The following is a 60,948-nucleotide window of genomic DNA, read 5'->3' as shown; positions in this document are numbered from 1 at the left end:
TGGGAGTGCAATTCTTATTTGGGGAAGGCAATGCACTCATCCCCATCCCAACAGCTTAACACCTGCCTGGCCTCACCTCACTCTTAGGGTGTGTCTGCACTTTAGAAATAATATGGTTTGAAACTGTTAACTGCCATGCCTCCGTCTTGCAGAGTCTTGGGATTTGTAGTTTACTGTGAGACACCTGCACTCTTTGGTAGAGAGAGCTAAAGACCATGTAAAACTACAATTCTTAGATGTAAAGAGATCCTGTGGCACTTTTGAGACTAAAAGAAATTGGCAGCATGAGCTTTCGTAGACTTCAGTCTACTTCCTCAGATGCATCTGGAGTGGAAACTAAACACACACACACACACACACACACACACACCATTGGTATGTGAACGTGTCAATTCAGATTACAAATCCTTTGTGTGTGGAAATGAAGTTACAAATCCTAGAGTTCCATAATTTGGAGCCACAGCATTTAAAGTGGTGTCAAGCTGCATTACTTCTAGTGTGATCAACTCCTATGTTTCTACCGGAGAGAAGCCCTCTCTAGGTATCTCTAGGTCCTCCGGTGCAACTCTGTGGTCAACGTCTGCCAAATACTGACCAAAGAACTGCGTTGGAGGAGCTGCAAATGCCTAGCAGAGTGTTCTCTCTAGGGCGATTATCCCGTGGATGCTTACCATTCATAAATCGCTGGTAAAACGCTCCAGAAGTGCGAAGATGTGATAGCCGGTCGCGCTTCTGAAGCATCCCTGAAATGTCCCCTCACCTCTCCTGTCAGCAAAGTGTTCGTGGAACAGCCATTTCTTCATAACAGATGTTCACGTTATTGAAGAAGTGGCTGCTCTGGGAGCACTTTGACTACGGGAGAAATGAGGGGACGCTTCAGTGACGCTTCAGAAGCGCGAGCAGCTATCACACCTTTGCCTTTTGGGAGCGTTTTGCTAGAGATTTAGCACAGTAAGCCTCGGGTGTGATAATTCCGTTAAATGTCTAGGCCAGCGGTTCTCAATCTGTGGGTGGCGACCCCTTTCCGACGGTCTTAGGAACCAAGGCAAAAATAATGTTATGATGGGGAGTCACCACAATATGAGGCACTGTATTAAAGGGTCGTGGCATTAGGAAGGTTGAGGACCACCGCTCTAGGTCCTTCCGTGTGACTTTTGGTTAAAGTTGACCACTGAGTTGTGCCGGAGGACCTAGAGATTCCTAGAGAGGACAGATGAATCAAAGCCACAAAAGTCAAATGTGGACTAGATGGGTGGGCCAGGCTGAGGCCCCTTGCCTTTCTTTCTCCAGTGGGAAGAGAGTGGGTTAAAAGGGCATATCCCCAGCTGTCTTTTGTTGTTTTTCAAGGGAGTAGCAGCAGGTGGCAAAGGGCAGCCTGGCTGAGGGAAGGCCTGGAGGAGGAGTCACTCCAGATCAGCCATACCTGCAAGGAGTCCTGCTCCCTCCTCCAGGGGCCTCTTAAGGGACTGCAATGCCCACACTCCCCGCAGAACAGAAGGGCTCCAGCTGCACCCAGGCTGCGTGCTTTGGAGCTGAAGATTGGAGCCCCTTCTTATTAGAGCCTCCTAAAGAAAGAAGGAGAGAGAGAGACCTCAGCAGCCAGGCAGGAACGGAGGAACGATGCCGGCGAGGAACGCGTTTGTAACGGCTGCCTTTGCTCTCCTGACGGTGAGTGAAAGGAAATTTCGCTTGGCCCCCTCAGGACCCCTTGCTTTCTGGCCTCGGATGCCCTTTCTAAGGGTGTGTGCGCGACGCGTAAAGAACGGGTTCCTTAGTTACCGTTACATCGCGATCGTTGCTTGGCGAAGCTCTCCAGGGGGTTTCTTGCCAAGTTTCTTCAGTTGGTTGCCATTGCCATCCTCTGAGGTTGAGAGACTGACTTCCAGAGTCTTCTAGGCTACATCCACACTGGAGAAATAACCCGCTTTGGCAGCGCTTTAACTCGTTGTCTGACTTTGCTATGGAATTCTGGGAGTTGGAGTTTGTTGTGGGGCCCAGAGCTGAGCGGAGCTCCGCTCTGGGCCCCACAACAAACTCCAACTCCCAGAATTCCATAGCCTTGAGCCAAAAAAAAAGAGTTAACGCGCTGCCAAAGCGGGTTATTTCTCCAGTGTAGATGCAGCCTTTAAAGCCCAAGGCTCCCCATGGTTATCCCTACTGCCCACTTTCTCCCTAAAACACCAATCTCCCAACCCACAAAGCTTTTTGATCCCTTGAGGATCCTGATCATCCAGCTCCCAAATGCACCCAATGCCTTGTCGCAAGCTTTGGAAGCTCCATCAATAAAGCCTCTATCCCCAAGAGCTCTTGCGCAGTGGTCCTCCATCGATGGCCCTTTAAGAGGTTTTTGTGGACTTCAGTTCCCAGAAGCCCTCAGCCACGTTGGCCAATGGTCTGGGATTCTGGGAGCTGAAGTCCAAAATTCCCTTAAAGAGAGAGTTGTATTCTCTCTCTCTGTCTAGAACAAGTGATCAGTTTTAATAAGGGAGTAGGAATTTCATGGTCACTTTCTTATGGTTTCAGCTGTACTGTGCTTTTAAACTGGAAGCCGCTTTGAGTCCCAATTTTGGAGGGAAAGCAGGATATTATTAGTATTATTAAATATGTACTACATTATATATATATAATATACATTACATATAATGTATTACATATTTAATAATACTAATAATATCCTGCTTTCCCTCCAAAATTGGGACTCAAAGTGGCTTACAATTTAAAAACAGTGTGTGTGTGTGTGTGTATAAGTATGTAAGACATTTTAAGGTATATTTATATACATTACAAAGAATGTATTATATATTTAATAATAATAATATCCTGCTTTCCCTCCAAAATTGTGACCCAAAGTGATTTACAATTTAAAAGCACAGTATGTATATGTCTCTCTCTCTCCCCCTCTCTCCCCCTGTGTGTGTGTGTGTGTGTGTGTGTATACACACACACACACACACACACACACATATATATCTTATGATATAATATAGTACAGTGGTCCCCAGACTGTGCCCTTTATTATTATTATTATTATTATTATTATTATTATTAAACTTTATTTCTAAAGCGCTGTAATTATACACAGCGCTGTACAAAGTCAGTAAAATTAGAGAGAATATAAAAGCGTACCCAAGGCGTACATTCTAAGATAATAACAATTAAAAGAGGAATAGATAAAATTACCATATAGAAAAGAAAAAAACAAATTAAAAACATCAAATATCAAAGAAATCACATCACATCAAATATTGTCAGACAGCCAGATGACAATCACAAATTCCCTGAGAACGCTTCCCTAAACAATATGGTTTTCAGCTCAGCCTTAAAGCTGGTTAGGAAAGTGATGAACCGTGCATGCAGAGGAAGAAGGTTCCAGGAATGAGGGGCAGCAAGAGACAAGGGACGGATCCGGGATGGGGCAGAGGAGATCCTGGGTTGAGAGAGGAGACTTTGGCTATCAGAGCGGAGAGTGCGAGTAGGGATATAGGGAGAGAGAAGATCGGTTAAATAAAGAGGGGCCAGCCCATGCAGGGCTTTAAAGGTGAGTAGCAAGAGTTTGTACCTGATGCGGAAAGGAAAAGGGAGCCAGTGAAGGGAGGACAACAGAGGGGAGACATAATCATAACGGCGAGCGAGTGAAATAATGCGTGCAGCTGAATGCTGAACAGAAATTAATGGGTGGAGATGAGAGAGGGGAAGCCCTGCCCAAAGGAGGTTACAGTAGTCTAGTCGTGAGACCACTAGGGCATAGACCAATGTCTTTGCGGTAGAAGCTGAGAGATATGAATGGATTTTGGCGATATTGTAGAGAAAGAATCTGCAGACTTTGGCTGTAGTCTGGATCTGAGGGATAAATGACAAAGAGGCGTCAAATATGAAACCAAGACTGCGGGCTTCCTGGACCGGCTGGATATAGATGTTATTGACAGAAATAGAAAAGGAGTAGTGAAGGGTGGGCTTAGGAGGGAAAACAAGACATATTGAGCTTCAGGCGCCGATGGTGCATCCAGTGGGAGCCAGCTGTTAAACAGGATGACACTTGCTGCTCTAGCTCTGGCAAAAGATTAGGGGTGTAAAGGTACAGTTGGGTATCATTGGCGTACAGATGGTAGGAGAAACCAAAAGAACTGATAAGTTTGCCAAGGGAGAGTGTGTATAAAGAGAACAGAAGGGGACCCAAGACAGAGCCCTGAGGAACTCCAACAGATAAGGGGACAGACGACGAGGTCTGACCACCCGAGACCACTGAAAAAGATCGATCTGACAAGTAAGATGTGAACCAATCGAGAACAAGGCCTGAGAAACCAAGGTCAGAGAGTACATCTATTAGGAGACAGTGGTCCACGGTGTCGAAGGCCGCAGACAGATCGAGTAGGACAAGGATAGAATAAAGGCCATTCACCTTGGCCCGCAAAAGATCATTCGAGATCTTAGTAAGGGCCGTCTCTGTGGAGTGCCGTGGGCGAAAACCAGACTGGAAGGGATCCAGAATGGAGTTGGTTTCAAGAAACTCAAGACAGCGTGAATAGACAACTCATTCCAACACCTTAGAGAGAAAAGGAAGAAGAGAGATTGGGCGATAGCTAGCCAAGGAAGAGGGGTCGAGAGAGGGTTTTTTCAGGATAGGGGAAACTAAGGCATGTTTGAAGACTGAGGGGAAGGAACCCGAGGAGAGAGAGAGATTGAAGATATAGAGGAGGGAGGGTAACAAAGAGGGGGCTATAGAGATTAGAAGACGAGAAGGAAGTGGGTCAAGAGAGCAGGTGGTGGGTTTTGATGAGTTCATCAGCAAAGAGAGTTCTTCCAAAGAAACAGGAGGAAACACAGAGAGTTTATTAGTAGGAGGGGCGAGGAGATTAATGGTGGGAGCCAAATCATGAGGAGTTAACTCAGAACGAATGGTGGTGATCTTTGTAATGAAGTAATTGGCGAAGTCGGAGGGAGAAAATAATAGAGAGACAGAGGGAGGAGAGGGTTTTAACAGTGTATTGAAACAGGAGAACAAGCGCTGCGGGCGCCTCTCGTTGGTGCAGATCAATGATTTGAAGTAGTCTTGTTTTGCCATCGACAGGGCGCGTGAAAAGGATAAAAGAATGAACTTAAAATGGATAAAGTCGGCCCACTCCCTGGACTTTCTCCAGAGACGTTTGGCTGCTCGGGAGCAGGACCGGAGAAATCTAACAATGGGAGTGATCCAGGGCTGAGGCCTAGTCATAGAGGAAGAGGAGGACACGCGCATAGATAGTGGGGCAAAGCTGTCAAGAGTTGAAGAGAGAGTAGAATTCAGTAAAGACATAGCTGAGTCAGCAGAGTCCCCAAGATTGAGAGAAGCGAAGGATGAGTCCAAGGACTGAGTGAGATGGTTAAGGTTAAGAGAATGAAGATCGCGGAACTGGCGGAGGACGGTATGACAGGGAGGTGGGATGTAGGTAAGAGTAAAGGAAAGTAGGTGATGGTAAGATAGTGGAAAATCAGAGGCTGAGTAGTCGGACACGACACACTTGGAGGGGAGAACTGAGTCAAGACAGTGACCAAGGGAATGGGTTGGAGAGTTGGAATGGGGTTGAAGACCGAAGGAAGCTAAGAGAGAGCTGAAGCGAGAGGTTGAGGAGTTCTTGGGGTCGTCAAGGTGGATGTTAAAGTCACCTAAGATCAGGGAGGGGACAGTATCTGAAAGAAAAAATGTCAACCAAGACTCGAAATCGGTGAGAAACTGAGACGCTGAACCAGGAGGACGATAGATGATGGCAACCCGAAGTTGCAGAGGAAAAAAGAGTCTAATGGAGTGTAATTCAAATGAAGAGAAGGAATTGCTGGGGGGTGGAGAGAGAACCTGAAACTGGCAGGACTTTGATAATAAGATGCCGACCCCTCCGACCCTTTAAGAAATTTTGGACTTCAGCTCCCAGAATTCCAGACTATTGGCCAACATGGCAGAGGCTTCTGGGAGCTGACGTCCAAAATCTCTTAAAGGGCACAGTTTGGGGACTACTGATAGAATATATAATAATGATGATGATAATGATAGTGGTAATGATAATAATAGATTCTCCCGCACATGCGACTAAGGTCCAAAATACACTGCAGAAATAATCTATTTTGAGACTGCTTTACCTGCCCTGGCTCAGTGCTAGGGAATGCAGGGAAGTGTAGTTTATTGTGCCACCAGAGCTTTCTGACTGAGAAGGCTAAATGTCTCACAGAACTACAGTTCCCAGAATTCCCTAGCACTGAACTAGGGCAGGCAAAGCCGTCTCAAACTGGATGGTTTCTGCAGTGTGTTTTGGACTCAAGTCTGCCTCTTCCCCAAGATACCAGTATTCATGGGCTGTGCTGGAACATCCTGAGTCTCTTTGTGTTCTTTGGGGGTGCAGAGTGAGATGGGGTTAATTTCTAGGGGCTGCGCAGTTTCTTTTGTTAATCTGGGCTCTGGAAGTTGCTCAAAGTTAGACTTTAGAGTGGGCCTGGCTGCTCTGCTTTCTCTCAAAGACAGACAGGCCCCTCTTGCTTTGTGCGCTGGTGGTCTGAACCTCTTCACTGCTGTTTTTGAAATTCCAAGGTTGAGCCTTGGAAACACAAGCTGGCCAGCTATCCTAACTGCAAAGGGGGACAAGGCACCCCCCAAAAATGTAGGACCTTCAAGAAAAAAATGGAGGGCCCAAACCACTCATATTCATGTGATGTCGAAGGCTTTCATGGCCGGCATCCATAGTTTATTGTGCGTTTTTCGGGCTATGTGGCCATGTTCTAGAAGAGTTTACACCTGACGTTTTGCAGGTATCTGTGGCTGGCATCTTCAGAGAATGCTGGCATGGAAGTGAGTGGGGGACATGTATACTGTGTGACTCTAGGTTGGGAGGAGTGATTTCCATTGTATTGTTCTGTTGTTGAATGGCAAGGCCTCAGGGTGGGAGGATATGCAAGGAGGATTTCTGTCTGCTTAGTGGTCCATTGTCTTTTCATTTGCATTTTGTTGAGTCACACCAAAATTAAGACTCGGCAAAATGCAAATGAAAACCACCCAGGATCAGGGTTTTTCCCAGCAGACAATGGACCGCTAATTAAGCAGACAGAAATCCTCCTTGCATATCCTCTCACCCCGAGTAGGGTTGCCATAATTGTCCACTATTACCAGGGACAAAATGTAGGACAAATTCGAGACCAAACTGTATGACAACTGCAGGACAAAACTCAGCCAAAAATCTAGGACATTTAAGGTCCTCCATTTTTCTTAAATGTCCTACATTTTGGACTGAGAGTTGTCCTACAGTTTGGTCTAGAATTTGGTCCACATTTTGTCCCTGGTAATAGTGGACAATTATGGCAACCCTAAGTCCCCGAGGCCTTGCCATGCAAAACCAAAACAATACACAGATTAACATGGAAATCACTCCTCCCAACCTAGGGTCCCACCATATACATACACATACAAAAGCAGTCAAGTACATTACAGAACCCACTTTCTGTGTGGGTTATTTTTACGTTAATGCTCAATCCTCCTGACATCGTGTGAAAATAATCCCACTTTTTCAGGATTTTCTCACTTTATGTGCACTTTAGTGCATGATGTCTTGTGAAAACGATCCTGCTTTTGCAGGATTTTCCCATTTTAAATCCTGTTTCTGCACAGGATAAATCCTGTGTGATAAACTCTTAGGGCAATAAGTGCCCCAAAACAAGTCACCAATTTTTTTCATTGTGGAATAAGAATCTGACTCCACTAGTGTGTGTTCTGGCCACTCCAGTACATGGACAGTCAATGTCAGTCATTCAAGTATTAGAAAAAGGAGAGCTTTGTTTATTTTGACTTGATTATGTTGAATGTAGGCCTGAGGGCAGGGAACTGTCAAATTAAGAATTTCTAAGTTGCTTTGAGAGCCTTATTGGCTGAAGGGCAGGATACTAATACGCTAAATAAATAAATATAATGGGAAAAATAGAATTGTATCATTACGCCTGATTGACAAGGAGCAAGAAGACCTTTGGACTGAAGCCAGGGACATTGGAGATTATCAGATGGAGTGGAGGGGGGAAGAAAAGGCAAAATGGCGGGATAATTGTGCAATCGCACAGAGGATTTTCAGACAATGTCCCACTCAGTCAAGATCATCTCCTAGGAATAACTGGCAATGCTCAAGCAACAAACCATTCATGGGGAATTCCTGTGAATGGCTTCTCAGTAGTGTGACTGAAGCGCGATTGGCAGTGGGCAAAAGCTAGTTGTGTTTCATTCACACTATTGGGGAAGCAATGTGAGATCTTTAAACTTTAAATGGGTTGAAGGAAGCAAGCCAGGATCATTCCAATTTAAAGGGACTGCAGAAGCAACCTGGGATCTTTAGACTTTAAAGGGACTGTTCACTTCCACTTTTAAATGCCTCTGTTGTTGCAGTGTTACAATTTGTACAATGTCCCTTTCAGTCCTTCCTCTTATGTATTGTCTGCCACTGCCTTGATTCCACCCCCCCCTTTCCATTTTGCTGGGGGAGAAATGAAGGTGGGGGAAAAATAGAGGTGGAGGTTTGTTAAAGCAAAAGAAAAGAACTTTTTTTTTTGTGAAGCTGATTTTTGAGATGTAGCACATTTATAACATGTTTAGCACATTTAAGAAGGAGCTGTACTAAACAAGTAACCCAGGATCTTTAAACTTCAGAGGGACTGCTGGAAGCAGCCCGGGTTTAAAGGGAGGCAAGGATGCATGCACAAAATGATCAATGCCAATGTACTAATGAATCATTCACGGGTATGTGTGAAAAGCAACCCTACTATTCTTTGGCTTTTAAGTTTCTGAATTTTGCAAAAGCGAGTGTGTGTGAAACTATTGAGCGCTATAGCGCTACTATTGCCTTTTGTTTTCATTACCATGATTATTGCTGAATTGCCTCTGGTGTGATAATCTCCATTGTCAGGGAAGAATGCAAAAAGACATTATCTGTAGCCAAAAAGAAAGAAAAGCCTTGATGGATGACAGGTTAAACTCTTCAAGCAGTGAGAAGCAAAAGTAAAAGGTGGCAGAAACTGAGTCAGAATCCTGAATGCAATTGTTCATTGACTTGTGTACAGGGACAAAAAGAACTACTATAATAATACAATGTGACAGCAACAAAAAAGGGAAGGAAAGAAACCTTTTCCACAATATCTGAGAAACCAAAGAGAAATTTAAACCAAGAGTGGGGATGCTGTATGACTAGCAGGGGAACACATTATATGACCAAGAAGAAGTGAAAAGAAGATGGAAACAATAAATAGAAGAACTATATAAAAGAGACAAAAGGATGACAGATTCATTAAAAAAAGAACCATATGAAGATGAACCTCCCATTTTAGAAAGTGAAGTGGAACCCAGAGCACCTGGGAGAAGTAAATCACCTGGAATAGATGGCATACCAATAGAGCTGCTTCAGTCTACAGAGACAGAATATACTCTAGTTCTAACTAAAATCTTTCAATGTATATGGAAAATAAAACAATGATCTACAGACTGGAAACACACAATATATATTACAAACTCCACAGGACCATTTCATTATATTTCCATGCAAACACAGTAATATTCACAATTTTATAACAAAGACTTTTATCATATATGGTGTGAGAAATGCCAGACGTCCAAGCTGACTACAGTTGAGCATTAAGAAAACAAAAATAATGTCCAGAGGTATTTACATAACTTCAAAGTAGATGATGGAGACATTGATATTGTTCAGGATTTTCCATACTTTGACTCAGCCATTAATCAATATTAATCAATATTCTCTTCAATATAGTTAGGTCTAGTTCTAATCTTAATTTTCTACCTCATTGTAGTTATCTTAATAAAGATTAGCTTTTTTACTTATATGAGAACACAGACTCAATGTGATTGCATTCCCAGCAAGCTCTTTAACCAGTCTGATAGCCACATTTGTGCATGCTGTGAAATTCTGCACTCTACTATCGGAAATTTTGCAGTTGTTTGAAGTCTGTGGTGGACAGAGCCAAGCCATGTTCTCTGCTTAACTAGCATAGTCCTGGGTAATACATGTGGGATTAATTTTGAAGATATAAAAGATTTATAAAGGGAAAAAATATAAAGATTTATTCATTGACTTTCTTTGCGTAACCATGGTATGGGTTGTTCAAGCCAGTAATGGAATGTTTAAATAACCATTAAATAAGAGAGGCTAGATGGAGCTCATTTTACAAACAGTGCTTTAGAAATCAGGATATATGATATCATACAGATAATGTATTACCCTGACAATGAGCCTTGGGTTTCTGGCAGATTCTGGTGCTCAATATTTATGCTGCTATCAGATTCAAAGTAACAAATTTAAATATTTGATCTGCTGAATGAATCACTGTTCAAGTTTTATTATGAGTAAAGCTGAAGATCTGATTTATATGAAAGTACATATTGGAGTCAAGTGAAGCTCTCTGTATAGACACTCAGTCCTACGTTGAGTTTTTAAATTAAGATTTGTAATCAGTTTCTTTATTTTTTAATTATATTTTTATTAATTTTTAAAAATAATAATAAAATATTAATTTTGAAACATAGTAATAAAATCTTACACAGTCATGTCTTCAGCACAATGCTAGCCGCAAAAGGATATGTATATATGTCTACATCCATCCATCCATATATACATAAAAATACTGATGGATTTTTACTATATGCAGCAAAACATATAAAGTTTATAACTTCCCGTCATTTCTCATTGGCTGAGAGAGATAATTATTTTCCTTTGTGAACCTCTTTTATACTAACATACCTATCTTAAATATTTTGCATTTTTCTTAATCTGTTAACTTTCCATAAAATAATACAAAAGATTATTACCATATAGTATTGCTAATAATATGTTCTCTTGTTTGTCATCTAATTAGTCTGTATTAGTCTGTATTGTATCTATACATACTTTATTTCTTTTTATTATCACACTTAATATTTAAATAAAAGATTTCCTCAATCAATATAGTATTTTGTGTCTTCTGTTTTGCCTTCAACACTTCTAACTTATTTTTAATCTCCTTCTCCTTTTTTCCTTCTTCCTTCTTCCTTTTTCTTCCTCTTCTTCTTCCTTTTTTCAAATTTTCTCTAATGGAATCCAGTAATCAGTTTCTTTAAAGTTACCCCAGGGGCAAAGAAAGTGCGGGGGCTGCACTCCAGCACCCCCAAATTGTGGATATGATTTGTTTTTTTGGCTTCAAACACTTCCCCCTAATGACTCAAAATGCAAAACACAGTGGTTTTCACCCTAAAACCTGCCTAAATCTCTTAAAATTTCTCAATGTACTAAAAAAAAAAAAAAATTGGCCCATAATCATCCAAAAATGAAACTGGAAGTGACCTGATGTCATTCCTGGTTGTGTGACCAACTGGAAGCATATGGGGATTAAAAAAGTCTCCTGCCCCTCTGCACTTGCCCACCCTTGAGTTATGTGCATACCATTGCCAGTTCAGTTAAGCTTAACTACAAACAATACCGTAGGTTCGAGTTACAACCTGTCAGTCTACAATGACATTTGTTTCTATGGAGCCGTATGAGCAAAGTTCATTTCAGGAACAAATGTGGTAAACAGAAATAGAAAAGGACACTTGTGATCTCAACAGTAGTTGTTCAAGGAGTGGTTTACTCCAATTTGTCTTAACTGTTTTTAAATTGCCTGCTTTTCATGGATACATGATATAATACATATTTTAGTCTTTCAAAATTGTAGTTATTTATTCTTTTAAACAGATTTATTGCAAGTTACCATGAGCTCTTCGGTTATAGCTGGGATATAAATATTTAAGTCAGTGAATGAATAAGTAATAAATAAAAGGATGCCATATAGTTTCATAGAATCATGGACTTGGAAAGGGCCTTATGGACCATGGAGTCCAAGTCCCTGCTCAATGCAGAGGATCTCCAGCTAAAGCATCCCCAGCAGGTAGCTGTCCAGCCTCTTTTTGAAGACATCCAGAGCAGGAGACCTCACCATCTCTCTAGGCAATTGGTTCCAATATTGAGCCACTCCTACTGTCAGTAAGTTCTGATGTTCAGTCAAAATCTACTCTCCTGGGGCAATGCACCACACTGAGAGTAACAATCTAAGGGCCACTTGGAATTCAACAAGTCTTCCTCTTCAAAATGAAAATAATAGAGAAACCACCATGTTGTGCTAAATTCCACTTCAGGAAGAATTCCATACCATTTGAGCACAAAACTCGTGTAATGAAAAAGAAAATGTTTTACCAATTTAGAGTCATTGGCGAATTACAGACCACCCGTTTGGGGCGGCCTGTATCCAGCCCTTTCCCCACCGGATCGGGGCCTCAGCTGCCACAATGGCAGCCTCTGAGGCCCCAATCCGCCGCTTTCCAGGCTGCGGGGAAGCGGCAAAAGGCTGCTTCCCTGCGGCCTGGAAAGGGGTGTCCTTGGGGCTTCAAGCCCAAGGACACCCAGCGGTGGCGGGGAGGAGGAGAAAGGGGCCGCTTGGCCCCTTTCTGCTCTGCGTCGCTGGTGCAGCCATGTAAAGGCTGTGCCCAGTGACGCAAAGGTGGAAGGAGCTCCAAAACGGAGCTCCTTCTGGGGCTGCGGAAAGGGCGCCCCAGGCGCCCTCGCACGGCCCCAGTACATCACTTTCACGCCACCCCGTTTGGAGGCGGCGTGGTCATGACATAGCAATGGTGGACCCCGTGTGGAACGAGTGCCACCATTTTGTACGGACCCAGTCTGTACTAGGGTTAGGGGCGTCAGGAAGTGACGCCCCTTCGTAACCCTAATACGTCCCTTCCTAACCCTAATATGCACTATAGGCGCGTCTGTAACGCGCCATTGTTACATTTTTACATATTAGTGACTTTAAAAAGCTCCTGCTAATTGATTAGATTGATGCAGTTACTGGCTCATGTTTCAAGCAGGAAACAGCCCTTCTTTAACCTTTGTAGAAAAGGCTGAAGGGAGAACTTTGTTTTTGTTGAGAGATTAACTGCATTCTTGCAAAAAGAAGTGAAGGACTGTCCTATGATATGCCTTGAAAGAGTCAACAGAAAGTGGTTTTAAATTAAGTCTGATATGCACCACTTGACATGAATAGGCATGTTGTATTTCCCAATTCTTAGGCTCCATAGTAGTCTCTTCATTTGCAAGAGGTGAATAATAATTTAAGTGATGCTTAATATGGAATGATAGTGCATAGCATACCACCCAGAGGGATGAGCTTAACCGTTATTATCACTAATTTCTCCACCCTTCTTCACCTTCCCCAAACTGCTGTTCAAAAAACAAAATACAAGGGTGCGGGGAGCACATAGCACAAGGATCATTCTTGTAGTACCAAATTATTAGGCATGAAATTATATTCAGATATGTGATCTAAATTAATACAGCCATTGTCCTGATTTGGCAGGGACAATGAGTTAATCCTCTAGTGTCTTACACTTTCAGCTGCTTTAAAAATGTCCCATTTTTCCTCTCCTCCTCCTGCTTTCCTCCTTTATCCTCAGCTTACTTTAGTTGCTGAAAACAATTGCAAAACGCGAAAGAGCAAAAATAGTTTGCACTCAATTAGCTCAGAAGGTGGGAGAGGAGGAGGTGGAATATTGCCCTTCTCAGTAGGCTCAGGCAAAAGCAAACTGCTGCCCCCTCTCCTAGCTTGTTTGCCCTTCCTCATTAACACCATATTCTGATATTGTTTTGCCACAGCCACTCATGTCCCTGTGAAATGTTGGAGGGAGTGTTCTGCTTTTCATTGTCTTTTCCTAGATCTTTAAAGTGGAAATAATAGAGACAAGACAAATTTATTGCTGGGACAAATGATGTATGCCATGTAGCCTGTTAAATTCTGTAAAAATATATAAATACTTAATATTGTGTGCTTCCAGACAAGCCTTTTTTTCTATGTATTTGCCACACAGAATCCTGAAAATCAAAATAGCATCATCTTCAGCTTGCAAACATCCTGTATCCCCCACCTTTTTTCCCCTAGCCTTTATTTTCACATAATTCTGTTATAGTGTAAAAACTGCAAATAGCTGCCCAATGTAATTTAATTGGTAACATGATGAACATCTGTCCTAATGTTTCCAGACTGAAAATTGGAGGGGGCTCCTGTACCTGTAAGACTGTATAGAAAAGGGCATTTCAGCCCAGGCTGCTTCTCAATCAAGTGCAACCAGGCAAACGAGCAACATCTCCTGAAATTCCCTTTTCTACTCAACCACTAAAAGCACAGGAGCTACCTCCAGGTATTAGTTTGGCAATTCTAGCCTTGAGAAGTTGTGCCTAGAACACAGGTAGGGATAGTGTGACCCACATATGCATGCAGCTTCCAGGGCCATTTTGTGGTCCTGCAGCCCTCAGTTTTTGAATGTTTGGTCCCACATTCCATGAGCCAATTTCAAAATGCTGTTTGCCTTTGTAAGCTATTTTAAGCTCCTTTTCCTACAAGAAGTGACCCAGAAGTTTACTTTTAGGTGACTTTGTGTTGGGGAAAGCGGCCTTAAAATATGTGATCTAAAACATGAAACAATTGGCTCACCCCTTACATAGCCCTTGCAGGCAAGACTCGGGGGCAGGGGGCAATGTGATCTCTTAAATGTCAACAGTTGTCTGACCTAGAAGAACTTCTGATCTCACCTTTGTGCGCGAGCTTACTGAAATGTGATTTGGGCTGTAGGTGGGTCTTTGGTAATGCATTGGGTCCGTTGTATCCACTGAAGTTTGGTTCCAAGACCCTGATGGATACCAAAATCTGTGGATGCTCAAATCCCATTAAATACAGTGGCATAATAAATGGTGTTACTAATTTAAAAAATAAACCAGCAAAATCAAGGTTTGCTTTTTGGAATTTATATATTTTTAATAATTTCAAGCCATGGATGATTGAGTCTGTGGATAAAGGATCTGTGGCTATGGAGGGCCAACTGTGTGAAGAAGGTTTTTATTCTTGTTTAGATTTTTTATTCTAGAACTGAAAAATGCTCTGAGGCCTTGTGTCCATTTTTGAAGACATCCACCCTTCCTACTCTCAAGTAGGGTTGCCATAATGGAGTACCTCGAAACCGGGACAAATGTAGGACAAGGTTTGAAAATGTAGGATATTTTTTTTTTAATTTCCTGGCTAGGAAATTAAAAAAAAAAAGTCCTAGATTTTTAAACCTTGTCCTCCTCCTCCTCCTCCCGGCCTGGGAAGGAGCCTAGGCCGGCTCCCAGGCCAAGAAGGGCGAGGGGAAGCCTGGCATCGCGGCGATCGCCGCGGTGCCAGGCTTCCTCCTCCTCCTCCCGGCCTGGGAGGGAGCCTAGGCCGGCTCCCAGGCCGAGAAGGGCGAGGGGAAGCCTGGCATCGCGGCGATCGCCGCGGTGCCAGGCTTCCTCCTCCTCCTCCCGGCCTGGGAGGGAGCCTAGGCCGGCTCCCAGGCCGAGAAGGGCGGGGGGAAGCCTGGCATCGCGGCGATCGCCGCAGTGCCAGGCTTCCTCCTCCTCCTCCCGGCCTGAGAGGAAGCCTAGGCCGGCTCCCAGGCCGGGAAAGAGGCGGAGGCTGCTCCTCATCGCGGCGATCGCCGCAAGGGGAAGCGGCCTGCTCCTCCTCCCGGCCTGGGAGGAAGCCTCAGCAGGCTCCCAGGCCGGGAAAGAGGCAGGGGCCGCTCCTCATCACGGCGATCGCCGCGGTGGGAAGCGGCCTCCTCTTCCTCCCTGGCCTTGCGGAGGCCTTGGAGGACCCCGCGGTCGGAGCTCGCTGGGGCCCGGGAGGGAGCGTCTCCGCGGCTGGAGCTCCAACCGCGGAGAGCCTTCCCAGGCCTCAGCAAGGCCTTGGAGCCGCCGTGGGGCCTGAGGTGGCTGCGGTGGGTGGGGCCGTCCCGGTTTGGGCGCCAAACCGGACCGGGACCGGGTTGGCCCCTTCCAAACCGGGATTGTCCCGCCCCCCGGCGGGATATGGCAACCCTACTCTCAAGGGTATCCTTATTCTGCCCCACAAAGGGGTGTGTTGTCTCTCCTTGAATCCTCCAAGAATGGGAGTTCATCTTTTAAATACTTCACAGTCTCTCCTGCACTGTTTAGTTCCCAAAGTACCCATTATACAAAAACAGAAGTAGACAGGGTGGAAAATTAGCCCATGGAGCCAGAGCAGTTTCCCACCTCTAATTTAAACATCAGCATCTCTCCTCCTCCCACTGTTTTCTCATTGTACATGTGCCAAAGTTGGTGAAGCAGTTTTGAGGTGGATGGGCACACAGACACCTGCAACATTATCTTTAGAGATAGGAATGCAATGCAACAACAGTAGTTCATTCTTTATTGTGCCCAGAATCTGGTAATTTGTAGCTCAGTATAAAGAAAATGAACATTAACAACAACAACAACAACAACAATAATAATATGTTTTATTTATATACCGCTATTCCAAAGATCATAGCAGTGAACAGCAAGTAAGCTAATTTGCCCCCAACAGTCTGGGTACTCATTTTAGCGACCTCAGAAGGATGGAAGCCTGAGTTGAACTTGGGCCCTTTTGCTGGTCTTGAACTCGCAACCTTGTGGTTTCGAGTGAATGGCTGCAGTACAGGCATTTACCCACTGCACCACCAGGCCATGCCATGCCTTTTGTTTCCTTTCCGCTAATGGGTGGTTTCAGGTCTGTTATAGGACTTGGATCCCACTCTGACTGTCATGACTGCATCCCACAGTATCCTAGGATTTATAGTTTGTGCAGGCATTATTGCTTTTTGGCAGAGAGTTCTAAGTACCTCATGAAGCTACCCACCAGGAATCTGTAGGATGGAGCCATGACAATTAAAGTGGGGTCAAAGTGGTATAACTATTTAGCAAGATAGACACGTGGGTTATTATTTTAATAGCAGCACTGCTATTTCATCCTGAGATAGCAAGTGCCACAATAAAAAGCGAGACTGAGTGGAAAACTAGTATCTTTAATGGGATGGACATTTGCTTTTCATTGGTGGTGTTTACTGATTGAAAAATAGTAAGAGGTTTTTGTATGCTTTGGTTATACTCTTTCGTAAATTCCTACGGTTATCTGTTTTCTAAGCTGAAAATATCCTGTCTTTTGCTTATCTTATCTGCTTGTGTGGGAAATAAACTGGACCTCTTCACCTGTCCATAATAATAATAAAAAAACCTTTAGGTGGTAAAAGTCCAGGAAAAGAATGGTCTTAGCATGCGGAAGAAAGCAGAGTAAGGCTGAAATGTTTTACCTAGTTTGTTGGGGGTGAGGTCTCATCTACGCTGTAGAATTAATGTAGTTTGATACTGCTTTAACCGCCATGGCTGTGCTATGGAATTGTAGTTTTGTGAGATATTTAGCCTTCCCTATCGGAGAGCTCTGGTACTCCACCAAAGTACAAATGCCAGAATTCCATAGCAGTGAGCCAAGGAAATTAAAGTGGTGTCAAACTGCTTTATTTCTGCAGTGTAACAGCAGCCTTAGGCTGCATCTGCAGAATTAATTCAGTTTGGCACAACTTTAACTACCATGGCACAATGTTATGGAATTCTGGAATTTGTAGTTTTGTAAGATAGTTAGCCTTTTCTGTTATAAAGCTCTGGCACCACAAAAACTACAAATCCTAGGATGAGAATAAAAGTTTTGCATCATGAATGGTTATATTGAAAAGGAGATTTCTGCAGATGTAGCTTGCCATGCAGTCAGCTAAAATTTCAATTCTTATGCAACTGTTAAAGGTGCAGGGCTTCTTTTTTTAATGTCTGGCTCAGTGTGGCATTTCTGCAACTACTACAGCCCTAAACCACGTGGGTCTTTAACATCAATAATATTTCTTTCTGTAACCAACATCAGTAATATTTCTTACAGTATCAGAGACAGTAGCTCTCCATATATCACTTACTTGGGAGCATTAGCAGGAGGGTGCTCCTTTCCTAGTGATAGCCTTTCTAGGGGCAAATGTGAACTGAATGCATAGCTCTTGAATTGTATTTGGAACTGGATTACAAAATAATGCAAAGTGAGTCTTCCTTATCCAAAATTCCAAAACCTGAAATATTCCAGAATCCAAAACTGTCCACTTGGATGGTAAGGATAGTGACACCTTTGCATTTTGATGTTTTATCACAGAGCAACTTTGTTTCATGCACCAAAGTATTAAAAATATAGTGTATAAAATTACTTTCAGGCTATGTGTATAATGTGCATATGAAACATAAATGGATTTCCTGTTTAGACTTGGATCACATCTCCAGTTTGCATTATGTATATACAAATATTCCAAAACCCAACCCCCTCCCCTAAATTAAAAAACAACAACAACAGCTTATAGCCCCAAGCATTTTAGATAAGGGACACTCAACCCGTGCTTTAAGCATAGGCAAGATATGATCATAATGTCCAACTCTAGACAATATCCTTGCAGGTACATTCTGTGACTAAATGCAAATTCAGGCCAGCTTTCAAATGTGGGAGCAATTTGTTTTGGGAAATGGAAGCATGGCCACAACTGAAGCCATTTGAACAACCAGTAACTAAACAGCACTACCCAAAGAAATTACATTGCTAAAACAATTTCCAGCATTGGTACAGTGGGCATGAACAGCTCGTAGTCTGAGTGTAGTGGCTAACTAAGTTCCCAGATCTCAGGTCCTGGGCTGCTTTCTTCAATCTTCAAGATAAGGAGAGGAATCTCAGGGCAAGAATACTGTCTTGAAAAGTGTGTATGCTCCTCATTTATTATTAAATGTATTAAACTTAGCATTTTTAAAGAACTTCAGTGGCATATTTTGTGCAACAGTGGTTTATGCTTGACGTAATAATGCTTAATGACATGACCAGAGGTAGCCCCTTGTGACATCAGCATGAATGGTTTCAATGTTGTAGTTTTGGCCCTGAGATTTCCTAGGAGTATATGGGTATGTGCCTGTCACTACCATTTGAACTTCCTCTTTCAATCTGTGGGTGACTAATGGCACAAGAATATTTTAGTGTGAAACAGACAAGGACACCAGGCCATGCCTTTGAGATTAAGCTTTGAGAAATAGAACAGGTTAAACAGCATGCTAAGCCATCACTCAAGCAGGGATAGTTGGCTGCAAAGGACAGTTGTGTTTTTGTAATCCAGAGGGAAACAGTTCTGAGTAAACCTCTCTTGTTGAGATGGATTGATGGGCCGAGAACAGGAAAAACTGGTAACTGACAGAACTGACGCTGGCTAAAAAAAATTCTACAACTTCCAGATGATATATATTCTATATATTTTGCTGTTTTTTTAAAAAAAAATTATTGGGAATTTTATGAAGTAAAAAAAGATACATGCATTCACATCATAATGAACATTCACATCATGCACATTAGCATTGCATTATTCACATTAAGAATCCTAAACATACATTAAACCCACAAAACCCTTCAAACTTAAATAATTTCATCCTAACATTCAAAACATCATTTGTTACTTCTAATGAATGATCTACATCCAAAACATCATTTGTTACATGAAAAGTAACACATGCTATAAATTTTGGAGTGAGTGCCACTGAAGTTGCCAGAAAAGTGGAGAGAGTTTCTTTGCTTTGAATGGTTGTATTGAATTAGAAATTTCAATAAGTTCTGGCTGTTTGCTAGTTGCATGACAATCAACGATGTCTGAAATTCAAAGTAAATAATGAAAAGGTGAATTCATTTGAGAGCAAACTCAGCCTTGCTACAGTAAATGTTCTATTGTCTTGTGGTAACTTTGTCTGGCTTTTCAGCTGAAGGAACTGTATTTAGACAAATATTGGCTAAAATGAGATCCTTACTGTGGCCTTTTCCCAGTCCCTTCAGGTTCTCACCACTAGCAGCTTGGAGCATGCACTGGGTGATAACAGCCTAAGAAAGGTCATCTACAAGAGAAGCAGCCAGGTGAGGTCTTCATTGAATTCTTTAATGAATAACATTTGCTTAATATGTAAATATTTCTTCAAGTCTCATGTTTTATCCCTTGATGGAACTGTAGAATATTGAGTAAAATGGCTTTGTATATTGATGAGGTTGGCCACATCTTACATCTTGAGCCCATAACAGTACATGCATATGGGTTCTTCACTTACATCATATTGCAGAGCAGTGAACAAAAAGAAACCATTACTGATCTTTTTGCTGAAGGCATTCAGGATTGTTTGAAACATGTACAAAACCCCCTCTTGCTTCAGTGTTGTTTTAGAGAAAAGGCATCTTTTCCATGATTTATGTAGGTATTATAATGGAAATGCATTGTTGCCTTTTCAGAAACTGGATCTCAAGCAGTTGGACACTGTGCGTCCTTTGCGTCGCACAAAAAGGAGATGGGTTATTACCACCCTGGAACTTGAGGAAGAAGACAAAGGGCCATTCCCAAAACCTATTGGAGAGGTAATACATTTATAAAAACTGCTTCCTCTTTCTCCTTTTCTTCCTTCTCTAATATCTCCTTCCCATCTTCTAGCAAGTCCTAGAGATTTCTGGTCAACTGCTTTGTATTTCTGGCTGTGATTCCAAAGTCATTTAGCATTCAGTGAAGTAGAATGTAGTCCAGAGATGAGGTTGGTGCAATAAACCTTGATATATATATTTGTTAACTAGAAGATTGAAGATCCAGCATCCAGAGGCAGATGCAAAAAGTGTATGCTTAAACTTTTAAAGCAGAGAACCCCTGAATACACTCTCAGTCTAAGATGCTTTGGCGTGTTACAGACAGGTCCATGAGGCGCTGTCATCGAGCGCGAGGGGCGGTGCTTCCTGACGCTCCTTGCTCCTTGCGCGTAATGACTATGTCAAAATGGTGGTGCCGCATACAGATGGGCGCCACCATTTTGATGTAGCGGACGCTGTGCGTCCGCACGTCACACAGCGGAAGTGACACCACAAGTGCGCGCTTTGGCACTTGCGGCATCTCTTCTGGGCTGCAGGAAGGAGCGTGAAAATCGCGCTCCTTCTTTGCAGCGTCCAGGAACCACGCCGTTTGGCTGCTGCGGTTCCCGGATGCTGCAACCGGCGGTGGCGCGAGACCGCCCCTTCTGGGCGGTCTGTAACGCGCCTCTGTTTTTACTATCAGAATTGAGCTGAATTTGCAGGCCTTTCATTCAGAAGTCCACTCCTGATAACCCAAGGATTTTTGTTTGTTCTTCATGACAGTAACCTTATTTAGATAGAAAAAGTAATTTGGGGAGTCTGACAATGTTGCTGATATGCTCTCTGAAAACTTCCTTTTAGCCACACTTTCTACTGTATAACAAAACTTTAGTCAAAATCTGAAATTATTAAGTATTAATTTATATATCCAGAAGTTTTAGTGTTAAAGGGTAATGGTAATGAAAACTAAGGCCCTGTACAGACCAACCTGAAAGGCCGGCCTGGGGATGGAGTTGGGGCATCACGTCCAGATGATGTATGCCCCGACTCTGCCCCCATGGTGCCATGATGCCACACACAGTTCCACACAGCATGCAGCATCATGGCGCTCCTCTAGCACTGCGTCCAAATGACACAGCACCGAAGGAGCACCATATAGCTGTGCTGCCATGGCTATGGCACCCTTTCAGGGGGGCAAAAAAGAACCACTTTTTGCAGCTCCTTTTTGTGCCCTCGAAAGGCTGGATTGGGGCTGGGGCATGAGGTTGTTGTGGTCCCGATCTGGCTAGGAAAGGGGTGGTCTTTTGAGACTCTGTATTTGTAAAACTCATACAGGAATTAACAATGGAGAAATTTCAGACCTCAGACTCTTTCCTGGTGTATTGTACAGCATGATTTTATATTTTTTTACTTTAGATTAGTTTCACTATAAAATATAATTCCTTAGAAGATCTGTAGAATTAGTTTGGTGTATGTGTGTGTGTTTAAAATGCAACTCATTTGGGGACTGTTTTACTCTTGGCATATTTATCAGAATTTTATTTTAAAAATAAATTAAATAAAATCTTTATACTGAAATTTCACTCTCTTGATGAAAACCTATTCATGACAATTGGTACTGTTTTATAGCTCTTCAATGATGTAGCACAGGATGTGACTGTGAAATATATCATTAGTGGACCAGGTGTGGATGAATTTCCAGAGTTTGGATTGTTTTCTATTGAAGATGATGCGGAGGGACATGTATATGTCCATCGTACCATTGATCGAGAGACCACCCCATCTTTCACGGTATTTATGACTGAGAAAAGCAGTTGAGAAACTGTAAATATTTTATGTACTTTCATCATGTATCAGTTATTGTATGCTTATAATCACTAATATTCTTAAGCATGCCCACCTGGTGAGAGTTTTATGATACCATACATTATTTAGCCATTAATCACAGTTTGTTTTCTAGCAATCCAGTAAATTTCCTATTTGTTCATTAATTATGTTTATACCCCAATTTTACTCAAATGAATTCACAGTCAGAAACATGCATTTCTTTCTTTCCCATTTATCCTTACTACTGCCCCATGTGGTAAGTTAGGCTGTGAGAGAGTGGCTGGCCCACTGATTTTAGTAGCACAGTGGAGACTTAATTCTAAATCTTACAAATCAGTAGACTTTATTACACCGTCAAAAGAGACGAGAGCATAGTGGGATGCTCCCATCAACATTGCGCGATAACATCATGATTATCACACAACTTCATGTGACGTTGTGATTATCTCGTGATTATCCCATGAATGAAGAGGAATCCTAATGCCACTTTTTATTCATGGAAAATCACATTGTGCAGTTATTCATGCGATAATTGTGATGTTGTGCAATGTCGTGCGATGTCGTGTAATAATCATGACATTATTTTGTGATATTGATGGGAGTATCCAGCTATGCTCCCATCTTTTTTTGCTAGTGTGATAAAGTCCATAGTCCAATACCACTATGCAACACTGCTTCACTTTTACTGGGGGGGGGGGGGGGATATGTGTTAGAAAACTAGCACAAACACTTCTAAAGTGAGGCTGTTTAACTGTCTTTGAAACTTTAACATTTCTTTCCTTAATCTTAAATTAAATTTCACTAGCACTAACAGTTTTTTCCACTCCTGTTTTAAAATCAAAATCAAAGTCTCTCTTCCTACTGCTGATTTCAAATCATGTTGCCTGTTATTGCTGAATTATATCAAGAAGAGGTCTTGGACTCTGTCATGCCTTCTGTCTCAAATAGACAAAAAATGAAAACAGATTTTTACTCTCTCTTTTTTCAACTCCCCTACCCACCTCACCTTTTTAAAACAAATTTTAAAATCCAGCTGATTTGAAGTCAAGAATGTAACTATGGCACAATAGCCCAAAAATTCTAATAATTTTTTGCATTTTTTATCCTTTGTGTATCTGTGGGGTGGGGGCCACCTCAGTTTTGGTATTGTTGTTGTTGTGTGCCTTCATATCATTGCTGACTTACGGAGACCCTAGGGTGAAGCTATCACAGGATTTTCTGGGGCTGAGAGTGGGTGACTTGCCCAAGGTCACTCAGTGGGTTTCCATGGCCAAGTGGAGAATTGAATCCTGATGTCCAGTTGCTGTCCACCGCTGAAATCCCTACATCACATTGGATCTCAGCTTTTGGTATATCAATCTTTCATGTTATATGTCTTGCTCACAGCACTGGCTATACCTGAAAGAGAAGTTAAGAAACCAGGATCAACCTCTGAGGTGATAGCTGCCCACTCCTGTATCCAGGGAAGGGGTGCTCCTGGAATTCTGAAGCCTTAGCAGATTGGATTTGCATGGCTGACTCGTGCACTGCACTTCTGACTTCCAATGAATGTCAGTCTATCTAAATATGGATGGTTCAGTCTACAGATGGATGGTTCAGTCTGGGCGATGTCATAAGTCTGTGCCATCCATTTTCTGTGATTTTAAATTCCCACCAAATGTGTATGTAAATTGGGTACATTTTTCCCAATACACATTTTTGTACTTTTTTTTGTCCTGAGAAATACATTTTTAGTACGCATTTTTAAAGCCAAGAACTACATTACAAAATTGAAATGTACAGTATGGAGAAGGCTGCCCAAAGGCCATCTTTATTCTGGTCTTTACTAGTCCTGTCTGCTATGTTTAAAAATGCAGATCAAACAGAATTCTTAACCCCAAGTACATGCCACCATCCATCATTTGCAAGCCAGGTGTGCATTTATTTCAGTGTATATTCATGATTCTTACTCTACATTCCTATAGAGTATGCATATATTCCTAGATTCCTATATGGGTGAGTGTCACATTGAAATTATGGCTACATTGTCTATGATGCTAGCTTTCAAAGCTAGTCTATGGAATATTTGTATTGTTTATTGTTTTGTTTAATTTATGTCTGGCTTTTCTTTCAAGATTGGGTATAAAATGGAATATAGATGAAACGAAATTAGAGCATTAAATAAATTAATATAGGTAGGTTTTTTTATATATGGAGCAATTGGTAGATTCTTAAGGGAGGCTGCTTTTGAGGCTGAAACTGATTGCTTCCAGGGGATAAAATCTAATCCTTATTCCTATTGTAAACAGGTTTTAAAACCTATTTTTTTAAGGGTGGATTTGTTTGCAAGGTAGGCACATTTACTATTCTTATTTATGATGTTAAAGAAGCAAAATGAACTTGCTGGAACATATCCAGTGTTGCACTCCAAACTAAAAAGTCTGAAATAAAATCTCTACTTTTGTTCTTATTGTTGAGGTATTTGGATCTTTATACATTGTAATGTTTATCAGGGTTATCATCTTTGCCATCATGCCACTACCCTGTCATGCCATTTTATGAATGAAATGATTTGTATTATTAGTCTCTAACTCAATTTCCTTGCTCTTCTGTACAGATACGTTTTGATGTTGCAGACAGAAACACTGGAGAAATAGTGGATAGATCTCTTCTGTTCAATGTTGCAATTAAAGATATAAATGATAATGCACCTGAGTTTCCTCAAAAGGAATTTAACATCACGATGAAAGAAAATCACAAGAGAGGTGAGTAATCCCTGAGGTTATGTGTACTTGTAGACAGGAATGATCCTGAGGGCTCATTATCTTCTATGATTGATTTCTCCAGTTTGAGTATTCATGCAAGACCCAAGTATCTTTGTGTGTTGGATGGGGGAAGCACAAGCTGGAGCTCTTTCACACTGCACAATTATAGCACTATGGTCCTGTGGAACCCTGGTATTTGTAATTTGGTGTCGCACGATTGCTCTCTGGCTGAGAATTCTAAATGCTCCACCTTAAACTACAAATGCCAGTATTCTGTAGGGTAGCACCATGGCAGCTAAGGTGGAATCATAGTGCTATAATTGTGCATAATAGGCATTCCACAGTCCCATTTCTTCCATGTGATCTCATGAATCACATCCCAAAGTGTGTCTGATCTAGCAGGGATACCAAAGCTATTTAGTGGATGTTGGGGACTAGGGGACAGAAAAAAAAGTGAAGGGGGAAAAGGGCCTTGTGTTTGGCATTGTTCATGGGCATATTTTCTGTGACCTCATGTTTAAGGGTGAGCCTCTAAGCACTGAAAACTAAAATATTCAAGTGACAAAATTCATTCCTCATTCCTATTCTTCTTGTAGCAACATTGGGAAAGGGAAATCAGAACTTGGAAATGTTTTGATGGACTATAGCTGTCAGGATGCTCTAGCCAACTAGATTCTGGGAGCTGTAAGCCCCTAAAATAACTTTTTCAAGTTCTAGACATAGTTTACTCAGAGACCGAAGTAATATCATGATGTTGCTGACTTCTATAATACTTTATTTTTCTGATTGTAGATGAACTTGTTTTCAACATCACTGCCTTTGATAAAGATGAGGAAGGCACTGAAAATTCTCAAGTGACGTATTCTCTGGTTTCACAGACACCTCATTCAAAACAGTCTCTTTTTACTGTTGATTCTTCCACTGGGCTGATACGTAGTACAGGGTGCTTAGATTATGAGGTAAAGTACTTGTAAGTAAAATCAGTTTTGCTAATCTCCCTGAGATTTGTGTTTTGACACTTGTAATTTCCCAGAAAACTATATTGTCTTCAAGCTCTTGTAGATTCTGTCCACAAACTTTTTATTTATTTCTCAATATTTAAATTAAACGATGCTCTAAGTACAGTACACTCTTTCCTATGACTAATGGTAAGGAACTTCTTTTAGCCTAAGGTTCAAATTCAATTTCAGAAGACTGGTTGAGGTCAAAGGCAAAACAGTGAAACCAAACATACCACCATATTTTAGTTTAAATCTCTTACTGCCAGTAATTCATTGACAGTAGGAGGGTACTACAACATTTTAGAATGGGAAAATCACACAAGATAGGAAGCTTACAAATAATATCATATATAATATAATACAATATATATAATATCATATCTCTTGACCCAATTCCTACTCGTCTTCTAATCTCTATAGCTCCTTCTTTTCTGCCCTCGCTTCTCCATATCTTCAATCTCTCTCTCTCTACAGGCTCCTTCCCCTCGGACTTCAAACATGCTCTCATTTCCCCTATTCTGAAAAAACCTTCTCTTGACCCCTTCTCTTTGTCTAGCTATTGTTCGATTTCTCTTCTTCCCTTTCTTTCTAAGGTTCTGGAACAGGTTGTTTATTCTCACTGTCTTGAGTTTCTTGAAGCCAACTCCATTTTCGATCCCTTTCAGTCTGGTTTCCGCCCAAAGCATTCTACAGAGACAGCTCTCACTAAGATCTCAAATGACCTTTTACAGACCAAGGCTAATGGCCTTTACTCTGCTCTCATCCTTCTTGATCTGTTTGCAGCCTTTGACACCGTTGATCACTGTCTTCTAGTTGATATACTTTCTGACCTTGGGTTCTCAGACTCTGCCCCATCTCGGATTCGCCCCTTTTCACTCGCTGCCCTTTACACCTGGAACCTTCTTCCCCCGTGAGCAAGAGCCATCACTTCCTTAACCAGCTTCAAAACAGAGCTGAAGACCATCCTGTTCAGAGAAGCTTTCCCATAATTGTCGCTTGCTATTTGATGTTCTTTTGGTGCCTGCTTTATTGAACCATTTCCTGTACTGCTATGTACTTTATATGTATTATCCTACTAGAGAGGCAAGCTAGCTCCAACAGGCCTCCCTAGAAGAAGAATAACCATCCTTTATGAAGCCAAGCCTTCCCTCCACTCCATCTGCCTTGGTCCAGGCCTTGGAGGTAGAGAGGAACTGCTGGACCTCATCCTCCTTCCCCACCACCTTTCCCTTCTCCTTTTGTGTCATGTCTTTTTAGATTGTAAGCCTGAGGGCAGGGAACCATCTAATTAAAAAAATTGTTTTATAAATAAAGGTTAATAATAATAAAAGCAGTGTTATCGTTTGGGTGAGCTCAGCAACCCAGAATGGGACCTCAGGAGAAATAGCTTAGATTCCCCGTGCCTGTCGTACACATTGCCAATAGCCAGAGTCTCACAAAGGGATTCTGTGAAAGGGTAGGAGATGTGGATAGAACATTGCTCTTAGGTCATAAAAAACGGTGCCAGTTTGGCCCAGTTAGGAATGAATTACTTGTTGACCTTGGACTGTCACTTTGGGTACTTGATAGGTTTGCTATGAGAATAAAAATGAAAAGAGGAACCATGTCTGCCATCTTGGGCTTCATTTAGAGGACAAGTGGATATACAACCGAATCCCAACTTTATCTGTGTCCTGCCCTTGACCACTGCACTTTGTACAAGTATAGTATGTGCCAATAAACCTAGGCAACATAATCCATGCAAATTGTTGCTATGTGCCTTCAAGTCAATTCTGACTTATGGAGATCCTAAGGATTTTCTTGGCAAGATTTGTTCAGGGGGGGGGGGGGGGTTCCATTGCGTTCCCCTGAGGTTTAAAGAGTGTGACATGCCAAAGATCATCCACTGGGTTTCCATGGCTGAGCAGAGATTCAGACCCTAGTCTCCTGAGTGCTCCACAGTGTCCTGCTCAAACTACTATACCAGACTGGATTAAAATATACTGATACTGACACTAAAACAATTGGATATTAAAAATATATCAAGTGGATATAAAGGAACTCTGTGTTTGTGTGTGTGTGTGTGTGTGTGTGTGTATCCTTGAAGTTGCCTGTCAATTTATGATGTCCTTATGAATTTCATTGGGTTTTCTTAGGTACGAAATAGTCACAGGTGGTTTTGCCAGTTCCTTCCTCTGAAATCATGTCTGATCTTGGAAACTAAGTCGGGTCAACCCTGGATAGGAGACCATCAATGAATACCAGTTTCTGACAGAAGTCAGAAGCAAATGTTGACTTTGACAGCAGAATAAAAAGTTTCTGTTGGCAGCATGGAGCCCTTATTTTTTTTGTTTGGAATGTTTGCATTGTTTTCCTCGACTCCCAGTTTTGGGAGAAGCAGGATGATGGTATTACGATGATTTCAGCATTACAGAATTCAATGGGATAGCTTTGAATAAAAAGTAATAATGTTTTATATTTTAATGTTTTTCAGACTACTAAAGCATTCCAGCTTCATATCAAGGCTACAGACCATGGAAACCCACAATTGTCATCAACAGCAACAATTAATATTGTTGTGGAGGATGGCAACAACCACCTGCCTACATTTATCCAGGAAAAGGTAATGATGTAATACCTGAGGGCTGTTTTCAAGAGGAGACAGTTTAATGTGCGACTCAGTCATGAGATGAAAAGCTTTGTCCTATGAGTGCCTCTTTAGGAAATATTACCCTTCATGGCGAGCCCTCCATGGATCAAGTACTCTTAAGGCACAATGAAAAGAAAAGGATTGTATTGGACAAAGGTGTGACTTTCTTTCCTCCTGACGGTTGACATGAAATTTAAATAAGTTCTTGATGGCTGTGGTGGGAAGATACCAGGATATTTAATTTCTTGCTAAATTGTTGCTGCCTATAACTAAGCCTTAGAAGAGCCATTCAGCCCTTTAAAATGTATGTGTGTGGACAGTTTTAAACGACTGGGAAAACACCAAACAAAAGGTACAATGGTTTTCCCTGTAGCAATGCTCCTTCCTTCTGGTGCTCTTGGCCATTTGATATCTTCATAGTCCCACCCTTGGTTCTGTGTCTTCATTGTGCTAACTGTGTGTGGTGGTATAGAATGCCTGGAAATGCCTTTGATGTATAAAAAATCTTTTCCCACCCTGCCTTTTTAGTATCAACTGGATTTTCCAGAAGGCAAAGCAGAACGTGATATCCTACGTCTCAGTGTGGAAGATAAAGATGCTCCCAGCACACCTGCTGGGAGAGCGAAGTATAAGATAGTGAGTGGAAATGAAAGAGGGAACTTCATCATTGAAACAGATCCAAATAGCAATGAAGGGGTGCTAAGCATTGTAAAGGTAAAGATTTTTTTTTAAAAAAATATTTTTATTGTTCATTAATATGTACAAAGACTTTGTCAAATATATACAATTTTAACATTGTAAATGTAAAGATGTAAATAATCATATGTCTGGGCTGGAGAATGTGTGCGCTTCCAGATGTTGGACTCCAATGTTCATCAGGTCTAGCCCAGCTAATGATGATATATTATGGGAGTTGCAGTCCAACATAATCTAGAGGGCCAAATGTTTCCTGCCCGTGTCCCAAGGAAAAGAACTTATTTGTCTCTCAGATGTGTTGAATCACACCTACTACCATCCCCAGGCAGTAGAGTCCATGGGCCTTATTGACTGGAGTAAGAACTATTAGTCCAACACATCTGGAGGGCTCAAGCTTAGGAAAGATTGCTATCGAACAGGGGTGGGCAAAGTGTACCTCCCCCAGATACCCCTAGGAATCAAGATTTTTTTTTCATTCCCTCATTTCTTTTTGCCCTACAGTATGCTCCAGAATTACCTCTGGGGATGTGAAGAGCATTTCTGCAATGATTGCAATGTTTTTCAAAAATGTCTCACTCCACAATGCCCTCTGGGGGTGTGGGGGATTTCCAATATATTTTGGCACTCTCATGGGCCAATTCATGTGCAGGAGAGCCAGTGGGGTGTAGTGGTTTGAGTGTTGGACTGCAACTCTGGAGATCAGGGTTCAATTCCTCACTCGGCCATGAAACTCACTGGATGACCTTGGGCAAATCACATGCTCTCAGCCCCAGGGGAAGACAATGGCAAACCTCCTCTGAATGAAACTTAGCAAGAAAATCCATGATAGGTTCACCTTAGAGTTGCCATAATTTGGAAACTACTTGTTGACACAAGAAGAAGAAGAAGAAGAAGAAGAAGAAGAAGAAGAAGAAGAAGAAGAGCTTCCTGTTGTTAAAAGGGCCTCTTCTAGACTTAAAATGGCACAGGAAAGCCCCTAGAGAGTGTTGGAGGGCATTTGGGAGTGTTTGATTTTTTGTGTGTGGGAGTTGGTATCCTAGAAGGATCCCCAAAAGTCTCCTGGGTCACAGTCTTGTCCACCCTCGCTATAGACAGAATTTATTCATGGAAGATTTTGTTGCTGTTTTTTCTTCCCCCTGTATCTAGCCTTTGATCCATGATGGTACCTCTGAAAGGAAACTTGTAATTTCAGTGGAGAATGAAGAGCCCCCCTTCCTATGTGAAAGAGGTTTGGTGAGGAATGTTCCTTCTCCAAATTACTCCAAAGCATCTGTGGACATTAATATAATTGACAGAAATGATGCCCCACAGTTTAATCCTTCTATCCTTGTTCTTCGACAAGAGGAAGGAGTCAAGTCTGGAACTAGAATTGGCCAATACATGGCAAAAGATCCAGATGCTACACCCAATGTAATAAGGTAGGCATTATAGCAGATAACTTTCCTTTAAACATTGATCCAAAACACACTGCAGAAAATAATCCAGTTTGAGGCCACTTGAACTGGCTTGGCTCAACGCTAGGGAATTCTGGGAACTGCATTCTCTGTCAGAGCTCTGGTGCCACAATAAACTACATTTTCCAGAATTCCTTTCCTTCATTCCTGTAATTAATAGCAGGGAAAGCAAAATGACCCATAAACTGCATGGATCCACCCATCCCTCTACATATTTTTGTTATTGTACTTGCTAAGAGTATGATTCTTGTTTTAAACAAGGCATGTGTTCCCTTCATATCTTGTTGTCCAGCAGAAATAAAGCAAGTTTCTGTGCTGTACTGCCAAACTGGATTGATGGGATGTGTGGCTTCAAGCAGGTTGCATGGGGATGGGAGGGAAGAATTGGCCCTGGGACTTGCTGAAGTTGTTTGTGCCATAATTAAAAAAAAACTGAAGAGAATTTACTCGACAAATGCTTAAAAGACACTTTCATATGGTCTTAAATTTCAAAATTAACTTCTGCCACAGAAAACTAATGCTGGGACTCAGCTGTAGGACAAATTATAGCATATCTATTCCCTGCAAACATCAGCTACAATGAGTCAGTTTTACACACCAGACTCTCAACACTCTTCCTGTGATGTCTTATGACTATTTGCACCCTGGGGGACCTGATTCCCTTTTCCCTACACCCTTTGGGGGTGTATTTCCTAATTTACTTCATTCACTTGTTTTATCTAGAGCTTAAATTGGGAAATACACACTAGAGGGTGTAGGAAAGAGACAGTCAAACACTCCAGGGATAAGACATCATAGGAAAAGTGTTGGGAAACTGGTGTGTTCAATTGACTCATCTTAGCAAATGTTTGCAGGAACCAGGTGAGTTTTGAGGCCTTCTCTGATTGCTTAATATGCCAGCAAATTGAACCTGATTATATTTTGCAAGGTGGGTTTTGGATGTATGAAATTTGGTTTCTAGTTCTGTAGAGCTTTGGGAAGGCCACTCTTTTAAAAAAAAATATTTTATTAAACTCAAATACATCCATTTCAGATACATCCATTATTTAACATTCATAACAAACATACACACCTATTTACATTTCTTAACACCTACATTCTATCTTTCTTTCTTCGCACTTCATTCTTCCTCTCATCCTAATATTCTTGTTTCACATTACACACTTCCTAACTACATTCAAGTTAAGTGGTTGAATTGGCATTTATCTGTATGACTTGCGTTACTTTCTTTATAAAGAATAGAAAATAAAATTTTACCTGTCCATAACATATACATAGAGAAGAGTTCTCCCATCAACATTTTATTTCATTAGTATTCTTATCATTTTTATATATTTATCTTTGTCTAGAATCAGTTTCCATTTATTGCCTGATTAGTATTCCTGCTAATTTTTAGATACCATTAAATTTCAAAATGTTATTTTCCACAATTTTGAAACTTCTTTCCACTGTTCCTCATAATCCCTAGGGGATTTGTTATTTAATTGACTCATGATTTTGTCCATAATTGATAAGTCCATTAATTTAATAATCTATTCTTCTTGGTCTGCTAAGCTGCTCATGATGTCTTATCGCTCTTTAAAAAAAACCATTTGATTTGCTCATTAAGATACAGAATAGCTTCTGACCCAGATGGCTGGGTGACTATTGATGAAAACTCTGGGGTTGTGATGACAGCTAAAACACTTGATAGAGAATCACCTCACTTGAACAACAGCATCTACACCATTAAGATTCATGCCATTGATGACGGTAAGTCCATTCTGAAATGGCAGTGGTAAACCTAGTTGCCTGCCAGCAGACTTTTTTGCATGTTGTGGAAGGCATGGAGTAAAGCTGAACCACAAAATTTTAACCAATTCCAAATCTGATACATCTTCAGAACCAGCCTTTTCTTTTTAATAAGTATTAGTATTATATTAGTTTTGTGTCTGGAACATTCTTGATTTAATTCAGAATAGAGTAGACAAGTTGAATGAATTGTTGAATGGTGAGTCTACACATAGGTAAATCCAGCTGATTCCATAGCTCTACTCTGGTTGGGACTAACAGTGGGATTTAGTACTACATTTCCTAAGGGATGGGTTTTTTTTATTTTTGTATTAAGCATGCTAAGGTGAGTTGCAATTTTATCGGTCCTTGGTAAAAGTTGTAATGAATCTACTGTATATACTCATGTACAAGTCTAGAAATTTTACTCAAAAAAACTGAGTCAACTTATCCACAGGTCAATATAGGTACTGTATATATGTAGAATTTTGTAAGTTCTTTGGCATTGTTTTCCTTTGCATTATCCTTTAGATCCTTTGTTACATGCCCCTAAGTTTTACCCTCAACTTATCCACAGGTCATATCAAAATCCATAATTTTGATCCCAAAATTTGCCTTTGACTTATACATGAGGTCGACTTATAGGTATCTGCCTTCATTTTCTGGTCTAGTGGGCTGCATTCAGTTTGGGAGACCACATGTTATACTATACACTATGACAAGGACATTGAGGCATACTTTATAGAGCATGGTTCCAACATCTGAATACTTTGGCTGGGCTTGAATAGATTGAGGAATGGGGGAACAAATGAATTCTCCCATTGTGTCAATAAGTACATTGAGAAGCTACCTTTAAAATGCTTCCAAGTGGTACATGCTCTCATTGCCCCTTCAGGTAAACTCTGATTTATGATCTGTCTGCCTCTTGAGAGTTTGCAAAACAGGTCCAGCTTGAATGATGTATAGTCATCTGACATTTACAGCAGATGTGACATCTTGTGGATAGAAGTGTGGAAAGTTTGCTGAAGAGGTCAAATGCCTAAAGCCAGTGGGTGAAATCCATCTCTTATCTTGAAGGTTTCTTCCTGCTCTGTCGGTCCTTGTTGTGCGTGTGTGTGTGTGTGTTTTAAGTAAAATCTTTTGTTTCCCCACTAGGTCTTCCATCCCAAACTGGTACTGGTACCATCCAACTTTACCTGTCTGACCTTAATGACAATGCTCCAGTGCTAGTTACATCATCTTTGGTGGTCTGTGAAGGAAAAGAAAAAGACCCTTTACATATAAAGGCAGAGGACAAAGATTCCCATCCATATGCAGGCCCCTTTACCTTCCAGCTAGTGGAGACTGTGGATAATATGGGAAACTCATGGAAACTGGGAGAAAGTTTTGGTAAGTTAGCCTCTAACTCCTTTAACATTTTGCCCCTTTGACAGCTTTTTTTTTTTTTACAAGTGCACTGGAATAACATATTTAATATGGAAATAAATTTCCTGGACTAAATTTGGAATGAGGCTTGATCTCCATGTAAGGTTGCACACTTATAACCAAGAGAGGACAAATCCTGGATGGATTTGCTTCCTGTTTTTTCTCATCTCAGCTGTAATATCACCTGGTTTCTTCCATATCCAGTTTACCTGATCATAGACACACTTCAGTTAGAGCAGAACCAATAGCAGGAGGTGTTGACTCTATAGATTAGAGGTAGACCCCAGAAGATTAAACAGAAGTTGAATTCAGCTATAATGCTGAATTCAAGGCCTAGAAAGCAGGAGGGTATAGACCATCTCTGTGTCCGGGAATGCTGCCAGCAGACACTTGACAGTAGCCGATAACAGAGCCTTAGCACAGTGGAAGTGAAAGTAAAGCAGACCTTGCAAGGAATCAGTCTGAGAGCAGTCCGAGAAAACAAGCCGAGTTCAGAATTCCAGAAGTCCAAACATTCTGAGAGTCAAGCCGAAGTCAGGATACCGAGAAACAACGTTGGTCAAACAGTCCAAGGTCAAACAGCCAAGAGATAACGAAGTCCGGTCCAAGGTCAAGGTAACAAAGAATCCAGATACTAGGAGCTAGTGCTAGCAGCAATCACGCCGAGAGATCATGCAATAAACTCTAGCAACCAGCATTAGTCTCTCTCCCACTTAAGTAAGGGAAACTCTCCCTCGTGCCACCTGAGGCTGGTTGGCTAATTGCCTCTCGGCAATTCTCTGTGATCTGCGCCTGCAAGCACTCTCGGCTCTTCTCTCTTTGAAAGAAGGCACCTGCATGCAAGCTTCGTCCCCAGAGTCCCCACTAGGCAGTGGTACCATAGAAGGCCTCTCTTCGGCACTAGGACCTGGTTGAATCTCCTCCTCTGGGGCTGGAGGATCACAGCTGGGACCTGGCAGGGCAGGAACAGCACCTGGCGTTGCCTCAATCCGCCCTTGCTCTGGAGGAGGCTCATCCTCCTCCTCATCCTCTGAGAGCTGATCTTGGCTGGCCATGACACTCTGCCTTAAGCCCAACACTATCTTCTTGCCTTAAGACAATGGTGTTGCCCTCCAGATCTCTTTGGACTGCAGTTCTCATCATTCTTCACTACTGGTGATTCTGGCTAAGAATTATGGAAACTGTGAGCCAAAATCAACTCGAGGAGTCAATTGTTCACATCTGCACTAGTAAGCTGAGCTGTGGTGGCTCAGCGGTTAAGATGCTGACTCTGATGATTGCAAGACTGGCGGGTTGGCAGGTTGAGGCCCATGTGCCACATGACAAAATAAACTCCCATCACTAGTCCCAGCTTTTGGCAGCCTAGCAGTTCAAAAGCATGTAAAAGTGCAAGTAGATAAATAGGTACCACGTCAGTGAGAAGATAACAGCATTTTCTGAAATCATGCTAGCTACATGATCAAAGAGTTGTCCTTGACAACGCTGGGTCATGGAGATGAGCATAATCCCCTACAGTTGGACATGACAACCTTGTCAAGGGGAAACCTTTACCTTTTACCTTTAAGAAAGACAGAGAGAACAGAGATGCAGCCAAGACAAGTGTTTACAAATGTACACTTGAGGCAAGTGTATACAATGAGACATACCTCTATGTAACAATATAAATGAGACTGCATTTTATCTGTTTGATTCCCTATGTTTTGTAACCCAGAAATTCAAGAAATGGTCTCATCCAGGTGATCCCTGACACACCATGCCCTCTTCAGTTTTTCTTTGCATTAGGACACTTAAAAAAAACACAACCCTTTGTATGCTTTTAAAATAATTTTATACTGTTTTAAATATGTTCATTTTAATTGTTTATTGTTTGGTTTTAAGTGATTTTCTTTTGTGAGCCACCTTGGGTCCCACTTTGAAAGAAGGGCATCATATAGATGGAATAAATAAAGTAAATAATAACATGTAAATAATTTTCTTGAACCTCTTTGTGCCTCCAGTTTTCCCATTAGCTGCCTTCCTTACTTTCATTGCAGCATCTTTGTCCTGTCCCTTGCAGGTGAGACATTTGAGAAAGACAGGTGGAAATGAACAAGAGAATTTGTGCATGTCCTAGATCTTATTTGTGATAAGCAAATCTTTTTTTTTTTTTTTTTTTGGTAGCAGTAAGAGTTGTTGCCAAATAGACTTTACATTTCTTCATTCCATATGGTAAATACTTCCTCTGATGTGAGATCTTTAGGTTTATGTTATTTACCTTAGAAGACCCAGATTTCCTGAGTGTGTGTTTAGAAATATCTGACCACTATGCATGGGGTACTTTTAGTTGTTGTTCATGTTATTTGTCATCAATTTGGTTTTGACCTATGGCAACCCTATGAATGAGAGACCTTCAAAAGCCTCAGTCATCAGCAACCCTTCTCACATCTTTCAACTTCAGGGCTGTGACTTCCTTGATTGCATCAAACCATTTATCATTTGCTCTTCCTCTGTTCTACTGCCTTCATGTCAGAGTTTTCTTGGCAAGATTTGTTTGGGGGGGGTGGGTGTGTGTGTGCTTGCCTTTGCCTTCCTCTGAGGCTGAGAGAGATTGACTTGCTCAAGGTCACCCAGAGGGTTTCCATGGTTGAGAGGGGATTTCAACGCTGGTCTCCAGAGCCATAGTCCAATTTTCAAACCTCTGTGCCATACTAGCTCTCATTCTGAGTGTTCTCAGTGGGAATTTGTGGCTTCTGTGTCAGTGAGTTTGTTCTGGGTTGTAGTCTAAATTTTAAAGGAGATAGACAAGGGTACAATGTCCTCTAATTGAGTTCACACTAAAACCTAGAGCAATCCACTACTGTATTAAGATGGAGGGCACCACTTCTATTGGCTAAACTCAGGGATCAGACCTGTATTGCAGGGCTTTGAACCAGTAGCTAGAGCTTAGGTTGAGCTTGGAGTACAATACACATGCCGCCACGACTGCGCCGAATACGGAGCAAAAAACATGACTTCTAATACAGACACCAGGCCTGTTCTATTATGAGGCCTACTACTGCATACCAATCCCAATGACTTGGAGGTACACAACAAGAATAGTGTGTAGCAATGTAGATGCAGGCCTTTCTTGATTGCTTCAGATTGCTATAGAATCTGTTCCATTAAAAACATTCAGGGGAAGTTGGACAGCTATTCTACTTCTAGAGGTGTCTTGCCTTGAAGATCTACAATAATCCCCCCAGGTCCCAAGAATCCAAATCTGGTGTTCTTTGGGTATTTGGAAGATGTCTAGCTGCTAATCCATGTTTACATTAGCGAACAGACAGATGTAACAGCCTCATAATGGTGTTTATCCTTCTCCCTCCCTCCGTCTTTCTGTCTCTTTATGTTTCAGATGATTCAGTTGAGCTTTTTATGATAAAGAGCCTTCCATCTGGCAATTATTCAGTGCCTTTCCATATTTCAGACAAGCAAGGGTTTTTCAAGGAGCAGACCCTGCATGTCACTGTCTGTGCCTGCCAGGACGGGAAGACATGTGAGCGGATGATTGAACGGGCCTCTGTATCAGTGGGTCTTGGAGGGGGAGCAGTTGGAGCAATCTTAGCTGCATTCCTCTTACTGATATGTGAGTATATCCTAGAGTTTACATTTAACTATACATTTACATTTAACTAAGCAGAAACTGTACACATGCCTTTTACACATGGTATTTAACTACATTATTCTCATAAAACAGCAGCTGATTTTCAACAGCTGTTCTGTTTAATCATTTAAACATCCCTAAACCAGGAGTGGGAAAATTGTTGAAGTCCAGGAGCCAATTTCCTGACCCTGGCCTGGGACCTGCCAAGTCTACACTGAACTTATATATATTTTTAAAAGCAAGTTTTGTTTTATATTTTTTTTCCAAAATAAGTTCCATTGTGTGTGTGCGTGTGTGTGTGTGTGTAGACCGGCTGAGTATCCCTTATCCAAAATGCTTTGGGCCAGAACTGTTCCATATTTTGGGTTATTTATTTATTTTTGGATTTTGGAAAACATGTATTTGCATATACCTAATGAGACATAATGAGGCTGGAGAGAGACTGAGAATCTGTGAAATGGTGGGAGGCATGGATACCTACAATTTCACAGATCTTTGCATCTCTCTCCAGTTCTCTTTTCAGCCTCGTAAATACAGTACAGGTACATAGTACACTACTTGTGTTGTAACTCAAAAGGTTTTGTATTTTGGAATACTTAAAAATTTTGGGATTCTAGATAACAAATACTCACCTGTATTTATGTATGTATGTATGTTTATGTAGGTTTAAGAACAGGAGGCAGGGCCTGTACCTTGTTTAGAAGGAGAATACTGTTCCTGGGCATTTCCTAGAATGATATTTCCCCATTTTTCCTAGGAAAAGTAGGTTATATCAGAACCAACAGAAATGTCTGGAAGCAGTTTTGGGGCTCCCCCCTCCCTAATCTTGAGGACCCCATGTGACCCGTGGGCCATAGGACTTTGTTCTAACAGACCTCAGACTAGATTGTCTGCAGGGCTACATCATCCCTTACCTATTTACATTGTTCCCTTGATTGAAAATCTGAGAATTGTTTTGTGTGTCCCCCTTTCAGTAACTGAACACATGTCATAGGCCCTTTTTAGCTGTGGGGCTGTTGTTGTGGAGAGCTGCATCTAGAGGAGGCCTGGCTGTATTAAATTTATATGTTTCGTTAGGCTTTTCACTTCAGACTAATACACTGTTTCTAAATAGGTACATGTAGTTAACATTATTTCCTCCCTCCTTTTGATGCTTTTTTTAAAAAAGACTATCAGGTCATAATCTTTGAGATATTTCAGGATCAAGAGTTGGGACTGAAATGTTGTGAATAAATTCAGTAAGCAAATGTGTGAAGTCCAAGTACAAGTGTGCTACACCTTGTAACTGTTATAAGAAACAAAGCATGGACAAAATGAGAGCCAGCATGGTATTGTGGTTTGAGCATTGGACTATGACTCTGGAGACTAGGGTTTGAATCCCTCTTGGCTATGGAAACCCACTGGGTGACCTTGGGCAAGTCACACTCTCTCAGTCTCCAAGGAAGGCAAAGGCAAACCCCTTCTGAATAAATTTTGCCAAGAAAGACTTGTGATAGCTTAGGATCACCATAAGTCAGAAATAACATGAAGGGACATAACAATAATGGACAAAATGGCAAACCTTCTGTCTTCCTCTGTATAACAGAAACAGACTGGTTGAGCTGTTCTTTTCATGTGTACGTTTACTAATAGCTGTGAGTATATCCATGCCTGTGTGTAAATCTCTTCATGGCATAGGTGTTAATACCATGTACTTGTAGATAGGGCTGTTTTTTATGTGTGCTTTATTTCATCTGACTGACACTTTACCAGGTGAGACCAATGGTTTAGTGAAAAACAGTCCCATGACCAGTGCCATATGCTCGTACTATTCATGCCTGTGCTACAGACATATGAATTTTCTTACCTGAGATGTTTCTCCCTACCTCAGTCTCTGTAGATGAATGAGAAAAGGGCTCCCAACACACAAAGGGGTCTTCAAGTTGCTTCTTTCTGCCTTACAGTTGAGCCATGTACTACAGCAGAGATCTCCCCCCCCCCCCCCCATGATCATTTAAATTGAGATGTTGGGCAATAATGATCTTTGCACCACGATGAGCCATGTACTCTGCCACTGCCTTATTCATTTCCTTGTGGATTCAAATGCTGTGATACTTTGGGAGGTAGCAATTATCAAAAATTTTGTCCCTAATGAAATGGCTTCACCATCCTCTCTACTGGAATGGCTAGCAAAGGGTACTATTTAACTGTTCCATATCACTCACTTTAAAAAACAACAACAGTGGAAAGTAGAAAAAAAAAGAAGGGAAAAATACAAGGGACTAACATATGACAAATGCCTGGACCACGTTTTGGAAAGGTACTTTTTTGGACTATTCGTTTATTTATTTGACTTCTATCTCACCTTTCTCCCAAAATGGAACTCAAAGCTGTATGTAACTGTCACAAACCCTCCTGCTACTGATCATGCTGGCTGTGGGATTCTGGGAGTTGTAATTCTCTAAAATTAACTTTTCCATGTCTGGCCTAAAACCACTCCAACCCTGGCAAAAGTCTATCAATAAGGCAGAGTGATGGCCCAATAAAAGTCAAACCTATAAATGTCACTTCTGTTCAGCTAAGGTTTTAGCAGCCAGCAAGGTGTTTTTAGGTCAAAGGCCTTAGTATATGAGGTTATAGAGCTAATGATGACACTCTTTTCCTGCTTTTCAGTGGCCATGGGTCTCTTGCTGTGGTGTTCCAGAACTGAGAAAGGCCAGCCATTCATCCCTCATGAAGGAGGCAACCAGTCTCTGATCCAATACAATGAAGAGAGTCAGCAAGTTTTGTCTCAGGTAAAAAAATAATGTTCTTACCCCATGAATTTCTAGAGGCAGCACCACTGGGCTTACAGCATAATTTTATGACCCAAGTCTTATTGGGTGCTGTGGGATTTGTATAGGATAGCAGCATTTGTTGCTTTCAAGTAAGAGAACACTGAACAGTTCAGGCATCCTTCTAGTATCTGTTATGTATAAATATGGGTGCAGGATAGACCGTCCAAAAAGGACGGTCTCCTGACATCTAGCTTTGGTTCGTGGGGAAGCTGCAGCCTCCAGACCACGGGACTTCCCCGCAGACCAAAAAGAACCCACAAAAAGCGGGTTCTTCTTGCAGTGCGATTATGATGCTGCAGTGCACCAATGGCGCACATGCAACATCTGTCATGTAATGACGGCGGCCCCCATCTGTACAGGGCGCTGCCATTTTGATACCCTTGTCACGTGAGGGGCGTCTAGAAGTGCCACTCCTCACATGTGATAAGGGCGTCCTATCGTGCCCATCTGGACTGGACCATAGAAACAAAGTCTGTTATAAGTGAACAGGACTGCTTTCAATAAACAGATGAAGGACATGTGTAGCTGAGACTAGGACCCAAAGCAATGAATGCAAAGTACTGGAAAAGAGATTCCATCTCAACATTAGGAGGAACTTCCTGACAGTAAGGGCTGTTCAGTGGAACAAACTCCCTTGGAGTGTGGTGGAGTCTCCTTCCTTAGAGGTCTTTAAACAGAGGCTGGATGGCCATCTGTCGGGGATGCTTTGATTTAGATTTCCTTCATGGCAGGAGGTTGGACTGGATGCCCCTTGCAGTCTCTTCCAACTCTATGATTCTATGATTCTAAGGCACCCCCAGTTTTATTAATGCCAGGTAGTCTCATATTTCTCTCTTGACTCTCTGACTATTCAAAACTGCTTTTATACATGTGCACACAAATGACTGCAAAGTGCTGTTATTTTTTGTTGTTAACTGCTCTTGAGTTATCTCTGATTCATGGCAACCTTGTCCATTAGACATCTCCAAGACCCTCTGTCCTCTACCACTCACAGTAAATGTATAGATGCATTGCAAGTGCATTAAAGAAAGCCATGGTTCTTTGCTCAAGTCTCTGAATCCTAAGCTCTAGTGACCTGAGGTAAAATCAGAGCTTGGGGAAGTTAATTTTTTGAGATTGAACTTCCAGAACCCCTGAGACATTAAAACATTAATCAATCATACAGTCAGTTACTCTGACTAGAGACTCAGTATGGCTGTGGACATGTTTGGAAATATCTGTCTAACTGGATTTTGTAAGCCAATTTGAAACCATGCCTAGTTCAAAAAATGAGAAATCATGGGGTGCATTTGCACTGTAGAAATAATACAGTTTGGCATCTGCCATGGCTCCACCCTACAGAATCTTGGAATTTGTAGTTTCCCCGTGCTGAATAAAAACCATTCCTCCTCCCAATCTGAGAGCTTATCTCCATAGTGTGGACATCAGACCTGTGCCGCCTTGAGTCCTGTCTTTGTGGATAGGTGGGGTTTACATCAAATTAATGAATGAATGATAAATACCCCCTCAATATAAAAGGTGCCTCATGCTCTGGAATGCACAGAGATATATCTTGAATTGCACCCTATTTCAGTGGTTCCTAACCTTTTCTCTCATAAGCTTCAAACTTCAGTTTCTCAAAGCCACAGTACAAAAACAGGGCCAAAATGCTGAGGACCATTGTCTTGCTTTATAAATGAGATGTGTGAGGGTCACTGCAAGGACAGGATTCCTGGCCATCTTGTTTGCCTGGCACATCTTAATTTGAATTTTCTAAAACTTTATACAGGGAAGTTCTGGCTTCTTTGTAAGAAGACACTTTATTAAAAACTTTTGCTTTGAAATCCCGTTTAGGACACGCCTGATGCGGGGATTCTTGCAACATCACTTCCAGAGTATGCACAAATTTCAAAAGAAAAATCACAGACTGCTAAGGTAACTGCAGAATTCCAAATTGGAATACAGCTTTCTATTTCTTTGTTTATCCTATCCATTGCCAAGGCCTTATTCACTGAAAAGATTTTCTGCATAAAAGAAATTGCTGTTTGTACAAGTGGTCTTACAGATTCTGTCCATATGAGACTGAGAGTTTGTGCAGGACAAATATATATTTGATTCTCCCATATTTTTGCTGTATAATTTGATTTAATTTAATTTAATTTAATTTAATTAATATCCTGCCTTTTTTCCAGTGTGGTTATTATAATTTTCCATTCCCAATTCTGTCTTACATTTGCAAATTTGTGGGCATTTAGCTTAGAAGCTACTGTATTCTAGTGGCTAGTATGTTTAACATGGTGGTCTGAGCCCTGGATTCAGCACTACCTCTAGCCTGACCCTGAATCAGTTAGGGCCCCTGGCATATTATCTTTGGAGGCCTCTGATTCCCCATCTGTAAAATGCAAACAGTAGTGGAATATTATACAAGATTGTTATGAGATGATGTATCATGTACCTGGACGCATTTTGTATTAGTTTTGCAACAGAAAGTATCTTGTAGCTACATACCTCAATATATTACTGATATTGATTGATTCTTGTGATAACAAATTTGTTGAGGAAAGCGAGCTAATGAAACAATGATTTACTTGCAATAGCTTAGAATCATAGAATCGTAGAATGATATAGTTGGAAGAGACCGCAAGGGCCATCCAGTCCAACCGCTTGCCATGCAGGAAATCACAATCAAAGCATCCCCAACAGATGGCCATCCAGCCTCTGCTTAAAGACCCTCTAAGGAGGGAGACTCCACTATGCTCTGAGGGAGTTTGTTCCACTGTCGAACAGCCCTTACTGTCAGGAAGTTCCTCCTAATGTTGAGGTGGAATCTCTTTTCCTTGAGCTTGCATCCATTGTTCCGGGTCCTGTTCTCTGGAGCAGCATCAAACAAGCTTGCCCTCTCCTCAATATGACATCCCTTCAAGTATTTAAACAGGGCTATCATATCACACCTTAACCTTCTCTTCTCCAGGCTAAACATATCCAGCTCCATAAGTTATTCATCATAGGGCATGGTTTCCAGACCCTTCACCATTTTAGTCACCCTCCTTTGGACACGCTCCAGCTTCTCAACATCCTTTTTGAATTGTGGTGCCCAGAACTGGACACAGTATTCCAGGTGGGGCCTGACCAAAGCAGAATAGAGTAGCACTATTGCTTCCCTTGATCTAGACACTATACTTTTACTGATGCAGCCTAAAATTGCATTGGCCTTTTTAGCTGGCGCATCACACTGTTGACTCATGTTCAATTTGCAGTCTACTTGGATTCCTAGATCCCTTTCACATGTAGTTTCATTCAGCCAGGTGTCCCCAATCCTATATTTGTGCATTTTATTTTTCCGTCCTAAGTGCAATACCTTACATTTCTCCGTGTTGAATTTCATTTTGTTACCTTTGGCCCAGCTTTCTAGTCTATTGAAGTCATTTTGAATTTTGATCCTGTCCTCTGGAGCATTAGCTATTCCTCCTAATTTGGTGTCATCTGCAAATTTGATAAGTATGCTCCCAATTCTGTCATCCAAGTCATTGATAAAGATGTTGAATAGCACTGGGCCCAGGACAGGGCCCTGTGGGACCCTACTGGTCACTTCTCTCCTGGATGAAAAGGAGCCATTGTTGAGCACCCTTTGCGTTCAGCTGGTCAACCAATTGTATATCCATGTAACAGTTACTTTGTCTAGCTCACATTTTACAAGCTTGTTTGCTGATATATGGGAATTTAAATCTGGGATTCCTATATATTCAGTGTCACCATACTTTGCATAATTACTTATTCCTGATACTGAATGTTTCCTGGAAACAGTTCCCAAAACATAAGTAATGTCTGTGTTGATTTGATGAATATGTGTAAGCACTGTCTAATATGTACATTATGGCATATAAAATGAGCATAACTTGACAGCATTGAGGGGGTTTACACAGTGGCCAGTCAATATAAAGGATCACCAGTGCATGTTGGAGAATATAAACTGAATAGAGGTGTTTTGTTAGGATAGTATTATAGCCTCCATGTGGGTGTTTTTTTGTTTTGTTTTTGGTACATTGATATATCTTGTTGGCAGGCTATGATACTGCAATGTTTTACCAGCAATGACAACTGAGTTAACTGCTTTGGAGTTACTGAAGATGAAATGGCAATAACTACAGCTTTTGGAGACAGTATTTTCAAAATGTGGAATTAATCTAGTAGCTACAGCGATAGGAAAACCTCTGCTGAGATCTTAAGAAATAAGTGCTACACAGTACAGTGTACAGAATGTACTTACATAAAGGATGCAATGTACTCAATGTGGCATTTTATCACCATATCTGTTTAATTGTATGCTGAATGTATATGTTAAACTGGATGAGACTGAGGGCATGGAAGTGTGAAAATTGGAGAAAAGAACTTCACCATTTAAGATATACAGATGACATAATACATAATACTGTTAGTAGAAGATAGCAAAGACTTTGAATGACTATTGAAGAAAATCAAGCAAGAAAGTGTAAAGGCAGGGTTACAGTTGAACATTAAGGGGGGAAATGGCCTGATAATTTACATAACTTTACAGTAGGCGATGAAGACATTGAAATGAAGATTTTCCATAACTTGGTTCAGTCATAAATCAGAATGAAGGCTGTATTCATGAAATCAGAAGAAGAATAGGACTTGGAAGGGCAGCTATGAAGGAAGTAGACAAGATTCTCAAGTGTAAAGATATATCATTGAATACCAAAGTCAGGATTGTCTGTGCTACTGTATTTCCAATTGAAGTATGCTTCCTCTTTGTGGTTGAAATTTATCATTGGTAGGTGAAGATTTTTCTATTCTAGCAGGTTTTTGGAAATGGATTGTTTTACATGTAAGGGCTTTTAAAAAAAAAATAGCACATCGTACTTCTTTTCACTACATGTTTCTAATGTTTTAAATGGTTGTAATTTTACTGTTAGTTTAGTACTGTTTTCCTCTTGATTTTTAATGGTTTTAACTGCATGTTGTTTTATTTGTGTTTTTTTAATCTGTAAGCCACCTTTAGTATAAATGTGAAAAGAGATATAAATGAAGTTACTGTTAGATGGATGATTACCACTGTACAGTTGAAGAAATCAAGTCTTTTGTGCTATTTCTTAGGAAGCAACTGGAGTGACTCCCTCACATTCACGGACATCCAGTCAAGTGCACTATGAACAAAGCTTTTTTGTGAGTAAATGCTTTGGGAAACATAACTGAAGTGTACTTGTGCACAATGAGTTTCAAAGATAATGAATGAATTTTATGCATTAGACAAGCTCAAACATATGCATGTTGAACAGAGTTTGAAAAAAATGACTTTTTTCCCCCAGTGACAAGTCTCAGAAGTCTTTAGCCAGAATGGTCACTGGCCAGGCTGGGTGGTGGATTCTAGGAGCTGTTGCCCAAACAAGGAACTTTTCCAAGTTCTGCACCAGAGATAGAAATCTCTGAATAAATAGTCTACCTTCCTAGCTTGCCATTATGTTCAGCCAGGTCAGTTTCTTGTACTACAGCCCCATACTTATGTTGTTGAAAAATCTCAGTGTGTGAGAGGAGGAATTCTTGATGGATAACATCAGCCTGTGGATCCTCATGTCTCCAAACAGTGGCCAGTCAGGTGACACTCAGCAAGCTTACATGATGAAGAGAACAGATGATTATAGAGTTGGAAGAGACCACAATGTGCTTCCACTGAATCCATTCCAACCCCCTGCCATGCAGGTTGTTTTGTGTTGCAATTATAGTTCTTTATTGGGAAATAACTTGGTTGACCATGTGTAGAATGTAGCTTTGAGGCAAGGAAAAGGTTTTCCGATATCTTATTGCAGATAGGCAGAACCACTAGACCACTGCATGGTGGGTTGTGTTTTTTTTTAAAACTTTTACTCTCATTAATGTCCTACCATTGGAGATGCTGGGTGAGGCTGATGGGAAGTGAAGTCCAAAGGATCTGGAGGGTCAAAGCCTATTCTGTGTTGTGCTGTTGTTTGTCCTTCATTTTGCTTGACTCATTTGACTTGATTAAAAGGTTCTGAGGGCAGCCTGCAAAAATGTAAAATTACAATAAAACACAAAACTGCCACAATATAAAAATATAAAAACCAAATGAAAAAGAAACTGCATAAAAGCAGTGCACAGTATGCTTGTATGTGTGTGAGAGAGAGGGGGGGGGGGAGACTAAGAACTAATGCTTCGTAATCTTGGAATTTGAAAAAAAAATCAGTTTTTGGACTATACTGGCCAGGCTGGTTGGAGAATTCTTCTACCCCTACCCCATCCATCCATCCATCCATCCATCCATCCATCCATCCATCCATCGCGGTATAGTGTCTAGATCAAGGGAAGTAATAGTGCCACTCTATTCTGCCTTGGTCAGGCCTCACCTGCAATACTGTGTCCAGTTCTGGGCACCACAATTCAAAAATGATGTTGAGAAATTGGAGGTGTCCAAAGGAAGGCCATCAAAATGGTGAGGGGCCTGGAAACCATGCCTTATGAGGAAAGATTTAGGGAGCTGGTTATGTTTAGCCTGGAAAAGAGATAGTTAAGAGGTGAGATGATAGCCCTGGTTAAGTATTTGAAGGGGTGTCACATTGAGGATGGAGCAAGCTTGTTTTCTGCTGCACAAGAGACTAGAACACAGAACAATGGATGCAAGCTACAGATTCCACCTTAACATTAGGAGGAACGTCCTGACAGTAAGAGTTGTTCGACAGTGGAACACACTTCCTGGGAGTGTTGTGTAGTCTCCTTGGTGTAGTCTCCTTTGGAGGTCTTTAAGCAGAGGCTGGATGGCCATCTGTCGGGGATGCTTTGATTGTGAGTCCCTGCATGGCAGGCTTGGACTGGATGGCCCTTGAGTCTCTTCAACAATATGATACATTTATTTAGATATTTATATCCTGTCCTCTGTCTGAAGATCTTAGAATGGGATGCAATAAAACATCATGATCAGTTAAAAATGTGAGCAATAAAAGAGATTTTGGAAGGCCGAGGCAGAGGGAAGGGGAAGCACATTAGGGAGGGAGGGAAACATGGCATATTTCTAGAGAGGGAACTGGATAGAAACCTGTGAGTATACAAGTACAATCAAAATTTACGAAAATCGGAAATTCTTGATAATTTGAGATAATGTGATTGAGTCCTTTGTTGTTCATGGACACAATGCATCTCTGAGACAGGGGGAAAGTTTGCATTTGGTATTTGCTGCTTGGCATCAGGCAGTAAAATGTCTGCCTTGCTATAGCTGTGGGGAGGAGGGAGACATTTTGCATTTTGAAATTTGCAGTGAACCCTCCTGAGGCAGTTGGCTCTGAGCACTGGTGGCCAGTGGTTTCCATTACAGTGGGGGCAGTGAATCAATGGCATGTCAGCACCACGGATAGCTCTTTTGAAACCGAGGCTAAAACCTGGAATGGAATCACAGCCCCCACTGACATGGAAGCGACCAGTTGCTGCTGTTTCTCAGGTCTTAAAAAAATACTTCAATTATTCTGATTTTAAGAATAGGTTGGGGTTGGGGAGAACACATGAACTGTACCTGGGTCCTTTTTCCAGGCTTCATATTCTGTTTTGTCCCCCCCCCCCCCCCATCAAGGATGTGCCTGGAATGTTCCAAGCAAAGACTACAGAGAAAAATGGAAGAATAGTGCCACCCCTAACCATCCAAGAAGATTTCCAACCTAGTCCGGCTTGGGTTCAGGTTAGATACACTATAGTTGGATAAGCAATCCCCACTATCTATTTAATCTTTAAAAAGGGAAACTGTCTCTGTTCCAGATGTATCACCTTACAAAAGTAGCTGTCTGAAGTCTCTGTCATCTTTGTTTTCCTGTCCTGTTTCTGTCCAGCATTCAGCTGCACGCATTATCACTTCCACCCACCACTCTGACCACATCTATCCTGTGTTGTCATCCCTTCACTGGCTCCCACTCCCTTTCCGCATTCAGTATAAGCTCTTGCTGTCGACGTTTAAAGCCCTACATGGGCTGGCCCCTCCTTACTTCTCAGACCTTATTTCTCCTCACCTTACCGCTAGGGCCCTCTGTTCTGATAGTCAAGGTCTGCTGTCCCAGCCCAGGATTTTCTCTGCCCCATCTTGGATTCGCCCCTTTTCACTCGCTGCCCCTCACTCCTGGAACCTTCTTCCCCCGCGAGCAAGGGCCATCACTTCTTTAACCAGCTTCAAAATGGAGCTGAAGACCATCCTGTTTAGATAAGTGTTCCCAGGCATTGCATAATTGTCACTTGCTATTTGATGTTCTTTTGTTGCCTGTTTTATTGAATCATTTCCTGTATTGCTATGTATTTTATATGTATTATCTTACTAGAGAGGCAGGCTAGCTCCACCAGGCCTGCCTGGAATAAAATTAACTATCCATTAGGAAGCCAATCCCTCCCTCCAGTCCATCTGCCTTGGTCCAGGCCTCGGAGGTAGATAAGATACGCTGGACCTGATCCCCTTCCCCACCACCACTCCTTTCTCCTTTTGTGTCGTGTCTTTTTAGATTGTAAGCCTGAGGGCAGGGAACCATCCAATTAAAAAGATTGTATGTACAGCACCGAGTAAATTTACAGCGCTTTATAAATAAAGGTTAATAATAACAACAACAACAACAACAACAACTTTTGGATGAATTTTAACTGTTCCTTTTTTTTTTTTACTTTCAGCAGGCTACCAGGTTTCCACAAAGCAACAAGATACATTGGGAGAAGCCATCTGATAGAATTTTAGAAGCAGTAAGCAGAATCTTAAATCAGGTGAGATTTTTTTTTTCAACTCCTCTTCAATGCAAAATCTTTTCTGTCAATTTCAGATGCAGCGTTATTCTCACTTATCCAGTTTCAGTGCCTGGAGAGTTTGTAAAAGCTTATAGTCGCTTGACTCTTAAAAATTGTTCAGAAATTGCAGAAAATGTAAAACCTGCCTGCATCCCAATAGCTAAAGTTATTTCATTTATTTAATAGATATCTACCAGATCCTATATTATGGCACCCCAATGCAGCATACATGTAAAAATAGTGGCCACAATTCTGTCTCACCTACTGTATAACCATGTTAGTTATGTAGCTAAGTAGTGCATGTGAAATAGCAAATACATTTCTGTACCACTTACTGATGTACTAAGTGGTTTACAAAGTGTAAGTTAGTTGGCCCCAACAAGTTGAGTACTCATTTTAGTGAGCTACTAAGGATACCAGGTTGAGTTGACCCGGAGGCCCTGGCTGGTATTGAACTCACAACCTTGTGGTTTTGTGAGTGAGTGATTGCAGTACAGGCATTTAACCACTGCACCACCAGGGCTCTTAAAAGGTGAAAGGTGTCTGTTCCCTTGTGAATTTGAAAGCAGCTAACTGATGTTTCCAATCCCTTCTTGTGAGAGCAGTTGCTGGTGTGCGGGGGAATAGTGACAAGGACTCTGCTTCTGCCTATTGCAGTAGAGATCTCTTAGGGAGCAATGCTAACCCTATCCCTTTAGGATTGATAAGAGTGTTAGACTTGAAAAACTGTTCTTAAAATGCCTTTTAAAAGTAACTTTTGAAACTAACTTGTTAAACCAAGAAATGAACTTCCGTCTTCCTTTTCAAATGAAACTTTACATACTTTGTTACATACATGTTACTTCCCAAATAGTTGTTGCTAACTACATTATGCTATATATAACTAAATAGTTCCAATTTCTGCCTGAAAGTATCTAAAATAAATATAAAGAAAGGCAGAAATGTAGTCTTTTCTTTAGCTATGTAAATATTCTTCTTTTTTTCTTAGAAAATGGATTACATCTGCAACCTAGAGGACAACATTGGCTCTTACTCACCCCGTGTCTATGCACAGGAGGGACAGTTGGAAAAAACTGAATCTTTTTGGTCCCTACCTGTGGCACATGATTTTGACGATAACAGCTTACCTCCTGATTTCTTCGATTCATTGGGACCCAGGTTTGCCACCCTGGGAAGAATCTGCAGCAAATGATTGACTGTGTTCCTCGCATTTGGGCAGCCAGGATGCTTCCGGATTCATTTGAACATGAAAATGCATGCACACACAGCCTGAGGAAGATAGTAGAGGGAATACCTATTGTTTCCTTTTGTGGAGGCATTAATTGACTTTTGAAGAACAGAGCAGTTCAGGGCCTCTAGTCTTCTAGTCCCATGTTATATTTCTTCTTGAGCTTTCCAACTACTTGTCAGCCCGTGGGAAAAATTATCTCCTTTCCCTTTTTTCTTGAATTAACTTTGGTTGTTTGGAGAATAAGAAAGAAGCAAGTCTATTCTCTTATTGGTTCTTTCCACCACCCATTGTAGCCATGTTGCCACAGTATTTCTGTTATCTCTAAGCAAAAGTACAATACTTTTTTATTAACATACATGGGAAAAATGAGGGCTAATGCAATCATTTGTAGTATTGGAAGAAAGGACTCGTGTAGGGGGCATAAGTGTGTGATGAGTTGCTAGCTAGCAACTTGCTCAGGAGCTTGTTAGGGAGGAGACAGCAAGGGCAATAATCGCATCAATTACAGTTCTGTAGCTGAGGAAGTTAAATGAAGTCACTTGGGGGGCTGTAGGCAGGACTGTGGGCCACACCAGGTAACACCCTGCTCCCCAAACATCTGCCCTTTTGGAAGAAACAGGCTCTGGTGTTTGCTTGCATCTCTTTAAAACACTGATGGTGTGACTGAGGCAAGGCTCAGTGGGAGGAGAAAGGAGAGGCTCCAGGATTTTTTAAAACTTAAATTTTAAATTTTGATTTTTTTTTAAAAAATAAATATTTAATTTTTTAAAAAAATTCTTTAAAAACATCATACTTTAATTTTCACTTTAACCACATGAAACTATGTACATGTAAATATATTTAGGCTGTGCATATGATACTGTAATTTAAGGGTATAATTTTCATTTTGCTAGTTGTTTATGTCACAACTACTGTATATACTCATAAGTCTAGAAAACAACTAAAAAACTTGAGTCTACTTACAGGTCATTATAAGCACTATACTTTAACTGTTATTAAAAAAAGGAACCATTTTCTGGTGAAACACAGGAGTGTAAATATTACACATGAGTGTAATATGTCCTGGAAACACTGACCTCCAGTCTAACTTTTAGTGTGAACACAAACAGTTATTATGCCTGCTGGAATTTGAAAAATTCTTTGCCATTGTTTTCTTTTGCTTAACACTTTTGGTCCTTTGTTGCATGCCTCTGTGGGCCAGAGCAGACAGGTGGGAAGAAGTGGCCCGAATCTGCTCTGTCTGCAAGCAGATTGGGACTGTGGTGACTGTATGAGCTCCTCTGAAAGAGGGCCACCACTGGCCCTAACCTGTGCCCCCAAGAATCGGACTATCCCAGCTCCTTTTTGCTCTGTTGCAAAGGACTGGTTCGTGGCATCAGAATGGCTTTGGGCCACATTGGAGGTGCACTTTGTTTAAATGCCATTCCTCCAAAGTGACAAGAAGCTGTCTCTTTTTGCCCATTTGTTCCAGGCTGTAGTTTTACCCTCAATTTACTCATGGGTCATATCAAAAGCCATAATTTTGGCCCCAAAACCTTATACATGAGGTCGACTTATAGTCGAGTATATACAGTATTACCATTACATTCAGTTATATATCCAAATTACAGTTTGAGTAATTTTAGTAGAAAAACATCACTAAGGGTTCTGTATGGTGTGGTATGGGAGGAGATCAGTCGGACTGACACCATGATTTACCACACTGGGTGACGCCAAATCTTGCGATGCCACTGTCCTGGCTTAATGTCCATTCGCTCAAGGCAGCTGTCAGGCCCCAAGACACTGCCATTACAATTAGCTTGTTAGGGAGGAGACAGCAAGGCAATAATCACATCAGTTACATAATTCCTGATATCCACCAAGTCTCTGAAGATCCACCAAGACTGTGAGGACCTCATTTCTTTCCCCTTGGATGCAGAACTGCACCTGAGAGCAGCCTAGTCACCTCCTTCCTTGGAACTTGGATGCATTGAGACAAGATGTCTCCAAAAGAGGAGAACTCAGGGGAGGAACAAGACTGTCATGGATGTGCCTATATGTGTCCCTGGAATGGTGACTATTGAGAAAATATCTAAAATGTTGTATGCTACACTCAATAAGATCTAACACCTTGCCAATACAAGAAAAAATCATAAGAATGCAACATCTTACAAGCATCTGATGCTCACAAGCAAACTTATCTTGTTCTCAAGGGGATTTTCATGCAACTGCTTGCTTATTTTTATACATGCTTGCTTTTTTAAAAAAAAATAAATAAAAACTTTTAAAAAATCTTGTTACATCTGATGAATTGATTAATGCACTGCCAAGCCAAAATGGTATAGCTGGGGGAGCGTTGCCCTCCATAGTTGGCCCTCTGTATCCACAGATTTTGCATCCATGGATTCAACCAGCCACAGCTTGAAAATATTTGGGGAAAAAATCAAAAAATCAAACCTTAATTTTGCCATTTTATATAAAGGACACCATTTAATAAAAAAAAAATTTAAAAAAAATTATTACACCATTGTATATAATGGGATTTGAGCATCCACCAATTTTGGTATCCTCAGGGGTCCTGGAACCAAACCCATTGCATACCAAGGGCCTACTGCATGGAGATGGAACAACATCTAATAAAACAGGATCCCAGTCACTGCTGAAAAATAAAGGGAAGGATAAAATATAGGAGTGTACAGTGGACCCTTCACATCCATGGGGATTTGGGTCTTTCCCCAACCTGGAAGGGAAAAATATGGACAATCTGCCGATATTATTCAATGAGTGGTGACATGCACACATCCGTAACCACACACCACTACTGAATAATATGGCTCATGGTGAGTTGTGAACACCCCAGTCCACAATGAATACACTGTATATGTATTTGGAAGTATTTTTTTAAAAAGGTGTGTGTGCACGCACACCTTTTAAAAAAGATTCTGTGGTCCTTCGGATGTTGCAAGTCCCAACAGCCCTAGTCAGTACATCCAACAGTGAGACATGCTGGGAGTTACAATCCAACAATACCTGAAGGATTGCATGAGTCCCACCTGTGTTTCAAAAGGAACCAAGACATGAAAGCAAGGGTAGGTTTATATCCAGCTTCTTGCAGTGGATCTGTCTCATCCAAATGGAAAGGGTAAAAGGAAATAGATCACATCAGAGGTGTAAATCCATTATCACTGACTTTTCATATTATATTACACTCTTGTTGCAATTTATTGGCATACTGTGAAAGAAGATGAGTGGGATGTTGCTGATTTTGCTACATTGGTCTTGTATTACATCTTATTAGAGGCATTTCTCATGCAGCTGGAGGGAGCTCTTGTGAAGCTGAGTGCTAGAGGTAGAAAGTGAAGCATTAGCAGAATGGGGAGCATCTAGGATCCTTTTACCCTGCATTTAGGCTTCTCTTTCAGCCACTAGCTAAATAATAATTCAATATACTTTAAGCAGGTGGTCTATTGTGTCTCAGCTTGATACTGTAAATGAAAATAAATTGGGTTTGAAACCCAGAAAAACTCAAATCTCTTAATATGGGGTGCAGAAGGCCTGGGAAATATTTTCAACCGGGGACAAATTTCAGTTTGGGAAAAATCTCAGGGACTGCATCCACAAATGGTGGTGGTGGTGGTGGTGGTGATGATGGGGAGTAAGCAGGGCCAAAGCAAAATGGGTGAGGTTCAGTACTTTCCAATTTTGGGCATTTTTTTTAACCAATTGTGCAAAGGACAGCTCAGTTGTATGCATATCTCAGGAGCAACCTTCAAAGCAACAGCTTCAGGCAGAACAAAAGTTCAGCTGCATGCCAGTGCCACAGCTTTAAAGAAGCTATTACATACCCTCTGGCTGTCTTCATTTGGCAGCCCATAAATAATAATCTCTCCCATTTTTGAGTTGCGTTTAAAATATCTCAGATTCTCCATCTTCCTTTCTCACTTTGTCCTCAGCTTACTTGCATTGCTGCAAATTGAATTGAAAGTGCAAAAGTACAATGGCTCTTTGATATCTGCTGGAGTTTGGTTCTAGCAGCCTCACTGTGGATACCAAATTCTGTGGATGCTCAAGTGCGATTATATACAACAGCATAGTAAATTTGTGTCTCTTACATACAATGGCAAAATCAAGGTTTGCTTTTTGGAATTACAAAAAATATTTTCAAGATGTGGATGGTTGAATCCAAAGATGCAGAATCCATGGATATGAAGGGATGACTGTAGTTTAGACTCAGTTCAGCAACAAGGATGGAAGGGGATGGAATCTTGCCCTTCCCAGTGAACTCAGGCAAAAGCAAACTGCTGCACCCCTTCCTGTCTGCTCTTGCTCACTAACACGTTTTGCCATCTTGACTACACTCTGATGTTGCTTGTCCACATATATGCTGGTTTCCATGTTTTTATCTCTGAGTTGATCAAGTTGACCTAGCATTGCCTCCATCCTTCTTGAGCAAGAAAGGGAGGGCTAGGAAAACCAGCTCTTTTCTACTACCAAGCCACTTCCCAGTGCTTTCCATCCCCCCTTTTCCCAGATGGGAGGGAGAATGATGAGTAAACTAAAACAAATTCATTTTTCCTTTGCCTGTCCATGGAAAGAAACTCCCTGGGTGCTAAGTAGCCAAAGAGCACCTGAATGTTTAAGAGAGTAAAAGAAAGCATTAGGGCTTTAGATGGAAAAAAACCTTTCCTGAATGCCTGTATCCTATTCACTGTCTACCAAGATTTCAATGATCAATGTATCCAGGGTATCAGACCTTGTGACCCCAGAAGATCCCAGGTGTCTGTGGTCACATAAAGCCTTCTTCCACTCTTCTTTCTTGCTCTCTCTTCCTCTTTCAAGTTGGTGAAAGGCAGCTGCTAGGAAAGCCCCATGGAAGCATCACAATAAGATGCAATCAACATGAAGGCATGTAACAGCTACCACAACTACATCTCACTCATGAATAACAAGAATATATTTTATTGTGGAAATAACAGATTATATTAGCAATCAGGTGCAGATCTTTGTAGAGAAAGCTGCATATCTACTCTCTAACTGAGCCCTGTATAGGCTTTTGCCCCCATTAAAGCACACACTTTTAATGCCTCATGCCCCTTGCTTTTGGTAGTTCTTGAGGTTGGTACCAATAACTAATAACTAGACAGCCTTCTTGAAGTATGTGCAACATATCTTTGAACTTTTCACAAGCATGGTTAGGCTTCTGATGTTTGTGTTTTCTCACCTGGCATTCCTCAGATTGAACTACTTGGTGAACATCTTGACAAAGAAACCATCTTTACAATGTTAGACGTTTCCAGCCTTTGGTCAACTCCTTTTCACATTAACAAGGAGAGCAGTCCGAAACCATTTTAGTCTGTACTAAGCAAACATGAGTGTATCACATGCTAATTTGGCAACAGCACTTCATCTCCCACTTCATTATTTCTTCAGATACATCCAGTGATTAATGCTCCCAGCTGCCTGTCCACCTTGGACAGTGCCAAACTGGTAATACCTACTGCCACATAAATTAGTTTATTTTCCTGCATTAAAGGCACAAGTCAGCAATAGTCTTTCATTCTTTTTTGTCCCCAGCATTTTTAACAAAGCCTAAGGAATGAAAAGTAGACAGTGAGCATGGTGATCCAAAACATGTTCATTTTAAAGCCATTTGCTTCATGTATTCATTACAAGCATCAGCTGTCCTAATATCCCAGTTTCCCCAAGAAAGTATTTGATGGAAAGCACTTGTTTTGGGAGGGCCAGTGGTTTGAATGTTGGACTATGACTCTGGAGATTAGGGTTCAAATTCCCACTCTGCCATGAAATCCACTGGGTGACCTCGGACAAGTCGTATGCTCTCAGCCTCATGGGAAGGCAATGGCAAACTTCTGAATCTTGCCAAGAAAATTCCATGATAGGTTTGCCTTAGGGTTGCCATAAGTCAGAAACTACATGAATGCACACAATGAACAATAAGAAAAAGCTGTTTTCAATAGGCTTTTCCTTGGCGGTGATGGCCAGCTCTACCATTTGGGTCAGGACAACTACCTTAGTTGGCAGAGGCTGAAGGGAGCCAACAGTTTTCTTGTTGCTGCTGAGCACCCTTTAGACATTCCTCTTTCTTGGGGGGAAAGAGTTATATAGTTTACACAGCCTAACCCTTCCTCCTAAACTAATTTAGTTCCCACAGATCTGATGGATGGCTCAATCCCATTATCAGTGGTCATGTAAAAGTCAACAGCCGGTCAGGTGGCTTCTGTATGTGGAACAGAAGGGCAGAAATGTTATTTTGCATCTGGCAGGAAAATGTCTTGAGCAGGCTTTCTTGTGATGACTAGATGCTGAGAACTTTTAGAAGGCTATTGCATTACTCCAATTATACCTCTGTTGAAAATCCCCATGTCTCTGTTTTTATCCCCTTTGCTTAAATTATCCAAGGTGTTGTGTCTAATCTTGACAGCTTGTGTGAGAAGCGATCTGACCACTTTGCCCCAGTTCTCCAAAATCAGCTACACAGTATTTGCAAGGAAGCACTCAAGGAGCACACTGTTCCCTTCTACTATTAGCACATTCTCAGTATTCTTAGTTGCAGGTGCTCAGGATAAATTTGGTTAAGCTGTTTCTTGTCTGAAGCATTTGTGCTACTATTTTGGGGGGTGGAATAGGGAAGAAACCATACCGCTAACCCTCAGATCCAGTGGATCACTGCTTGACATTCCAAAGTCTGGAACATTGGAAATTGCTGTGGCTTTAAGAAAGGGATAAAAGCTAGACCAAGATGCTTTGCAGTATAACCTATTTTGCTGCACATTTTACTAAATGTGGATTAGATTATGAGAGTCTGTGATGATTCCTTTGTGAGAAACTGGAGTGCACTAAGACCTTGGAAAGAAGTTGCTTTTTGGGAGACAGCTCCCAGAATCCCCTAGCCAGCATGGCACTGTGTGTTATTAATCAAGTTAGTCATTGAAATCATTTTGAGAACTCTCTTGAAGATGCCACACATTCTTGAGGTCCACTTCAGACTCATTCTGAACACAGCTTTTAATGTTGTGGCACCCATTATGTGAAATATTCTTCTGTCTGAAATTGATGGTATTTCAACATTCTTAGTAGTTGGAGGCATGTTGCAAACATACCCCCCCCCCATCCATCTTGCTTGCTTGTCTTCCTTCCTTTGCAAACCTTCCATCTATTCTAGTGATGATGTGAATATTTGCTCTTCTTTTGGAGAATCGTCTTGATGCATTACACTAGGGTAACTCCTGCTTCTGCCAGTAGCTATCCTTCTTAAATACTTGTATGAGGTGGTAACTAATACCTTCCTCCACAAGCACTTCCCTATTTTCTCATACATGAGTGTTTTTGGAGTATGCATTGAAAGAAATCAACTGCAATAGCAGAGATTTCTCCTATCAACCTTTTTCTGTTTGTTCTGTGGCTGTGGATATGCTGCAAGTGGAATCTGTTTTTCCCCCTTAATGCAAAGAATATGTTCTGCCTCTTAGTTAATATACTGTATTTAAGCATCAACTACTCTTTTTCACTTAAGAAAAAATAAAACTGGAACTCTTAGTACTGTGAGCTGCTTTGGACACTTAGAATTTTCACCACGATTTGCATGCTTGAATAGGATATTTAAAAAATTAAAAAATAAAACATTACACTGAAAAAAAAAAAAAACCCTGGCTGTGTTTCAAGCAGTGGGATGTGGGACTAAACTCCTTTTCACTTTGATTATTGGAACTGGAAAAGAAATATTCAGCAACTTTGAACTTCTAGAAGCAAATGAAAGTGCAACTATTGTGACTTAGCCATGTGAAATGCTGCTCTCTTATGGATTTTATTGGTAGTACTCCTCTGTAAACAGACTGTATGCTTTGCATTAGACTGTACTATATGATTGTCTTGATGTATACTCTGGACAAGAGGCCACTGTCCAGACTCAATATGGAGAAACAGAATAGTTTTCCCACTGCAAGGGTATCAGACAGCTTTTTATTACCATATTTAATTTGTGCACTGAACATATATGGAAAGGAGAATTAGACTCAGAAGAAACAGGCATAAAAATGATGGAGAGGAATATCAACAATTTAAGATATGTTGATTGTATTATGTTACTTGTAGAAAACAGTAAAGACTTGGAATGACTATTGATGAAAATTAAGCAAGAAAGTGTGAAAGCAGGTTTACAGGGAAATATTAAGAAGACCAAAAAAAATGACCACAGATGAATTAATAACTTTAAATTGGGCAAATGAGACACAAAAATTGTTGCTATTGTGTGCCTTCTAGTTGCTTCCAGACCTCAGAGTTTTCTGTGAAGGTGGTAGGACAGAGAGGAGATTCTCCCCAGAAGATATTAAAATATGGGTGGGTTTGTATGGGAAAGTTATGTTGTTACTTGCTGTGTGCCTTCAAGTAATTCTCAACATAGGGTGACCTTAAGGTAACCCCATCACAGGATTTTTTGGCAAGAGTTGTTCAAAGAGGGTTTACCTTTGCCTTCCCCAAAGCTGAGAGCGAGTGACTTGCCCGCTCTGAGTGAGGGTTCTAGTTCACTGCTCCAACCATGCTGGCTCTAAGGTACTATAGACTTCTACATAACATCTGTTATAGCTGATGAGGATTTCTGAAAACAGTAAGGAGACAAGCTCTAAGTGATCTGAGATGGTCAACTGTTTATTCAGTTCCTTTTAAAAAGCCCAAAATGTTTTGGCCTTGATAAGAAAAGGCTTCTTCAAGAACCTTCAAAAGAAATCACTGGAGTTGAAAACACTTTCCAAATCACAGGACTTGTCATACCCTGAAGTTATGGATCTGGTATGACAAGAAATAGGAGGGGATATAGTGAGGTAGTAATAAGCTGATATAATGAAATAGAACTAATTTGATGTGGTGAAATAGTGCTATAGTTAACTAGAGAGAAGTGTGATGGGAGGGAGGCAAGAAATGGAGGGGGAATATGCTTGGGACAAATTGGAAAGGAGGCTGGAATCGGAATGAAATGGAAAGTGAGGACAAATGAACAATGGCAGGAGAGAGTCATAGTTTATGGCCCTATTAGTTTCTTGAAGGAAGACAAAAACAAACAGCTTCATTTATATACCGCTTCATACTGAACTAAATAAACAGTGTCTAAGTGGTTTACAACTGTAAGCTAATTGCCCCCAACAAGCTGGGTACTCCTTTTAGCGGTCACCTCGGAAGGATGCAAGCCTGAGTCAAGCTTGAGCCCTTTCGCTGGTATTGAACCCACAACCTTGTGGTTTTGAATGAATGGCTGAAGTACAGGCATTTAACCACTGCGCCACCAGAGTAAACAAAACAACATCTTTGAGAGCCATTAGGGCTGAAGGGCGGGATATAAATACCTAAATAAAAAAAAATAAAAATAAAAAAAAAACATCTTGCTTCCTGGGAGAGATGGATCATTACAGGAGATGGGGGAGTTGGAGGAAAAGCGGCAGGTTGAAAGAACCCTTTGATGTGGGGGAAAGTGCGCTGACTGCAAGCTGGGAAAGGGGGGGATTAGAAAGGGAACCCCTTTGGGGACAATCTAGATTTGACACCACCACATCTATGGTGAACCATTTTCTTAGATTCCTGAATAAAGTATTAGTTAATTTACACTAATATGTGTCCTGGTTCTTCAAGTTTGGGTCCACTGATCATGATGTGGCTATTGATTCTATAAAATATAAAAATCATAACAAATGATCCTGTGAATCTTCTGATTTTTCTTGAAGGCCCCTGAAGAAGGCCTTTTCTTATTAAGGCCAAAACACATTGAGCTTATTAAAAGAACTGAATAAGAAGTTGACCATCTCAGAGCATATAGAGCTTCCCTCCTTACTATTTTCTGCTTTTAACATGTTTTTCAGTACTCTCTTTTCTACTACACCCAATGGGGATTTCTGCCAAAAACTCTTAAGCTATCAAGTGAAAGTTAACATTCAGCATATCTTGTTCTTTGCTGGAAAAGAGAACAGGGGCTTCATATTCCAATAAAGTGTTCACTCAAAAGAAAAGCATAGATGGTCAATCAGATGTCTGGTTTGACAGATAACCAAAACATCAGACTGAAATGCATAACGTGGTAGAATATAGCCTTAGCAAATGAACAAGGCATGAAGGACTTTACAGTCTTTTTGGAAACTATATTAGATCCACTTGTTCAGGGCTCTCATTCTGCACAGCAAGCTGGCTGTCAAGAATGTGAAACAGACATGCATTTTTTTTAAAATCAAGGGAGAGTATTGATTTACCAACTTGGCCTCCTCATGGGGTTATGTGCAGCACAGGGCAAGTTATTTTCAGCTGGCCAGTGGTATCACTGGTAAGGATCATCACTTTTTTTTTTTTGAAGCTCCCACTTATATCACCCTACAATAGGAACTGAAGAAACTGAGCTCAACCAGCACTCACAGGCAACAGTTTTTATACAACTGTAGAAAGGCAAACCAAGAATCTGGTAGCATTCTAGATTTTGTATGTGGTTCAGTTTTTTTAAAAATAATTACAGTTATAGTTTTCTTTTTCTCCAGTAAACACAAGGCTTCATAAATGTCTGCCCTCCTCACCACTTCATCCTCATATAGCAAACCTATGGGTTATGTCAGGCTGAGAGAGAATGATTGGCCCAAAATTACCTAGTAAATTTCATTGCCCAGTGGGGATTTGCACCTATAGTAATACTGGAACCACT

At 41.2% G+C, this 60,948-nt stretch overlaps 1 protein-coding gene across 1 annotated transcript; it reads left to right on the top strand.

Annotated features, from left to right (window-relative positions):
• Nucleotides 1-1,620: 1,620 nt before the first annotated feature.
• On the top strand, nucleotides 1,621-50,237 carry CDH26 (cadherin 26). The gene is made up of 18 exons (XM_089513324.1): nucleotides 1,621-1,668; nucleotides 19,726-19,836; nucleotides 20,203-20,325; nucleotides 21,934-22,095; nucleotides 24,728-24,875; nucleotides 25,668-25,834; nucleotides 28,350-28,478; nucleotides 29,034-29,219; nucleotides 30,348-30,619; nucleotides 32,265-32,407; nucleotides 33,581-33,814; nucleotides 37,224-37,454; nucleotides 40,125-40,246; nucleotides 42,122-42,202; nucleotides 45,383-45,451; nucleotides 47,862-47,966; nucleotides 48,935-49,024; nucleotides 50,034-50,237. The coding sequence occupies exons 1-18, from the start codon at nucleotides 1,621-1,623 to the stop codon at nucleotides 50,235-50,237; spliced, it is 2,625 nt and encodes an 874-aa protein (XP_089369450.1).
• Nucleotides 50,238-60,948: the final 10,711 nt, after the last annotated feature.

This window comes from Sceloporus occidentalis, unplaced genomic scaffold, assembly GCF_023333645.1.
Source record: "Sceloporus occidentalis isolate IW3139 unplaced genomic scaffold, rSceOcc1.0.p SCAF_3, whole genome shotgun sequence".
NCBI lineage: Eukaryota > Metazoa > Chordata > Lepidosauria > Squamata > Phrynosomatidae > Sceloporus > Sceloporus occidentalis.
Note: the sequence above shows the minus strand (reverse complement) of the source record. Positions and strands in the feature narration are given on the sequence as shown.

Excerpts from the sequence above, each read along its gene's own strand:
- CDH26 (XM_089513324.1), top strand. The coding sequence starts at position 1,621 with ATGCCGGCGAGGAACGCGTTTGTAACGGCTGCCTTTGCTCTCCTGACG. Across the intron at positions 40,247-42,121 it reads GTCAGCAAGTTTTGTCTCAG|GACACGCCTGATGCGGGGAT; the intron begins GTAAAAAAATAA and ends AATCCCGTTTAG. Across the intron at positions 42,203-45,382 it reads AAAAATCACAGACTGCTAAG|GAAGCAACTGGAGTGACTCC; the intron begins GTAACTGCAGAA and ends GCTATTTCTTAG.